The 66,258-nt window shown below is 41.3% G+C and overlaps 10 protein-coding genes across 24 annotated transcripts in view; 4 read left to right on the plus strand and 6 right to left on the minus strand.

The window, feature by feature from the left end:
* The first annotated feature begins 571 nt into the window (after positions 1-571).
* Positions 572-6,281, plus strand: LOC115742837 (mitochondrial carrier protein MTM1). Of its 3 annotated transcripts, none has more exons than XM_030677350.2 (11): positions 572-764; positions 1,531-1,834; positions 2,866-2,955; positions 3,095-3,223; positions 3,470-3,529; positions 3,636-3,806; positions 4,066-4,168; positions 4,294-4,385; positions 4,508-4,657; positions 5,294-5,352; positions 5,775-6,281. In XM_030677350.2, exons 1-11 carry the CDS (start codon positions 706-708, stop codon positions 5,905-5,907), a joined length of 1,350 nt encoding a protein of 449 aa, XP_030533210.1. In that variant the 5' UTR covers positions 572-705; the 3' UTR covers positions 5,908-6,281. The 3 variants fall into 3 exon arrangements, with proteins under 3 accessions (XP_030533210.1, XP_030533220.1, XP_030533212.1); XM_030677360.2 differs by lacking the exon at positions 572-764 and adding an exon at positions 870-1,018; XM_030677352.2 differs by lacking the exon at positions 572-764 and adding an exon at positions 934-971.
* A 1,445-nt stretch (positions 6,282-7,726) lies between these two features.
* LOC115742870 (arabinogalactan protein 41) lies at positions 7,727-8,600 on the minus strand. The gene is made up of 2 exons (XM_030677393.2): positions 8,306-8,600; positions 7,727-8,153 (listed from the first exon to the last, which is right to left on the minus strand). Exons 1-2 carry the CDS (start codon positions 8,430-8,432, stop codon positions 8,080-8,082), a joined length of 201 nt encoding a protein of 66 aa, XP_030533253.1. The 5' UTR covers positions 8,433-8,600; the 3' UTR covers positions 7,727-8,079.
* Positions 8,601-12,743: 4,143 nt separating this feature from the next.
* LOC115744794 lies at positions 12,744-16,521 on the minus strand. Of its 4 annotated transcripts, none has more exons than XM_030680170.2 (4): positions 16,232-16,521; positions 15,246-15,957; positions 13,771-14,833; positions 12,744-13,216 (listed from the first exon to the last, which is right to left on the minus strand). In XM_030680170.2, the coding sequence occupies exons 2-4, from the start codon at positions 15,937-15,939 to the stop codon at positions 13,030-13,032; spliced, it is 1,944 nt and encodes a 647-aa protein (XP_030536030.1). In that variant the 5' UTR covers positions 15,940-15,957; positions 16,232-16,521; the 3' UTR covers positions 12,744-13,029. The 4 variants fall into 4 exon arrangements, with proteins under 4 accessions (XP_030536030.1, XP_048138718.1, XP_030536006.1 ...); XM_048282761.1 differs by having other exon boundaries at positions 13,771-14,829; positions 15,242-15,962; XM_030680146.2 differs by having other exon boundaries at positions 15,246-15,962; positions 16,232-16,520.
* Positions 16,522-17,837: 1,316 nt separating this feature from the next.
* Positions 17,838-25,469, plus strand: LOC115744816 (dihydrofolate synthetase). 3 transcript variants are annotated; one of them, XM_048282694.1, is made up of 12 exons: positions 17,838-17,983; positions 20,710-20,993; positions 21,375-21,472; positions 21,574-21,724; positions 22,276-22,338; positions 22,487-22,648; positions 23,204-23,395; positions 23,490-23,589; positions 24,144-24,275; positions 24,438-24,464; positions 24,665-24,796; positions 25,029-25,469. In XM_048282694.1, exons 2-12 carry the CDS (start codon positions 20,721-20,723, stop codon positions 25,382-25,384), a joined length of 1,686 nt encoding a protein of 561 aa, XP_048138651.1. In that variant the 5' UTR covers positions 17,838-17,983; positions 20,710-20,720; the 3' UTR covers positions 25,385-25,469. The 3 variants fall into 3 exon arrangements, with proteins under 3 accessions (XP_048138651.1, XP_030536061.1, XP_048138652.1); XM_048282695.1 differs by lacking the exon at positions 17,838-17,983 and adding an exon at positions 20,222-20,358; XM_030680201.2 differs by lacking the exon at positions 24,438-24,464.
* On the plus strand, positions 18,006-19,961 carry LOC125312463 (pentatricopeptide repeat-containing protein At2g20540-like). The gene has a single exon (XM_048282696.1). The coding sequence runs from the start codon at positions 18,339-18,341 to the stop codon at positions 19,941-19,943; it is 1,605 nt and encodes a 534-aa protein (XP_048138653.1). The 5' UTR covers positions 18,006-18,338; the 3' UTR covers positions 19,944-19,961.
* Positions 25,470-26,374: 905 nt separating the features above from the next.
* LOC115744882 (probable WRKY transcription factor 53) lies at positions 26,375-28,488 on the minus strand. The gene is made up of 3 exons (XM_030680284.2): positions 27,999-28,488; positions 27,738-27,866; positions 26,375-27,289 (listed from the first exon to the last, which is right to left on the minus strand). Exons 1-3 carry the CDS (start codon positions 28,325-28,327, stop codon positions 26,686-26,688), a joined length of 1,062 nt encoding a protein of 353 aa, XP_030536144.1. The 5' UTR covers positions 28,328-28,488; the 3' UTR covers positions 26,375-26,685.
* A 6,368-nt stretch (positions 28,489-34,856) lies between these two features.
* Positions 34,857-37,153, minus strand: LOC125315928 (transcription factor CPC-like). Its single transcript, XM_048282348.1, has 3 exons — positions 36,973-37,153; positions 36,796-36,883; positions 34,857-35,548 (listed from the first exon to the last, which is right to left on the minus strand). The coding sequence occupies exons 1-3, from the start codon at positions 37,151-37,153 to the stop codon at positions 35,407-35,409; spliced, it is 411 nt and encodes a 136-aa protein (XP_048138305.1). The 3' UTR covers positions 34,857-35,406.
* A 6,046-nt stretch (positions 37,154-43,199) lies between these two features.
* LOC115744842 (polypyrimidine tract-binding protein homolog 2) lies at positions 43,200-49,631 on the plus strand. 6 transcript variants are annotated; one of them, XM_030680235.2, is made up of 11 exons: positions 43,200-43,364; positions 44,309-44,550; positions 44,651-44,860; positions 46,639-46,701; positions 46,786-46,859; positions 47,154-47,249; positions 47,358-47,415; positions 47,542-47,646; positions 47,729-47,810; positions 47,924-48,036; positions 49,028-49,631. In XM_030680235.2, the coding sequence occupies exons 2-11, from the start codon at positions 44,362-44,364 to the stop codon at positions 49,382-49,384; spliced, it is 1,347 nt and encodes a 448-aa protein (XP_030536095.1). In that variant the 5' UTR covers positions 43,200-43,364; positions 44,309-44,361; the 3' UTR covers positions 49,385-49,631. The 6 variants fall into 6 exon arrangements, with proteins under 6 accessions (XP_030536095.1, XP_048137677.1, XP_030536101.1 ...); XM_048281720.1 differs by having other exon boundaries at positions 44,651-44,836; XM_030680241.2 differs by having other exon boundaries at positions 43,200-43,342.
* A 712-nt stretch (positions 49,632-50,343) lies between these two features.
* Positions 50,344-66,258, minus strand: part of LOC115744864 (probable trehalose-phosphate phosphatase 2) — a 19,340-nt gene continuing 3,425 nt past the window's right edge. The window contains exons 2-10 of one of the 3 annotated variants that reach the window (XM_030680265.2): positions 52,383-52,619; positions 52,157-52,297; positions 51,999-52,070; positions 51,764-51,886; positions 51,576-51,629; positions 51,331-51,432; positions 51,127-51,204; positions 50,899-51,039; positions 50,344-50,781 (exon numbers count right to left, since the gene is read on the minus strand). In XM_030680265.2, the coding sequence (XP_030536125.1) occupies positions 50,593-50,781; positions 50,899-51,039; positions 51,127-51,204; positions 51,331-51,432; positions 51,576-51,629; positions 51,764-51,886; positions 51,999-52,070; positions 52,157-52,297; positions 52,383-52,580 (1,098 nt within the window). In that variant the 5' untranslated portion in view covers positions 52,581-52,619 and the 3' untranslated portion in view covers positions 50,344-50,592. Of the gene's footprint in view, positions 50,782-50,898; positions 51,040-51,126; positions 51,205-51,330; positions 51,433-51,575; positions 51,630-51,763; positions 51,887-51,998; positions 52,071-52,156; positions 52,298-52,378; positions 52,620-66,258 lie in introns of those variants that run through there. The other 2 variants (XM_030680256.2, XM_030680272.2) reach the window with 2 other exon arrangements.
* LOC115744893 (probable trehalose-phosphate phosphatase 2) overlaps positions 65,914-66,258 on the minus strand; it is a 1,932-nt gene continuing 1,587 nt past the window's right edge. Inside the window, exon 9 of the mRNA XM_030680301.2 lies at positions 65,914-66,197. Coding sequence (XP_030536161.1) covers positions 66,012-66,197 — 186 coding nt within the window. The 3' untranslated portion in view covers positions 65,914-66,011. The remainder of the gene's footprint in view (positions 66,198-66,258) is intronic.

Raw genomic sequence — 66,258 nt, forward strand, 5'->3', positions numbered from 1 at the left:
TTGAGGAAAACTCTAAAACTTGCATTGGTGTGACGAAAATTATAGTTCTTGGTACAATATTCATTTCCATTGATATGTCATAAGTATCAGTATCAAATAATGAACATAATTTGATATGAACATATCCGATTTTGTTCTTGTAATTCATTAAACAGTGGATAAGATATGTAAAAATCCCCGAATTCCATATCTTATCAAATCATATCTTGGCTAGAAGTTCATGTGACTAAACACAGCATAAGGGTTTTATCGGTTAAAAAAAAATTGGAGCCTTTATGTCACGATGGGTATATTGAAGAGTTTCAACGTAAAAAAAGAGTTAATATCGCATTAAGCATCATTTATGGATTTGAAGGGTATTAATCCAAATGCGAATTAATTCCCCTACCCATAAAATGGTGAAAAATAAATGAAAATTCCAGCTGGCAAAAGAAGCCCGGCGAATCTCGCCCAGCCTCCCGCGCCGCAGAAAGCCCTAGAAGCAAACTCATAAAAGCAGGGCCGAACAGAAAAATCATAAGACGACAATAACATGGACACATCACATGAAAATATGAATTCATAATTCGTGTCCCCGAAAATCGCCCCCCTTGTGCTTCGACCAGTGATTTCAATTGGTGGTGGTCACTGCAAAGGGATCGATCACCAGCGGAATCCTCGCCACCTCCTCCTCCATCAATCGTTCGATGAAACAGTAGAGTTTTCATGTCTGTTTCGTCATCGTCGTCGTCATCGATCAGTCGCTTTCGCAGCCGTTGCGAGAGGTACGCAATTTTTCCGCCTCCTTTGTGGGTGTTTTTTTTTTTTTTATTCATTCCTCCCCTTCGTTTCCTGTTCTCCAAGGAATTTGGGGTTGGACTTAGAAAATGCACTCGCGACGACCTTGAAAAGTGCGCGCGTTGGTTGTATTTTCCTTTGATTCTTCGCGTCAATCAGTTGGAAGGAGCACATTTCGTGTCGGAGGAGTTGAGGCTTGTTTGCTTGAACCCTAGCGCGACCGCTTGAATCGGCCGGCGAGGTAGATGCTAGGACGAGATGAATCGTTAGCTATTTTCTATTTCTTGTCTTTCCCCTTTGCGTTAGTTCATAGACCGGACCAATTTTCCGACAGTCTTCAACTAAGAGAAAAAGCAGAGGCTTTGTTTAATCCCAGATAATCCTGTTTCTGATGGAGTCATGTCTAGGATAGGAAGAATCCATGCGTTTTTCTTGTTTTTCTGGGGATTTAGTATTTGTCTCCTTTTTTTCATTTAATTCTTAGTGATGTTAGTTCTATCAAAGCAGCGATCTTGTTATTTCCTGCTTCATGAAATCAAAGACGGAAAAAAGAAGAAGAGTAGGTTTGCTCAAACCCTTAATTCTTACTCCCCATCCCTATATATCGAGAACGAATTAGAGGGAGCATAATTAATGGACTTTTCATGTATTATTGTTGTTTTTGTGATTCTCTGCATTGTTTTATTTGAAGGAACAAAAGAAGCATGGGTTGCTTTCCTAAACCCCTACTGATTCTAATTGCAATAATTTCAGTTGTGAAATGAGTGGAGAACGTAGTCTTCTGGACTGTGGGGATAGCGGGGTGGCGCATTCTGAGCCGACAAACGACCCATGGATGAACACAGATCAGTCTTCGAGCATCCTAATTGATAGCCACAATTTGCTGGTGTTGGAATCACCTGGCCATGGTAGAGAGATTAAGGAATTTTCTGGCGCCCAGGATCGGCATTTGACTGGTGCATCAGATGAAAAATTAGGTTTTGCGGAGAGAGCATTTTCTGCAGCCGGTGCAGCATTTTTTTCGGCCATAATGGTCAACCCTCTCGATGTTGCCAAGGTTAGTCTTTGTGCTTGAGCTAGCAATTCTGTCGCTTAAGAATGACCTAAGCCCAAGTCACCCTTTGAAGGAGTGTATCTGTTGTTATAGGTTTTTACTGGTTGACCTTCAACTATAGACACTTGTTCTCTTCCTTTCCCTGTTTCCTCAATCTCCCTATGCACTTTTCATTTAGTGATATTCTATTTTGAACGAGGTTATAGTACCGTTTAATTACATTAATGCATATTCCCTTATTGTCACTGGTTTTTTTATTTTCATATTCTTTTCTTTGTTTTTCTTGAATATGAAGATAGCCAACGTAATTGACTAGTCTTGTAAGTGTAGGGTGCATCTTAGAAGAATATGGGGAAACCTGTAGCTGTTTCCTGAGTTTTCTTGGACTTTATTTGAACATTTTCTTTTGTTGTGCTTCTTAATGTTGGTCTCTTTGGTTGAGGGGAAATTTTGAAAATAACCTGAATTCACTGAAATGGCGAGATGTATATGTGCTGTGCGGAAAAGCTGCCATGGTTGAAGTCAAGGTGATTGCAGTTTCCATAGATTTTCAGACTGTTTAGAAGTCTAAGTCCTGGTTCTTTCTCTGTTTTGTCTTTCATTGATCTATTTCATAATTAATATGGTAAATATATAGAGCGGCAGTTACTTCTTTGAGCCCGTGCTTTTGGAATAGGGAAATTTTGATCTCTAGCATCCACCAGTTCTAGTAGCAGAAGGAGCTCTCTTTCAATACGCCCAATTCCTCTTGCTCTTATTGGGTTAACATATTTTTCGAGTCTTTCTACATTTAATTCCTCTGTATCAGTTAATAGTGGATCATCTTCAAGTTGGGAAGCTGATCTGATCTTTTGGATAACTTTTGACTTGGTATTTCCTTCTAGCTTATGATAATTTGAAATTATTTTCTTAAAATATATTTTTTTGTTGTTGAACTTCAAAGGTGATATCTTCAGCTTTCACATAAATTTTTATGATAATGCTTCTTTCATCCGAGGATGGTTATTCTGTTTCTGAATCATTTGTTTTTTCAGACAAGGTTGCAAGCGCAAGCTGCCGGGGTTCCTTATTCCCATCCATTGAGTAATATCACAAGTCGCATGGCATTTTTCGGGCCAAATATGGTAAAGATGCATCTTCGGAGTTAGCTTTCTTTTCTTTCTGTAAGATTTGTCGGTTTGCTTTGTTCTTCCATTTAGATTGTTTTTTGACTCATTCAGCTAAAAGACTGCTGTTGATTTATCTTGATTTTTGTTGCTTTAGATGTTTGCGGACCTGAGATGTTCTCCGTCTTGCACACGTGCTGGAGTGCACGGTACTGTGTCGATATGTCCTCCAGATTGTTTTCAATACAAAGGGACTCTAGATGTCTGGTACAAAATTATTCGACAGGTTTGTTTGTGGAACATCCTCCTATTGATGCTTTTTATAGGTTCAAAATCTTCTTTTGTTGGCGAGAGCCTGTGAGGTTTTGCATCAGTGGCATGAATTACTGGTATTTTCATGCTGCAGCACACCTTTCTCAAAGGATTTGAGTGAGGCACACCCTAGCACTAGCATTTCAGTGCTAATTTAAAGCGAAATCTGTTATTTTTCTAGATTAATTTTCTATTCCTTATGTGGAGGTGCTTTTTGCAGGAAGGATTTTTAAGGCTGTGGCGAGGCACCAATGCAGGTCTTGCATTGGCTGTACCAACAGTAAGCCTCTTTGCACCTTAATATTTTGTTTTTCTGAAAAATTGGCAATTCATTGAATAATATCCTGTTCATTTGCTTATTTTGAATTGTTTTTCCTTTTGGTCAGGTGGGCATATACTTGCCATGCTATGATATATTCCGCAATTTATTAGAAGATCGCTGTGCCATGCTTGCACCTAGCTTGACGCCCTATGTTCCTTTATTTGCGGGGTCACTAGCTCGCTCTTTAGCTTGTGCGAGTTGCTACCCCATTGAACTGGCCAGAACTCGCATGCAGGTATTCTCCATGTGCACTTACTTTCAATTTTATCCCTCAAGAGTAGACTGACACAGATATTTTTGCTGCTTTACCTATGTTGTGTATTTTCTGAGCTTGATGGTATCATGAACGTTGGAGGTTTTCTAGAAGTTGTGGATGGTTTTTACTTATTTGTTATTTTAGTTTGCTTTATACTTTTGAAATTTTTTGTCCGACTTTGTATTCAATTTTTGTACCTTATTATTTATTGGGTTTTTAATTGGTTTTTCCATGTCAGGCTTTTAAGGCTACGGAAACCAGCAAGAAGCCTCCTGGAGTTTGGAGAACCCTATTTGAAGTAGTGTCTCCTGTCAGGGGCACAAGTAATGCGCCGAACAGCTGTGAGTAGAGTGGCATAATTTGACATTTTATTCCTGATTCCCCGTCTCTTGAGAAGTCTTTTGGCGTGTGGGTTCTGGAGGGAGTGTGTACTGCAGAATGTTGATGGGCACTTTTTTTGTGACAGTGCAAAACTACCGTGTCCTGTGGACAGGCATGGGAGCACAGCTTGCACGCGATGTTCCTTTTTCAGCAATCTGTTGGTCAACACTCGAGCCTGTGAGCTCTCTCTCTCTCTCTCTCTCTCTCCACTACCGTGCTGCAGTTTGATATGTTGCAGGTCTCTTCATCTCCTCGATTCTTATCTCTTGTGAATCTGATCTTGATCTATGTGATTACAGATTAGGAGAAAACTGCTTAGGACCATTGGTGATGAAGCTAGTGCAGTTGCTGTCCTTGGAGCTAATTTTTCTGCTGGATTTGTAGCAGGAAGTCTCGCTGCAGCTGCTACATGTCCTTTTGATGTAGCTAAAACAAGAAGGCAGATAGAGGTTCGTTATTCATGTCAGAGTCATCTTACTGGACAGTTTATTTAGGGAAATGTAAAAGAAGTAGAAACTCTGAAAGCAAGTGCATGTTCAAGGGATTTTGGTTATCTAATAATTAGTATGCACGATTTAAACTCAATTTGCTCGAGAGATATGTTTGGTGGGTGTTTGGCGGGTCGTTTAGGTGTGTTTGTTTCGGAGAAAACTTCTCGATAGAGGAAAATGCGTTTTGGGATATAAATTTTCAGGAATTTGTTTGCCCTTACTGGCTAGGGAATTCATTTTCCTCACTTTAAGTATGCATATTTTCCAAATAATTTTCCAAATAATTTTTCAGCAATTTGTTTGCTTTGGCTAGGGAATCCATTTTCCTCACTTTAAGTATGCATATTTTCTTTGACCGTAAATGGTTTTCCGTTGACTGATCATTTTCAGCTAACCAAATGCTTGAAAGATTTGAAAACTAATTCGCGAAAAATTCTTTTACTCAGACACACGCCCTTATATTTGGATTACGTGGATAAGTTGTGGATGATTTTGATATAGTGAAATTTAGAACGCTTATAATGTGATATTGTCTTGTAAATAAAACTTCTGTCTTTGATTTGATGTCAATTTCCTCCCCTATTTATTTTCCAGATGGATCCAATGAGGGCGTTGAAAATGACAACGAGGCAGACTTTAGTGGAGATTTGGCGGTACCTACACTTTATATATTTTTTGAGGTTTTTATACACCTTGTGTGATATTGGATGTGTTCTAATCTGGTGTCCCCATCCTTCTTGATATGGCTACTTGGTCGAATGTGTACATACTTGACCTAAAGGATTTTTGCTTTATTTATGGGAGAAAAAAAAATATTTGAGGTGCTGCATGGATAGATGCACGAGAAATTTCTCATTTTAATGTAAAATTTAGTTTTTGGTGAAAAATCTCTTTAGTTTTTTTTTCTGCTATATTTTCTGCATGAAGTAGGGGTGTCCATAAGCCTTGTTAAGTGTTACGTTGAGTTTTTATTTGCCAGCAATGTGGCTCAGAAAGACCTGTCAGATGTGAAAATGGCCAGCACTAAGAGTTTACCAACTAATCCTCTGATTGGTTTTGAAATTTCCTGGTACAGGGATGGAGGATTGAAGGGACTCTTTACTGGAGTGGGTCCTCGTGTTGGCCGTGCAGGGCCTTCTGTAGGCATTGTGGTATCCTTTTACGAAGTTGCGAAGCATGTCCTGCACGCCCAATATGCAACTTCATGATTTGGCTAATAGCAGCCTCCTCCTGATATTCCGTCTCCTCGAGGTGTGGCCGCCAAACGGAAGTATCGCGTTCTGACTTGACTTGAGAAACATTGACGATTCCCACAGAATGCTGACCTCTTTGCAATACAGAAGGAAGGCAGACAGAAATGAGCAATTCTCATATTTTCTTCGTTCTTTTGTTCTTGGCCTTGCAGCCAAAGTACAGCTGCTTACTCTCTTTCCTCACAATGGATATTTTCGTTCCATTGAATTTTCAATGCTCGCAGATGAGCAGAAATTTTGTAGAGTTTCGATGTTTTCAGAAAGTTTTGGGTTGGTCACCCTCGAGCTTAATTTAATCATATCCCTTGTCTTCACAGAATTGGATGAGATGAGTCTCTCGTGGAAATTATGACCCTTTACAGGTTAACACTGGGGAAATTCATGCACATGAGATGGTATGATGCACACTTTGCACTGTTGCCACTGGATAGTATCGAAGTTGAACGGCTTTCTGAAGGTGCAGGATCAATACATGAGAGGGCAAGGTTTTCTGAGTGTGGAATTTGGCACTCTGTATTTGAATGGTTATAGTTATTACCCAGGACGATTCGGGACGGTTGAATTTGCGTCTGTAGCTCGTATTTCAGGGATATTGAGTTAGCAACTGGGTGAACTTTTTGGGGGCATTTGATTGCTGGCCTGCAATGTAGGTTCTGCGCATGGCTGAAAATCATGTGCCTGTGTTTGTGGATTGTGTGCAGCGTTGGATAGGAGATAAGTTGTGCAGCCAAAGAGGGTGCCATTCTTTACCAATGTGTCCTGTGATTGGTCACTAGCCCTAGGATGTGTAAATATTTTTGTTTTTGGTCGATAGATATGAGTACTTCAGTATGTATTGGATTTATGTCTTGACTTCCTGGTTCCCCGACAATACGCTGGGGTCACATTTCCTCGACCCTGTACCCCCCCAGGTCTCGTGTGATTTGGGATAGAAGGCTTGAACCACTGTTCATAAATGCGACAGACTTTCCAGAACTGGCATTCCGTGAACGAGATCATGGCAATACTCTCTTCAATAGAAGTGCCCGTAAGTTGGCCTTTGATCAATGTGATGAGCGTCGGGATTGAGCAGGATGCCTCGATGCTCCCGATGTCTTTTTAGGATGGCAAGAGGGGCTATAATTCAGCAAAGGAAGTGTCGACGGGCGATGCAACATGCGACGACATCTTCCTACTATAAGGCTAGTTTAGTTTGGCTTTTTAAGTGACTCGTGTTACGATAAACTTAGGTAGAGATTCAAACAAATTCTGTTTTGGAAGACGCTAAGCCTTTAATCCAACGTCCTGCTTGTTTTCCCCGACGCATGGTGCATAATCACAGGTTCAAAGATTACGTTCAAAGTGAATGAATTGAAACAAACAATCGATAGGGAGATTTCACGAATATAACGCGATATGACTAGCATGACGGTCACGAATTAATATTATGTTGCCTATAGCATGGTCAACGGTCATTTCCCGGCCATATGAAATGTTTCTAATACCAACTATAGTATTTCGGTAACAATCTAATTTGAGTTGCCAACTCCGTATTAGCTTCTTTTTTAGTAGTAATCGATCGAAATCCGTTCGAGAACATTTATCGGAGCATGCATGCTTCCAAATATTTTCTCTCATTAGTTCATTTCCTTTCTTTTTTCCGCCAGTCAACACGCCGGATTCGTCCAGGGACAATATGGCAAGGCTCGAGATTGTAATTTCTTTCTTTCTTTCTTTTTTTTATTGGAAATCCATTTTCAAGATATCAATGTTAAAAGTGAAAAAAAAGAAGAAGAAGAATGAAGTTACACATAGAGAAAAAAAATATGTTTTTTTTTTTTGCCCAGCCGCTCTCGCCACAAAGATTCAACCCGGTCCCTGCACACCATCTCCAGACGCCCTAATCAATCCTAGCTAGACACAAATTAAGAAAAAAAATTAAGAAAGAAATACCGACATGTTTTTAGATTTCGTTTTTTGTCTGGCCTTGAATAAAATTAAGGAAAAAAAAATGAAAAAAAATGGAAGCTTGTGTCGTGCAATTGCAAATGTCAAGTTGTCAACCTCGTGGATCGCCCGGACTTCCGTCTGGAGAAAACCATTTTGAGAACGGACGGTGGATGATGGTGTCGACGAGGAGGGCAATCATCAATGGATGAGATACGTGAGGATGAGGGCGATCAGCATCAGCACGTACGCAATCCCTTGGTCGATCGACGTACCTGCATGCCCCAACACAGCACAAAATCGTTTCTTCCTCTCATTTTCGTGGGGTCAATCATCAAATTTCGCTCTTACCCATCACCAAATTATGCTTCGCTGAACGGGAAAAAAGATAGAAGGGGGAATCAAGGTGGGGGGGAAAAGCACGAACCGTCGCTGGCGGCGGGCGCCGGGGCCGGCGCAGGAGATTGGGCGCGGGCCGACGTGGGCAACAACATGGCGGTGTACATCACGACGACGACGGCAAACACTCCAAACTGAACCTTGGAAACACCCATTTTTTCGCTTCGGTTTCCTCTCTCTATCTTCCCCCCGAACCTCGTCGCGAAAAAGTACGAGCGATTTGAGTTTTCCCTTGGACGAACGTTAGAGGAAAGATAGAGAGAGAGAGAGCTCTTTTTTTTTTTCGTAGGAAATACAGAGATCTCGTTCGGTTTCTGAACGGAATTTGACCTTTATAGGTAGAATTTGTGGGGGTGAGATCGTGCAAGGGGGGAAGGAGAAGTTCGATCTCTCGGTCCATTTCTGGAAAGCAGAGATGCTTGGTCCGCCCGCACGTTTCGGAGGGCGAGAGGGAACCAGCAGTGAACCGATCGATGTGGAGGTAATTGTACATGTGCGCGACGCTGGTCATGAGTTGTCGTTTTTCGGGGCGTCTGGAAAGTAACCCTCCTTTGGGCGTGTGAGCTGTGCGTCCTAATGTCTTGGTATTTATACGTCGTATATACACTTACGCATACGCTACGTGTGTGTATTCTGTTGAGTGTACTATGCCGGTGCCAGCGCCGGCGATCGCTTGAGTAACGTGGGGGGTGCGGAATCGTTTAGGTCTCGGGACCCGCCTATTTTGGGGTGCCTCCGTCGTGTGGGCTTCGCCGTGACGGATCCTTAATGCCCCGGAAATTTCCGATTGAATGGTGTTCTTCGGTGCAACTCTTCTACGGCGAGTATACTACTTGGGCCGGTCTGTCGTTTCGACTGCCGAGTGTGCTCCTTTTTGGGTGGACTTTCTGAGGCCGAAGTCGGAGCTCCGAAACCGAACCAGGCCGTCCATCGAAATATTCATCAATCATAGTAAATTCTGAATCTATCTCGTCGAACGTGCAAGTCGAAATTCGAGTGGGTTGTCTGAAGATGTAATTTTTTTTATATCAGTAAGGAATGGAGCACTAGTTTACTATCTGGGTTTCTTGGGCCATCTCAGATTCTTGCCTGCTCCATCTAGAGAAGCTCTGTTTCACAGGAACTAGCATAAAACCATGAAAAACAACGGAATTTTCGGAAGTTCTTTCGTTGATTGGATCCTGTGGAGCTACAGCATTCACCAAAAGCAGCTCATACATGTACCACATGATCTTACCTTATGAATGAAAGTACCGCACCATGGAAACAAAAAACATTAGAGAGCAGATTGTACCAGCTGAGCTAGCTTTCTACAGCTGAGGAGACCAGAGGAAAGCTCCGATGGCGAACTTCCTCTTCCGCTCGACATCTCCCGCCGCCACAACCGAGCTTGGGATCCCGTATTCGGAGAAGAGGCGATCGAGCTGCCACTCGGGCATGTTCTCGTAGTCGGACTTGGAGTAACTCGGGTAATGCAGGGGCATTTGAAAGCCGCGACCGTCGCCGCCGGCGTTCCTCGCCCTCTCTTGCTGAGACTGTATTGCCCCAACTTTGCAGGCACCATTTGATGAGTCCATCCTCTCTCTCTCTCTCTCTCTCTCTCTCTCTCTCGCTCTCTCTCCTTGTGAGGGAAAGAGTTTGCCTCAGACCCTTTAATGCGCAAATTGTCTGCAGACCGTTTGTACAGTTGCACGTGAAGGCCAAGGACTTTCATATTTTTATTACTAGGAAACAGAGGAAGTTTCCCTCCACCTAATACTCTGAACTTCACTCACAAAAATAGAAAGGTCTCATTTTTTTATGTGTTTTTCATTGCACTGAATTGCTGTAGATCTCAACCCTAGCATTTGTATGGTGAGAGAAGTGCCAAACAGAAGGTGATTCATTGATTCGGCCAGTCGGCGGATATCGGGTGCTCTTCTTTCCGTGCCCAAGTCAAAACGTGCAAAAGCATTGGAGTAGTTGTGTGTGGTCACCAACCACCATTGTTTTTCCTCTCACTAGCTAATTTGTTTTTATGCCACCTGGTCCTCTGCTCTGCCTCTAGTACAGAATGAAATCATTGCTCTTAAGGGATAATCTGGAAACTGCACATTATTAAGAATGAAAGGGGCTAAAAAGGGCAGTCAAAACTGGTGCAAACGAGGAGCAAAGTATTCAAACTTCACCTGTGGCAAAATCATGTTTGGTATTTGCTTGAGACTTGTCGCGACCTAAAAGTCGGGTTTTTCAATTTTAGGTTAATGGATTACTAGATTAATTAAATAAATTAACTAACCTAATCCGAGCTCTCCCAAGCTCTACCAATTCGCAACTTAGGTTTACTTGATTTTTCTACAAAAGATTTTTATTTTGTGGAGAAACATAAATAAAATAGTATGAGAAAACTATTTTATTTCTACGAATCAGAAATTTTAAGTTCGGGATTTGGTTACATTAATTTTTTAAATTAATGATCTTTCGGTACCGGTTTCATGAAAAAAGTTCGATTTGGCAATTTTGATGAATTCTGATTGGTGCAATTTTTGGGTTTTCTTTTTATGATTTTTTTAATTTTTTTTTATGTATTTTCGAAATTAAAACTTAATGGAAAATAGGAGTGAATTGTTTCAAGATTATCTTAAAGTTTTTGGATTTAACTTGCATTAATTCTCAAAAAATTTTAAGAAAATCTCTTAACCCTATGTCTGCATCTTTTAATATCTATCCTAATGGATTCCCAAGATTTTGTTTATTGAATGTAATCATGAGATAGGATTTCTAGAAAATCCTATCTTTCTAAAAAAAGTGATAAGACGTGGTTTTTAAGAAACCATATCTTGCTACATCTTTTTTTATTTTCTAAGATTTTGTGACATGAAAATTAAACATGAGACATGCCTCATTTGTTTCTTTTATTGAATTTTTCTGATTTTTTTTTTTTTGTGATTTTAAGTTTTTATGAATGAATTTAAATTAAAGTTGCAAATCTTTTAATGAAAAAGATAATTACTACTGAATCTTTCGAATTAAGTTTCATTCTGAAGCCCGACAGATTGATCCTAAAATTCAAAATACCTATTACGGAAATAATTCCATCTAAAACTTGATAGATAGACTTATTCCCATTTATGCGGTTGCAGACTAGGAAATTTTCCTAGTCGATCACATTTTGAAAAGATTTTGGTATTTTGAGTATATTAAGAAAGATTTTCCGATTATCATAAGATTATCGGAAAGATTTCAAAATAATCACATGAATCAGAATATTTTCAATTTAAACAAAATATATCTTGAACTTCCAATGCAATTTTCTAAACAAGACGACTTTCGAGTATCTTAATTTTCCAACATGATTCTTGGTGATATAGAAGAATATCATAAAATTATCAATAGCTCTTTGGAGCAAGCTTTAAAAAGAATCTTTCTAGCTATGTCCAAAGTGATCCAAAGCATGCACAGTGTTTTCGAGATATGCTTGAAATCGTAAAATCATTAAGCAACCATAACCATCAATTCGGCAAAATTCTAAGCATTTTCAGAATATCATGAATTGGAAAATCACCTAATCTGGGATCGAACCAAATTTTGGACTCCAAGCAAGCTACTTGGACCAAACAATGGGGAGAGGCCACTCGTGCACGCCTAAGAGTATCCGAAAAAATCAATTTGCCGCAGCTGAATTGCACCTTTGACAGCACCGAATATGCAGGCAATTATCGCCAAAAGTTGCGACAATTGATCCCGAAAGACGAGCAAAAATCCTGCACTGATTAGTGATAAAAATAACCCTGAGCGGGGCTGTTTTGAGCCCCGAATACCAGTTATTTGGGCAGCTAACAACAGCGAGAAAGACGTCCAAACTGTGATGAAAAATCGATACAAACAAGGGCTGTTTCGATTCTCGATTAATGCCGAACAGTTGTGGCGTCGGGCTGAGCAAAGCACGTCAGAGGACGCTCAACATTTTTGTTGCAATGGCCAAGAAGTATGCACGGTGCTTGATGATCCACCAAGAGACTTTGAATGTTGATTGGTCCACCAAAGGACTTCGGCCGAATCTCCTTTTCTTCCTGTTGTACACGTGAACTTTCTATATATATTGTCCAACCAATCTCCTTTTCCTTACGAGGCTGAATTCCAAAGATTTTTGTCCAAACTTTTTCCCCGATTCAGAACATTTAATTTCCGAGCACAATGGACTTGGTACAATTAATAAAACTTAGAATCGTCATCTTGCATTCGTCCGCCGCCGGTCTGATTAATGCAAATATAAGGCAATGAATGTTAAAATGAAAACTATACTAAAATGATTAAATATTTTTTTGGCTAGGGACTACGATTAGTCCCTAATTTTCTATGCTAAAAATAAAAAAATCAAAATTTAAGTGTCAACAAGACTGAATTGGACTTACCCTCCACTTTATTGCAGAAACTCTGCAAATCAAGAAAGTTCAACCAGAAGGGGAAGCAGAGAAGGTATTAACTGCAACTAATCGCTGGACGAGAATCATTCAGAAATTTGATCTTATGTGAAGCAGCAAAGTGCATATATACGCCATCAATACATACATTCCGTCAAATTCCGCATATACATGACATAGCATATATACAGCCCCTATGCTTTTTAAAGCAAATATCTAACTTATGCATATCCGTCTAATTTCCCCAAGACTTGCACTGCGGTTTGACTCAAAAGCTAAAAGAGTTGGGAAAATCTTTGTCCGAACGGCAAAATGTCCTCCAACTTCGTCATTGGCATTGGAACAGGCTTCAAGAAGGAAAGAAAAAAGGGTCCTCATTGTTCTTGTAGATCTGAAACAGCTGTTTAGAGTAGTGATCAGCCAATTTTCGGCAGAGATCTAATGCTGCAGGGTCATGCTCCTCTAACTCCTCAACAGACTTCGTTAGGCCACCAGATGGATCTCCGTCGGTAAGGAACTCACCCAAAGCGCAGCCCCTAAGCAGAACACCATGACATATTAACAAGAGAGCAGCTGGAATTCATAAACTGGATACATAAGATTTTTATTCAATTCCACAAAACCCCAAAAGGAACATATTAAACAAGACTATCGCCGAGCCAAAAGCTGCATTCGTGCAAAAGGTGCATTATCTAACAGAAGAAAGATACAAGAAATAAATACAAATATCGGGCAACACGTACGGATAAAGATCACTGAAAGCAACACACATCTTGTACCAAAGGAAGACCAAACAAATAGAACCATCAGGCAATAAGTTTATCAAGTAATAGACAAAAGACCTGAAACTTGTAGTAACCAATAGATCGATGGAAGCATATAAGCTTCCAGCACACAGTGTAATACCACCTCGCTCGTTTAAGGAAAAACAAGGTAAACATAACATGCTTATGCATAAGATAACATCAAAGCAGAGTCACGAGAAGACATAATACAAGTGCAACTTGCAGGCAGCTTTGACACATGCATCAGTACTAAACAAATTGACAAAGGAAAGAGTATCAATAAGGATGTTGGAAATACAAACTACCTGCGTGCATCAAACTTGCTAAACCCACGTTGATTGCTGTGTAATGCTTCCTTACTAATTCTCTCATCAGCAGTTTGCTGTCGATAGAGAGCACATACAGCTTTCATGCATAATTCAGGTTCCTTAGCAAATGCTGCAAGCATGTCTGCCTCAAATTTCCACTCAGACTTATGATCTTTGCTTCTTTTAATTCTCGATAAAATCTCGCCAAAGTCAGTTTCACCATCAGATGTGTCTTCTGACTGACCAGAAGCATCATCCCCATCAGAAGCATCAGAATCATCAACTATAAAGTTGCTCAAGCTGTCGTTATCACTGTCCAATCCAAAATCTTCAGAATCCTCAGTCTCAGCATCTTCGGTGGTAGGGCCTACATGATGATGCTGAACTCCGCTGGATGATTTTTGTTTTGCCTTCGCTTTAGCCTCACGATTCCTCAATGTCATTAGGCGCTGCCTCATGGGGGTCTGAGCATGTTTGACGTGGTTACCTGGAGAAGCATTAGCTGTTTGGCACTGATTCATTTCAGAAGTGGTGTCACCGGGTTTATATAATTCCTGAAGATGCATCCTCTTTAGCCTACCTATTGGAACACAATCATCGTCACCACTCTCACTATCAGTCTCAATAACATTAAAAGCCCGTTTCCTTTTTGGAGTCAGCACAGTGGAGTTATCTTCATCACCGGCAATACTGTCATGGTAGTCCTCTTCATGACAGGTCCTTGCACTGTTCTCAATAGTCATTGCTTTCCCACCCTCTAGAATCCCCTTACATGAGCGGTAATCTACATCCAAACCCTTTGAATTTTCCTGATTGTCGAGAGCACATGTTTCGTCGTGAGCTTTATCTTCTTCTTCATCACTATCATGGATGTCAATAATGCCAACAGTGTGGGGTTTGGCAACTCCAGGCGTAGATGGGGCCATTTTTCTGCCAGGGCTTTCCTCCTCTTTGAATAGTAACTTTTTCCTAGCTCTCCTGCCGTATTGTAGGCATGCAACTTCTTTTTCGCCTTTATCATCACATGAGTTAATTTGCATTGTAAAGTTTGGAGGAGTAGCTGCCCAAGAAAAACCAAAGCATATTGTATGTGAACACAGCTGGTAACTTTGCCAAAAAGGGAAGTATGTACAGATTTGACTATGCGTAAAAAAATGCTGATCACTGAGAATGATTACCTCAAGGTCAACTACTAAAGGAAACTCGCCGATGCCGATTAGATGATCTTTTTTTTTTTTTTGGGCTATGTGAAACTCACCGATTAGATAATCAAGATGAACTAAATGAATAAGAAAGTTATAAAAAGGTTCTCCAATCCATTGTACGCATGAGATACATAATAATAAAATGATCAATGTAAATCATGCCCATCCATCATAAATGCTAGAAAACTAACTATCTACATTAAAAGCAAACAAAATGATGTCGAAAGGTCAAAGTACGCGAAACTTTGAAATTTGTAGTTTCTTTACCACATGTTTCGCAACCAAAGCCTACATCAACCAAATCCACCATCCGTGCATCCCAATGTCCACCACATGACTCCTTGAGATGGTCCATTTCCTTTCTTCTGCTCACACCTTCTGCGAGTTCATTAGGAAATTCAACTCGAATTTTGCTTCCATTGAGAAGGTGGTGCCCAGCTTGCGCCACGGAGTTAGAGTTAGCCTCCATCTGTAAAACCCGTGACTCCAGTTCCTGGAGGCTTTGTCTCAAAACCTCCAGATCTCTTTCAGCCTTGTTCTTCTCACATTCAAGAACCCTGTTCTCAATCATAAGCTGGAGAACCTTATCTTCTTCTTCTTGCTCCTCTATCAAGTCAACAAACTTCTTGACCCCTGCACCGTTAGTGTCACCACTTTTACAACCTTTATCGCATTCGAAACCTGAAATTTGTTTCTTGATCTCGCTGTTCTCTTGCTTCAAAACCCCAACTTCACACTCAATAGCCTGCTTTTCAGCTTCTAGTGCCTTGAATTTGTCCTTGAGTGCTTCATAATCACTCTTCCATTTCCGGTTCTCCAATTCCAACCTCACGATTCTCTCTTCCACACTCCCACCCCTATCCACGGCTGCGCTAAACCTACAAGCTTCCAACTCTTTTTCAACAAAATCCAAGCCCCTGTTGTCATCGAGGCATTCCACTTCATCCGAGTTCAAATCCATATCGAATCACAGTGTCTCCTAAACTTCAACAAATCAAACATACCCAGATTAAGATCTCAAACTTCCAATTAGGAAAGCCCTACGTAGCATTATGACACAAGAAGGGGCCACTATGAACTTAAAAGATAGAAAGAATCCTAAATACATGTTAACAAAAACCAACTCGGTCACACACTAACAGTATCCAGGTTCACTCTAGTCTCTAGCTTTCGCGTAATGCAATCCAACAACAACAACCTAAGAGACCATAAACAGAACAACCCAATGCATAACAGAAGGAAGAGGAAACTACCAACAACTGAAAATACGATCTTTGTTTCAATTTCCAACCGCTTCACGCGACGAAAGAGCAGCAGACTTTTGATGAGAGAAACCACAGAGAAGGCGGCGCATCCCAAACGGGAAAGTTGGCATCAATCGGCTTCCTCGTGAGAAGAAGTGAAGCCTTCAGCCTCGTTCTGCTAGGGCTTATGGTCTTCGCGCTTGTCGCAGGTGACCGAGTCCGGAGAGAGAAAGAGGGGAGTGTCGCGGAAGATCGGAATCGGAAAACCAGAGCACCGGTTGGCTTCCGAGAGACGATTGACGTAGCCGAAACAGTGTCCGATCACGTGGTCATGAATGGTCGTCACGTGCTCTTAACAATATGAAAGTTTTCCTCAATTCATTTTTTTTGTCTGGCCATTTTTCAGTTTCTACTTCACACGCTTATTAATTGAGAAAGTTTGTAACACGTTTTGTTCCCGTAAAAATTGTAATTAACATATGTTAATTACGGGGCAAAGGGTAATCACTGTTTAAGAATTAAAAGTATTTTGTTGACAAATAAATATCTCAAGATATCCGATAACGTAATTCTAAAAATGAAAAATTTATCAAAATGTCAGAAATTACTTGTCGAATATATATCTTTTATCAAATTATTAAGACTTTAAGTGAGAACTCATTTGCGTAGGAGGGTAGGATAAAAATTGTCATGTCCAGCATTTAGCAAGCACATTGGATTGAAAAAACCGGAATATGTCCAAATGAAAGTCGGATGAGGGCCAGCCAATGACCCTCGCCTCCGGTCAATGGGGTTGCCGGTCCTTGTCGAGCCTCCGGCGACCCCATCGGATTTCGCCACGCCCCTAGGGGTCGGCTACGGCTAGAGGCGGGAGGGGCAGCCTTACGCTCCTATATGTTTTTTTTCTTTTTGTTAAATTTTAAAGAAACATGAAAAAATTTAATAAAAAAAGAATTAAATATAGAAAAAGATCGAAATGTCCTTGAAATCATGTCCTTTTTTTAAATTTCATGGTCACTTCAAGCCCTTATTTGAAATAACGTTCGGTTCAAATCTTTGTTTGAAGAAATGAGAGGACTTTAGGTCTATATTTGAAACAAAATTCATTTGAGATCCTTATTTGAGAAAATGGCATAACTTTGGGCCATTTTTTGGAATTTTCAAAAAATTATAAGAAGATAGAAAAGAACAAAAATGATGCATTTGCTTTTACATAATAGCAGCCTCGTTGAGCATCGCCCCTGATTGCCCGAAACTTTTCCTTCATTAACATGCACGAAATGATCGCACCTTGCAGTATCTTATGAGTTTAATTGAGCTGCGAAGGAAGCTCACTACGCGTGACATTGGTCATTGCAATAAAGGCGACTACCGTGATCATGATTACCATGATCAATTAAACCTCGCCATAGAGGTTGCCATTAGAAATGGACCGCCACCGCCGATCATCGTCGTCTAGTGTGTTAGTAGAAGAGGTTTTTTTTTTTTTCCTAAGTAATTTAGTTTAATATTTTACTGTTTAATTCATTCTAATCTAAATTAACTCCAATCATCTTGGATATGACAAGAGAAATTAACTTATCATCATCATTATTATTATTATTATTATTATTATTCAATCCGCATTCTTATCTTGACGACCAACGTTGAACGTCACTCAAACTTGCAGTTTACACCCAAAATCCTCGGAATCTCTCACACAAACTCTGCTCTTCCATTGAAACAGAACTCATGGTCCGTTCAATCTCTGACTGATAAAAGGTACGCAAAACTTTGATCTCCATTTTTTCTTTTCCTTCGTCATTTGGGAAAGGAAGATTTCACGATGTAATGGAAATGCGAAATTGTAAATTTCCGATCTTGCGGTTCATTGAAACGATTCCGCCGTTTCTCTGTTGTTATTGCCGCTCTTCGTTCCCTCAATGCGGTAGCTCATGCTAGGTGCTCGATGAAATGTTTCCGAAGAGTCGGGTTTGTTTTGTTGACCGGTACTTTTGGCAGAGCATGCTTTCCCATTCTGTATAAATGCGATCCCTAGGTGGATATTGGGTCGTAATGGTTGAGCCTGAATTCGGGTTTTGCTTTCGAGACAAATCATGATCGATGTCCTTTGCCAATGCTCGTGTTGATGCTATATCTCACAGGGAACTGGTTGAGACAGCTCATGTCTAGCGCTAGCAGGAGGAGATGCCTCCTGCTTTTGGAGAAATGCAAGACCATGCGACACTTGAGAGAAGCTCATGGACAGGTGATCGCATGTGGGCTTGGGGGTAACAGCTTTGCACTAAGCAGACTCGTAGCTTTTTGTGCAGACCCCCGTCATGGAAGCCTTCATTATGCATGGGAACTTTTCCAACGGATTCAAATGCCCACCATCTGTATCTACAACACCATTATCAAAGCTTTCTTGCTCAATAACGAATTTTTCAGTACCATGAGCATGTACAATAGGTTGTTGATAAGCGGTTTTTGTCCCGATAATTACACAATTCCTTATGTACTGAAGGCTTGTGCAAAGCTGCATGACCATTATCTAGGAGATTCTGTTCACGGGCATGGGTTAAAACTGGGACTTCTGTCAGATATTTTTGTGGGCAATAGCTTGGTCTCTATGTACTGTGAGCATAAACTTATGAGAGCAGCGAGAAAGGTGTTTGATGAAATTCCTAGGCGGTGTGTTATTTCATGGACGATAATGATTTCTGCATATTCAAAAGTGGGAGATGTGGATAGTGCAAGGGTGTTGTTTGATGAGGTTACTGAGAAGGATAAAGGGATATGGGGTGCTATGATTTCTGGATATGTACAGAATGGTTGTTTCAAGGAAGGACTGTACATGTTTCGCTTGATGCAGTTGAATGGTGTTGAGCCTGATGAGTCGGTGCTGGTTAGCACACTCTCTGCTTGCGCTCACTTGGGGGCTCTGGATACTGGTATTTGGATTCACAGGTTTGTCAACCGGTTTTGGTTGACGTTGAGTTCTCGACTGTGTACCGGTCTCATAGATATGTATGCCAAATGTGGGTATATAGACATAGCCAAGAAACTGTTTGATGCAATGCCAGAAAAAGATAATATTTGCTGGAATGCTATGATTTCGGGTTATGCAGTTAATGGCCATGGAGTGAGTGCACTCAAGCTGTTTACAGAGATGGAGAATGGTGGCGTTCGACCAGATGACATCACATTCATATCCATCTTCACTGCATGCAACCATTCAGGTTTGCCACGTGAAGGTCTGAGGCTGTTGTATAAAATGTTGACAGAGTACAAAATTGAGCCTAAGAGTGAACACTATGGTTGCTTAGTTGACCTCCTCTGCCAAGCAGGGTATCTGGAAGTTGCAAAGGAAACACTCCTGAAAGTTCCAAGGAGTGGCCCGTTTGAAGAAGCTATTGCTTGGAGAGCTTTACTTCAAGCTTGCTGTAAGCAAGGAAACTCACAGATGGCTGAGTTTGCAGCTGAGAGACTTGTGCAGCTGGAATGTCACAGTGGAGCATACGTTCTACTTTCTAACTTATATGCTGTTGCTGGAAAGCAAGATGAAGTTCGAAGAATAAGAAAGTTGATGACAAGCAGAGGAGTTTACAAGGCACCTGGTTGCAGCTCACTTCAACTTAATGGGGATGTTTATGAATTCATAGCTGGAGAGAAAACACACCCTGAGATGAGTAGGATATATAGTACTTTGGACAAGTTGAATAAGCAGTTGGACTGCTGAAGGTTGCAGCCCTTTTCCTGTATCCATTCTACCATCTGCAGTGGAAAGAATGGTTTAACCCTCACGTGGTTTTAGTGTACCACTTTGAAGATAGCATAGCAACAAGATGATGTCCCAGAAGGAGTTGAACTACACAGTAACAGTGTTTTGACCTTGGGACAGTTTCACAAAATGAGAAATCTTGTTCCTAAACCCTTTGACATGTTCACAAGTTGAAGCATGAAATGCTCCATGGAGAATTTGCTCTTCGATAGAAGGCTAACGAAAGCTTGAGATGTGTGGGACAATAGGGAAGTTATCGACATTGGATGGACAGAGCGCTTTGGAGATTGCAGTTTTAGCAAGATTGAGATAGACTTGTTTGATGTGGCTTTGGATACAAATGACTCATGAAGAACCTATATACTTGTGGAAGGTGCTGGAGGGATTTCTTTTGTTTAGACTCCAGGATGACTCAAATACTTCTATTTGAATCGAACATATTATCATATTATGACACTCCAATTTTACAGTCTCTCTTAAATGTCTGTTGTCTCACTTACCTGGCATTTGAAAACTTCAATGCGATAATAATCTGTGACTTATGTTTGACCTCGCCCCTCTCTCCAGCCCTCTCTCTCTCTCTCTGAAATAAGTGCATTTGGTTTTGAGATGACTGATGCATGTTTTCTCTGGTAATTAGATGACTGATAATTTTGAACCAGTGGTATAGTAAAGAATTTGCAGTGTCTAGTTCTTGATCTCTCTTTTCTTTGGTGGGATACAGGAACCAAAGAAATGCAGTTTTTGAAGCTCATCAGCTCGAGCCCTGCCTTTTCTCTCAGAAAATCATTCTATAACAAGCAGTGGTTTTTACCATTTACACAAGGGCCTTCTTTATCCTCAGGGGATGTGGAAATGAGGGAACTTGTTGAATATCTAGATTCGCTCAAGAACTATGAAAAATCAGGAGTGCCAAAAGGTGCAGGCACGGATTCGGATGACGGGTTTGATCTTGGTCGGATGAGAAGGTTGATGGGTCGTTTGGGGAATCCTGATTCAAGGTTCAAGGTTTGCTCTTTGCTCAAATTCTTTTTCATTGTTCTTCTAATTGAGCCTCTTTCTTTGTTTACAAAAATGTATTTTGACCCATGAGAAGTTCAAGAACTTAGATTTAACCCCAGCTGGTTAATGCAACATAATCTTTGTTACTTTATAATTGGTTTATTTGTGTTATTACGACTGAATTTGTTTCAGTCGTTTGCGTGTGAAAAGTACACTTATTGGACTCCTTTTTTGTCTGTCTGATCATTGGATCGATGAAGTAGTTTCAGTTTTCATTTCTGAGACATCCTTGTAGAGGTATCTGTTTATCTTGCATGCTTTATTGCTTCTCTGTATCTCTCTAATCTGTGTATGTCTTCATGTTACTCTCTCCTAACAACCGCATAGGCTGTGCACATTGCTGGGACGAAGGGGAAAGGATCTACTGCAGCATTTCTTGTGAACATCTTAAATGCAGAAGGATATGCCGTGGGTTGTTATACTAGGTGTTGTGTTATAACATCTATTGACTTTCTTATATTTCCTTTTCTTTGGTTGCTTTCTCATTGTCTCCTTCCTTGTGACTGGCAATATGTTCTGGTTGCAGCCCGCATATTCTGTCAATCAGAGAACGCATGTTGGTGGGAAATCCAGCCAAGCCTGTGCCAGCAGAGAAACTAGATTACCTATTCCACCAGATAAAAGACATTCTTGATGAGTCAATAGTACTTGAAAATGGTTGCCTGAGCCATTTTGAGGTATGCTGGCCTATTTCTCAGAAACAACACCTTGTTGACTATTTTAAGAGCTTGTCTTCGTGAGTTTTTCCCGTAGCTGCTGCATACAAATACTAGTGACGAACAATGAACCACCTTAGTGGGCCATAAATATGAATGAATCAAACAGGCAAAGAGAGTTTTGCCTGTTTGGTTCTCTCTCTAACTTGTCTTCCTTTTTTCCCCTCTTTTATCCCTTTTGTCCTCTTTTATCTTTTTGTTGCACTAATTATGCATTTGAGTTCCAAGTGTGAGTTTTGCAGTTGAATTAGGTTGGGAGATCCACTGCACTTCCTTCCTTTCTTTTTTTTTTTTTATAAATAACAGCTCATAATATTCGCTGACAAAGATAACTCCATCAACAGCATGCATCGTTTTGTCTGAAAGCTTGTCGACTTTTGGTCTTTCTTGTCTATTAAAATCTTTTTTGAGGGATTGCACTGGTATGGGTGCAATCTGTTTGCAAATGCAGCAACATGCACCCTTTTCTTATTGAATGATCTTTTTCATACTGATGAACCAATATATTTCAGGTTCTTACTGCTGTGGCATTCACGCTCTTTTCCCAAGAGAATGTTGATCTGGCAGTTATTGAGGTTGATTTTACTAATTATTAGATCTCTTTTCCATGGCTTTACACTATTCTTTTCACCAGTTTCCCTACGAATTCTCTTGTCATCCTTATTCATGACTGAAAACTTGGAAAATGGATACAATAGTGATGTCCTTTTCTTATGTAAACAGGCCGGCCTGGGAGGTGCTCGAGATGCTACAAATGTTATTCCTAGTTCTGGGCTCCTTGCATCAGTCATAACAACAATAGGCAAGGAACATATGGATGCTCTTGGAGGTTCTTTGGAAAGTATAGCAATGGCAAAATCTGGGATCGTTAAGCATGGCCGTCCAGTTAGGTTGTCTTGCTGCTTATTTGCATGACACGTTTGTAACTACCTCCATGTTCGCTTGAATGTCCTTCAAAACTGTAACACTTTCTGCTTTAATTTTGGTTGAAAATTTGAAAGGAACTCTTCATTAATCTAATCTTGCTGGAAAAGCAACAAGTGGACATGGACTGCTTGCTGTATTGTTCTTTTTCACCTTTGAGCAGTCACATAAAAAGAAGCCGGTTGCGCAAGTACAGCCACTATGTCCCATGGCAACTGGACTTTTCTGGATCTCCTTCAAATTAATGCATGCATCTTTTATGAAACCTTTAACCATTTAATACTGCTGAACTAGATGAAGATGTCAGATTCGTATAGAGCATAAGAGCTCTTAGAATGACATTGGTAACTAATGGTCCCGAGACCCACTTGTCTATATTGAGGTCGCTGGACTCACTTTCTGGTCGAGTGACTGCTTAAGATAGAATAAACCTTGTATAAAGTTTGTTATCTTGTGCAATGTTCTTATAATCAGCTTAGCCGTGCTCTTAATTCTGACATGTGATCACAATCTCAGTTGGTGCTGGGCGGACCATTTGTTCCACAAATTGAGCACATTCTTCGTGATAAAGCTTCAGTAATGAATTCGTCAGTGGTCTTAGCATCTGATGCTGGGAAAAGAAGTGTTATAAAAAGCATTTGCTTTCTCAATGGTAGGCCTTGTCAGCATTGTGACGTTGTCTTAGAAGTTGAGAGGGACTTGCAGCTGGTATGACCTTATTAGAAATCTCTGAATAGTCTCTGATCACTACATTTTGAGGTATTGGGAGATTTCATGGAGACATGTCGTTTGGATCATGCAGTCTACTAATTTGTTGGATGTAAGGATGTCCATGCTCGGGGGCCACCAGCTTCAGAATGCAGTAACAGCCACATGCACCGCACTCTGCCTTCGTGACATGGGTACTAGCAATTACCAATGTTTCATTGGGTTGATTTTCCATGATTGTCTTTGCCGTCGTGGTCATTATTGCTGTATGATTTTGTTGCAAGGTTCTATGCTAATGTATTGATGCATATTGTGCTCAAGTATAAGTCTTTTTTAAGGCTCATCTTCAGTGATCTCCATTTTATATCATAGTTCTTTAGAAATGCTGAACTTGTGTCTTGAGAGAGCTTGATGCTCTTTCAAAAGTCAGAATCTTGCGTCTGCCTGTGTTTTTATGAGACGGAGCCCTCCTAGACAATTGAGCCCTCTGCATCACTTTGTGACTTCTGATTATTTCAGTCGGATCCGACACAAAATGACCATTTGTTCAATGCTTTATGTTGTTTCTTCCATGATGTTAGACACTTCATTGCTTCGTAGCACTTCTGTTGATCATTAAACATGTTGGTCCTGTCAGCTTTTTTCATTTTTTTTTTTTTTGGGTCATTTTGGTCCTGTCAGTTTAAGAATATGTAAAAATATCTTTTGTTTCTTCTTTTTAATTCGTGTCTTGTCTTCCTGACTGCAGGATGGACAGTCTCTGATCAATCCATAAGAGCTGGATTGGAGCATACCCAGTTGCTGGGAAGAAGCCAATTTCTTACGTTTTCAGAGGCCGAGGCACTGGGACTACCTGGAGCAGCAATACTGTTGGATGGAGGTATTGTGGTACTCAATTGCATTTTTTTTTTTGGTCGGAACTCAAATGAATATTCAGTACCTACTCTTTTCACATGACTCATTTCTGACAAACCAATAAAAAAAAAGGCTGTCTTTCCTTCTATGTTGGTAGTATTATGACTTTAATTTATTCATACTGCAGATATCTCTTTATTGAGACTTGAGAGAGGCGCATGCATCTATAATTTGCCATGACTTTAGTATCCATATTTTCGAGGGGATCAATATCTGGCATTGTGCGTTTTCACATGTACTTCTGCCATAATTGGTGTGTGTGTGTGTTTTTTTTGTGTTGTCCTAATATGTGTTTGCTTAGTAGATCATTGACAGATTTCGTGAATCTTGTAATTGATTCTGTACTGTTCTCAGCGCACACCAAAGAATCTGCTAGAGCTTTGGTTGATACTATCAAAATGACCTTTCCTGATGCGCCATTGGCCCTCATCGTTGCAATGGCTAGGGACAAAGACCATGCAGCCTTTGCAAAAGAGTTGCTTTCCGGTAATTTCTGGTTAAAGTATGCTTGACCCACTTTTAATCTTATCACTGATCTAAGTGTAGCAAATTAGAAATTGAGATCAATAGCTGCCGGCAACAATCAACAATTCCATCAATCCTGTTAGTTATGGTCTGTATGTCTAGTGCAACCTCTCATTGTAGGTCGTGCTTCATTTCTATGCCTTCTCTTTGAGTGCATCTAGCACACCAAAAGATACGCTGTGCCATTTTTCAGGTGCGAGATTAGAAGCTGTCGTCTTGACAGAGGTTGATATTGCCGGGGGCAATGCTCGTACGACTCCCTCGACTTTGTTACGAGATTGCTGGATTCAAGAATCTGAAAGAATGGGCATTGCGGTTCTTCACGATAAAATGCCTGAATATCAAGAATCATTTGGGGATGGATCGGAGTGCTCTTTGATCGGGATGGAAGATAAAGTCATAGTAACTGCTGCTGACGGTTCATTGGCTGATTCTCTGCATGCTGCAAATAGATTTCTGAAGAGAAAAGCCCGAAAGGAACCGGCTCTTCTTGTGGTTACTGGATCTCTGCACATGGTGACGTCAGCATTGCTTTCTCTCCGTGGTTGAGTTGTTCTTTTATGAGCTCTTTATCTGTTGTTTGTATCAGTAATTGAATAAATGTTGCCAATGGAAATCGATTAATTCTATTTCATCATGGCATGCGAGAGTACGCTGTATTTTCATTTTTGCGACTCGGGGACTGGTCGGCGCATATATTCTTCCTCCGGATCGACCGAATTCTGATCGTTTCTCTTTCGCCTGTGGACCTTTTCTAGAGGCATAATCATGCGTGAAATTCACCTCATGTTTCCAGTTTTGAATAGCTGGCCTTTTGTTGGGTTCTCTGAGTAGCCACCTGAAACAGTAATATCAGTTCGGCCAACATATACTTGCTTAAGAAATCATTGATGGCTCATAACTTGATCATAAGAACACGTATTTGGTCGAAATCTCGGTATACAGTGTTTCTTTGAAAGAATACTTGAATATTGGGATAGTTGCATTGGAAGCCTTAAAACTTGTTAGGAAAGTACAATTGAATCCTAAACATTTTAAAAAATGCAATCAAGTCTTAAAATTTATTATGAAAGTACAATCAAGTCTTAGATTTTTCGAAAGGTGTAATCAACTTTTAAAACTTGTTACAAAAGTGTAATCAAGTTCTTGAAACTTTCAAAAAGTGCAATCAAAGGAAGGATTTGATTTCATCAATTTGACAAACTTGATTGCACCTTTTGAAAGTTTTAGAATACAATTTTATTTTCGTGACAAGTTTTAAGACTTCCAACTCATTTATTTCCTTGATTTTTTTTTCCTACAAATGGTTATTATGCATCTTTAAGTGGTTAAACGACAATCTAACTCTCGACGAACTGTTACTCAGAAATTGTAGAAGCATTCGCATTGTATAGTATAGGAGTAACATGTTACGTGCTGGCTATAATCCACACTGAATTCTACGGAAAAAAAAGATATGATTTTGGCTCGAGGGATGCAATTGTGTTCACATGTATTGCTGCATGTTGCTTCCCTACGTACGTCAGGCCAAGTACTACATCAGGGACAGAAAAACTATGTAAAACATTCAAATCTTTTTATTCTTGATGAGCTGAATACAATCACGTAACATGAGCAATCGATATCGCAGGAAGCGAAAACTTAAAAATGAAGAGTTTCCTATACTATCCGTCGACCGAGTAATTAGGATTGATGAAGTATAATTAGAGAAGAGCAAGGAGACATCAATCTGTCTAGCTTTCCTTGCTGCCTAAGCTATAACCTGGAAAAAGCAAACGCCTAAAGTTCAAACCTATAACTATAACTCTTGATATTACCACAGTGTTTCCTAGATTGTTTGGGTTCAAAATCTAGGGAAAGAATCCGGTGCTGTCAAAGGAAATGTCCTCATTAGCGAACTCCATGCCGCGAGGCGGAAGATCTGAATCCAAATGTGCTGTTGCTCGAGAGTTGTTCCCTGAAGTAGCGGCTGAGACAATCATAGCGAGCTCGGATTCTGTAGAGCCTAAATTCGGGCCGGCCTGGAAGGAAGATAGGAAATGAGAGGTACTAGAGAAATGGCTGCTGTTACTCATGACGCCGAAGATATTATCCGAGGCGGAAGGGAAGCCGAACATGGAAGAAGATTGGTTGTGATCGTCATTGTTGGAGTCCAAGTTCTGAGTTATGACTGCGAGGTCTCCACGGAAGTCGAAGGCAACGTCTTGCGACTGCGTTTGGTTTTGTTCAGGTTGGGGTTGTATGATTTGGAGAGGGGGGCCGTCGAGGGAGGCACTGGACCCGGTTTGATTTTCAGGCAGCGGAAAAGGAGGGACGACGGCGGCAGGGGGGTGATTGCACGTGTGCCGTCCGCGGTATGTGATCTCGAAGACGGTGGGGTCGTCGTCGGATCTTTGCACTTGCTTGGTAGCCAGACAACCTTGGACATTCCGATGGCTGCACCTATAGTAGCCCCTGAACGTGAAGTGTGGGAAAATCATCAGTGAGAGCTAGATATAGAGGCCAAAGAAACATAACGAAACTTGTGAGCGCCCATGGCCGAGCTACTTCGAATGTGTTCAATTATAGGTCGAACTTTAGTAGGCTAAGGCAGAGAAGCGGGATGGTGACGTGAAAAGCTGCCGAACAAAACGAGCCGTCGATAGCCTAAAGCTTTCTTAGGCGATCGCGACGTCGATAACAAAACGAGCCGTCGATAACCGAAAGCCTTCTAGCCCTTCCTTCTTAATGTTTTCAAGGATGTGGCTCCTGTAACACCTTGGGATGATATTGCAGCAGGAGTGAGAAAGGCAAGATGAGAAGGTGTTTACTTTGAACAAAGGGAATAATGTTCTAGTGAATCTTTTGTGGTGATACAGCTTCAAGACCTGAGAACTAGAGAATCGATCGTCGCTAAACTCACCGCGGATACTTGGCTCCAAGAATGTCCTTCTGACCATACTTCCTCCAACTGAATCCATCATCGAGCGGCCCTTCGAGTTCGGAGCCTGGGGCGACCCTGACCTGCTTTGTCCAACGCTGTATCGCCTTTCTGCAACACGTTCGGTTGGCATCGCGAAATCAGGCAACAATCATGTCCACATGCAGACATCAAGGACATAGCCATGCATGCAACAACGGAAAAAAAAAGAAAAAAATCCCATGATCAACTTCAGTTGTTTACCTCTTCCTCTGAGTAGAACCGTCGTTAAGATCCCGGTCTGAGTCTCCTCCGCTCATCGGGCTCCCACCGAGCGATGGGGGCGACTCGGACAACCGGCGCAGGCACCCTCCGACTGGAGGCTCCGCATTGAGCATGGACAGCGCCTTATCATATGAGGACAGGATCCTGTGGATGAGCATTTCATGGGTTTGATCACGCGACGAAGAAGAAGAAGAAGAAGATGATGAAACGGGTAAATGGAGTTGGTCCTGGAGTTGCTTGGTGAGCTCTTTGCCCTGTATCAGCTCATTCAGCAAGTTCATCTTTTCCCAATCTCCCATATTCTCCATGACTTAAAAAAAAAAAAAGAACACTCTCAACGAGACTCTCGAAAGACGACTCGGTTTTCAGAGCTGTTTCTGATGCGCAAAAAGCTACAGTAGCATCGGAGATCAGATGCTCTTCGAGCAAGACCTCGAGCAACGAAATCTGGTGATGGGTTTCTCGTAAAGTACAAAGACTCTGAGATTGGTGGGAGCTTAAATCAGAACCGGGTCGGTCTAGACAGATCTGAGAAAGAGAGACAGAACTTTCGCGTCTTGAATGGGGTTCAGAAGAAGAAGGAAGATCCAAGAAACATCAGAAGACAAGCGACGCCCTGAGGAAGGAGGGAGATGGTGGCCATGGCTGGTCAATATTTATACGAAATCCATCCTTTCCGATTTGCAAACGAAGGGGGAAAATCAAAGAGAGGAGAGGGAGTTTGACCGAGAAAAAGGAGAAGCCGAGTGAGATGTGATTCTCAGTTTCTTTAGTTAAGACCGGTCTTTGGTCGTCATAACCACAGGATTACTAGTCTATTCCCTGTTCAACGCCACTAGCCGAGGACCGTCCAATGGCTGACCGTTTCCTTGAACACCATTTTGAAAAATATTAAAATGTCCGGGAAACACTCGATCCAACTCGCGAGATTAATTCACAAATTAAAGTAATAAACCGGAAGTTCGAATGAGCGGGACGCCCATAGTAAATGACTTGATAGTTGATACGATAATTCGACTCGCTACCTTATGAATTACTCTTCATGGATATGAATTATATATTTTTTCGGACTCACGCGGGAGAGAGTTACTGTGAAGATGATGGTGACGACGTGTGAAATGTATGCACGATTTTGAAAGGCGGTCAAAGATCGGAGCTTTTGGTGATGGAAGATGGAAAAAGAAAGAGAGAGAGAGAGAGAGCGAGAGAGAGATGGTGATGACCAAAGAATCTTCAAACATCGTTCCGCGTCGTTGGCACCACCGTTGCTCCCAACTTCCAAGCAAAGCTAGGGTTTCCCCCACATCCATAAAAGCATAAAGAAATAAAAAAAAATTGGACAAATTATTAATAAATAAATGCTTGAGAGAGAGAGAGAGAGAGAGAGAGAGTGTTAAAGAAATGGCGATGACGTCATGTTGAAGCTAGCTTGGAACCTCTGATTACGTTGACAGTGACAGATCACTTCCGAAGGCAAATGGTAGAACGACGCGGCGTTTTGCTTTGGGGCACCATGCGGGGCCCCCAAAAAATTAATTTGTGGAAAGAGAGATTAAATTTCAAACCACGGATTTAACTTGGGTTTTAGCGAATCTTAATTTATCTCATTTTGTCCCTTTAAAAAGGTTTCTTGTTTTGGGGTTTCGAATTTCGATGCTTTTATTAAACCGGAAAACCCTTCATGTCGTGCTAACGTGGTATGAAAAATTGAATATCCAATATTAAAGTCTAAATGCGTAATTAGTTAAAATGGTATAATCTCACTAATAAAGATTCACAAGACACCTCCAATGCAATAAACACTTTCTAACTCGACCGGCTTACGCCAACGTCCATCGAATTAACATCCGGTGAATTTTGCCTTTTAATTAATTCCAGTCCACCGATTAAATATAACGCATCATCGAAAAAGTTAGTGTTTTGAACATCTGAAACGTGACCCACATCAAAATTTACATTTGCGATATTAAATACAATCGCATTCCAATAGACGAAATTAACTTAGATAAGTGTTCATCTGGGTGCTCACAAGAAAGGCAAAATTCTCACAAATTGCTCTTGTTAAGCAATTGTTCGAATTCAATGAAAAGATTTTAGATGATAGTTTCTCTTGGTATAATCCCATTGGTCCGCCAGGAGAGGGAAACCGACCGAGCAGGCGCTTCTGCTTTAGGCAACAGCACCCTAAGTGTGAACGCCTTAAATTATTCGAAAAGCAAATAATTAAGGAAGTCATTAAAGAACTAAGTACTGGTTTAGAATACGCTAAACGTGTCCGGGGAAATCCAATCTCGGGCCGCTGAAACATGGGGAGACGGAGTTGAAAATCGGACTCGTTCTATTGATTTGCCTTTTGTAATCGCGATTAGGGTTTCGCTTAGCGAATTCCGATGCCAGATCCGGATAATTTGTGGGTCGCTCGCATGCATGCACAGACAACGTTGTAATAATTTAAAGAAGCTTCCCTTGACAGTATTCGAATTTCTTCTTTGTCGGCTCAGGACTGCAATTATTGTGCAATTTTCCGTATTCTCGTGCATGTACTGCAGTTGGCATGATCGTAAATATAAGCATCAATTCTTTAAGAGCGATTAACAAGAATTGTTTGTACTGTGCGAGTGTGAACAGACATAATCGTCTCTCCTACTTGCCCGTCAAGCAAGGTTGACCTAATTAGAGTGTCTGGAATTCAATTTCTACTCAGATTCTGTTAAGTTCGCATCAAATTATTGAACGATTAGAGTATGTAATTAGAGGATCTTGTATTTAACATTTCGACGGAAATACTATCCAAAGAATCTTAAACCTGTAAAACTTTTGCCAATTCAATCATAAACTTTTTAATTTTGCCAATTGAGTCCTAAATATTTTCATGTATTACCAATTGAGTCTATCCGGCTTGTTTTAGCTGGAAATCGTTGACGTGGATGTTGACCGTATTACGTGGCACGACCGACGCCGACGTTGATAATTTTTAATAATATTTTCATATGTTTTTTCAAAATTTTTATTTTGTTTTATTTTTCTTTTTTCCTTTATTTTTTTTTCTTTGTTTGTATTTTTTGGAAATGACCGACGATGGTCGCCGATCCCTCGTCGGCCACTAGGCAAGAGTCACCAAGCCCTTGCCAGCTGCATACGAGGGTTGGCTTGTCGGCCACGATGGCTTTGCCTAAAATTGGTCCGGCGGAGGTCGAGCAAGGGCACCGCGGCCCTCGCTAACACTCGACGAGAGTCGGACGACCCTAGTCCGGTGGTAGGCAAGGGACACGCAACCCTCGCCGGCTACTTCTAGAAAAAAAAAATGAAGAAAAGAAAAGGAAATAAAAAGAAAAGGATAAGAGAAATTAAAAAAATATTAAATAAAATTAAAATAGTATTAAAATTATTCCCATCCCCACCGTGCCACATAGAACTTCAAACGTTAACATCAGCGATTTCCGATAAAAAATGACCGGATAGACTCAATTGACCAAACGTGAAATAATTTAAGACTCAATTGATAAAATTAAAGAGGTTTAGGATTGAATTGGCAAAAGTGCAATAAATTTAAGAATTTTCAAACAATTTTATCCCTTTACAATTTGCAAATGCTCTGGTCGGACACAATCCTCGAAAGGAGTTGTATCTTGATGTTCACAACATGTACTTGTGGACAATTCGTTTACAATTTGCAAATTTTTTCACCTCGAAAATCGTTTGAACCCCCATTCTGTCCCCACATCATTAGAATCTAAAAAATTGGAAGAATGGTTGTGCATCTCTATCGATATTAATTCGAAAACTATCCTGCGTCTTAATCACTTAGGAGAATAAGTCAACAGAAGATATTTTCCTAGTGAACGAAAGATATTTTTCTATTAAAACTTAAATTCAGAAAAATAATTTTCTCTTTAAAAAATCCAAAATCATTTTTCAAAATATGATTAAATATTGGCACTTAGACCAGAAATCTATGCTTGAGCACATAAAGCCTAATGCCCGTTCCCAAGCCCTTAGTGGTGGGGCCAAGACTAGAGGTCAAGGTCGGGTACTCGAAGCCTAGGCCTGGGACCCTAGCTTGGACCCATCTAGGTTGTGCTTGTACCCTGAGCGTCGTGCTTGGGACACCGATGTTAGTGCCCGTGCTTGGGTCCATCAAGGCCGGGCCCCAGACCCCTAATGCCTCTGTCTAGGGCCATCGAGGCTGAGCTGGGGTCTATCGGGGCCATGCCAACGACCCTAGCGCCCTGGTCCAAATCCATTGAGGCCATGCTGAGGACAATTGCATCCATGCCCAAGTCCCTAGTGCATGGGTCCATGTCCATCGAGGCCATCCCTAAGACATCGACAACCATGCCCGTGTTCTAACCGGGTTGCCAAGGATCCCAGATCACGTGCTAAGGACCCAGGATAATCTTTCATGGACCTTGGCACGACCTCGATGGACTTGGATGAGAGCACACGCAATAGAGTCCCCGGCCCGACCTCGATTGACCTAAGCCGGGGCAGTGGGGTCCAGGGCTTAGCTTTGATGGGCCCAAGCCTGGATTTGGCCTCCGTAGACTCGGATCGAGGCGCCGGGGAACCGGGCACGGGCACCGAGTTCTCGGCATTGGTTTTTATGGACCCAAGGTCGGTGCCCGTGCTCGCACCTGCGAGTCGGGGATCTAGGCTCGAGACCCCGGTGTCCATGTCGGGTTCCTCAACTACCTACGCGCAAGAAAACTAGCGCCCAAATAATGTATGCATATTCAGAAAAATCAAATGAAATTTTCGTTATCGAATGATGAGAAATGTTTTTCAGCAGCCAAACACCGAAAAATATTACTCCTTTCCTAGAAAATGACTTTTCCGAATAACATTTTCTAAGAAATGTCACGTGCTTCGCGAGATAAGCGGAGCATATATCCTACACTTTGTACCTTTGCTTAGTCTCAAAGTCCGCGACAAGAAAAGAGAGACGAGAGATGTGCGGTGAAGTTGGACCGGTTCAATGCCAATCATTGTCAAAGGACACAACAAAAAAGGCAGGAGAGAAAAATCTGCAGGGATGGGGGAAGCGATTTCATGGGTGGTCCGAGAGAAGCTTCGGATGCAGACGAACCGAGGGAAACGCGAGCGATTGATAAGCCGCAATGTTGATGGGGCGCCCCTCCCAGACGCTGATCCGAAGACCGAGTCGACGGGTTGATGTTGAATTTGCGCGTTGGAATTCAGAAAACCGGGCTCCCCCCCCGACCATCTTCTAGCGTACTTGACAGCTCGGGTCAACGGGGTCGTTCAAAATTTGGTACTTTTTGGGGTGGGAATTGAGACGATGGAGAGGGAAAGTTTCTTCTCGAATTTGGTTTTGATTGGAGCCGGCAATTCACGTCGGATATTTTGGGTGGCTGTGTGTTATGATCGACAAGCTTGATATAAGATTTACGGCCAAAAAAAAGAAAAAATTCAAATTGTGCGGGCCGATTGCTGTTTGCTACTCTACTATTTCATCTGGTGTTTGAGAACACCATTAGATAACCAAACTAAAGATTAGGATTAATCAAAATTTAGGCATAAGCTGATTGTCTAAGACATAGGAGCTTTTCTTTGCTACAACGGAAAACGATATTAGCAGCCGGTTCCTTCTGGGTTTTTGCATAAAGCTTTTAGGAGTGTTTTTGAAGTAGAAAAAGTCTTAAACCTATTAGATTGGTACCAATTCGGTTATAAACCTTTCAATGTAATCAATTTAGTCCTAAACCTTTAAATAGGATCGATTTAGTATTAACCCTTTTGATGATTTGTCAATGTAGTCCATCCAGTCAATTTTGATAAAAAAAAATGATGATATAAATGCCGATCGTCCTACGTGGTATGATTTGTCTTGACCTAGATAATTTTGTAAATAATTTTGTTACTTTTTTTATATTTTTCCTTTTTCCTTTTCTTTTCTTCAATTTTTTCCCAACCATGGGCTAGTGAGGTCGCTAGCTGACCACAAGCAAGGGCTACCGACCCTCGCTTGGTTTGGGTGAGGGCAATGCGGCTTCGCCTAGTCTAGGCGAGGACCACAAAGCCATCGCTCGTGGCCGGTGAGGGGTTGGCCCTAGCCTGGATCTAGACGATGGGTACATCGGCGACAAGTTGGTTCAAAGATACTACACGAAGCATAGGTTGACAATGCATGAGTCGAAGCTTTGATGATTCACCCCGGACATGAGACGCTACTATACAACCCTACCCGGATGTAGCCATCCGAAGATGATGTGGAGTCTACGTTCTCCACCATCACCCTTGTAAGTTAAGCGAAAATATTTTTCTTCCCTTCATCCAAGGAATACCTCTAAATTTTACGTCCCGGAGTTCGGACGATGCGGTTTAAGGACTTTACTTAGGTCCGCCTCATTTATGATAGGTGAAGTTAGAAAGAAAAGAAATTAAACAATTCAGGAAATTAATATTTAAAAATTCAAAAGAAATACTAAGTCTATAACATTCGTTCACGTTAGCATCAACTATGCCATATAGGACGGCCGCATCCATGTTAGCCATTTCCAGTCAAAATTAACTGGATGGATTACATTGGCAAATTTAGGTTTTAAGACTAAATTGGTCAAATTCACAAGTTTTATGATTGAATTGGTATCAATGTGATAAGTTTTAATAAGAAAATGCTCTGTTTCGGCTCATCGCTCTAAGGGAGTGCTGAACCCAAAAACGCGCCTCTTCACAGATCATCTCTCCCTGCTCAACTTAACAGACTTCAAGCTTGGGCAGCACAGACCCGGTGGCCCAAACCCGAACCCGAACCCATGACTCGCTGGCCCAATTGGAGGATCAATGAGCCTAGATAAGCGATGAGTCTCACTTGAATAAGAAGAACTACATTCTTTATTCATATCAAATAAAACAAATTCTAACTAAGAAGCTAACTGAATACAATTCACCTCGCAATGTCAATTGGAGCTGGCCTTCACAATCAAAATTTAGGAGAAAACACGAGCGGCGAAGGCAATGTCGAAGTGCCATCGTCGTCCCGAACCGAAAAAAAAAAACTGCATCGGATTTGTTCATGGGCAATAATCAGGAGTCGAACGACGTCCATCCACACCGGCACATATATCGACCCATGACTAGTAATTGACCCGGTACCTGTTGGGCCGAGTCCATGCTAGTATTTCCGATGACAATAGATGGAGTTGTCCCCGGCACTCGCTAATTCATAGAGATGAAGCCCACCAATCGCGCAAGAAATCAGAGTTCTGTTTTCTTTTCTACAAAGGCCAATGTGGCCTTTGCAGCCATGAAAAAGTTGGAACACCAAAATCTGTGAATCTCGAGCTGTAGCCTGTAACTCCCGCCCCTGTACTTTCGGCTTGGAACCATATGGCGAATGAACATGAATCTGAGAGGGCAATTAACGTCAATCACTTGATAAACGTCGCGGTTTCGCTTTCTTGGGCTCTCTTCTTCTCTCGGTGAATCCCTCACGGTGTTTCATGATCCAAAACCTTTCAATTTCGGCGGCGCTCCGTCCCGGGATCCGCCCGGCTATCAAGTCCCACCTGCAGAAAAGAGCCCGTCGTTGAAGCCGTCGTGTTCTGAGATAACCAAGTCTCAAAAATTGGTTCGCCGACTGATAATTTTGACGTACCAAATTGGTACGCTGCTGTGTAGCATGTGCGCATGCCTATATTCTGCGGAATGTCTTTTAACAGAAGCACATGCATGTCGGTAGCAAAGAAAGACAAAAGTTTTGAAATGTGTATGGATATAGGGAAGACACATTTTTATGATTATAATATGGAGAAGAAATTGTCTAATCAATCATAAACCTACTGCAATGGTGCCGAGCCAGTTCTAAACTCTGCAATTTTGTCAATTCAATCCTCAATCCTTATCAAAATTTCAATATTGTGCTTCTGGTCTCGCAGATTGCTGACGTGACGATGCGCCACCGAGGATAGACGGCTATGTCGGGACCGTCACGTCATCGATTTATCATGGGAATTGACCAAGCACCACACTGAAATTTGAAAAGTTTGAGACTGAATTGACATCCTTACGGTAGATTTCGAACCCTAAAATGAAAGAGATCTACATTCAATTTAATCAGGTAAGATTTCTTTTCAATTTGTTGACAAATTATCTCGACATATATGGGACCAGTGGACAATTACTTTGATCATTTAAGCTACGTCTTATCCATTTTTGAATACCATATGGCCATAGCACGGCATCTTCACCCAAAAAAAAAAAAATGGCATCTTTTAATGAGATTTTCAAATAAAATCATGACATCTAATTTTAGATCGAATGGCCTTGTCGATGGATTTCTTTATAATAGAGATATTCACCAGATAAAGCGCTAATATCGTCAATGAAAATATATTTTTTTATTTGGTTATTTGAAATAGCAAAATCAATCAAAACAGTGAATCCCGCATGTAATTGCAATCCACTCGAGAGGACAAAAACGTGAGGCGTAAATCGTCCGACACGCTCGACACGACATCTAGTGGACGAGAGACGCCAGGAGGCAAAAAAGTGATCAGCAGTCGAGTCTGTCTAATTGGACACCCATCGGAAAGTGGATGGCGGTCCACGCGATAACGAGTCCGCTCCCGTCGAGCCTCTCCGGCTGCACTATCCTTAGGTGTTCTAATTTCTTCCCACTAACCACGGCTCGGCCCAGCCTGGCCCGGCCTAACCTTTGGCTCCGACATCACTTGTCTATCGCTCCTAATCTCTAAGGCAACGTGGAAGAATTCATCTTTGTCTTATGAAAATTTGCAAAGAATTCGATGCTCACTTGTCGCCGACGAGTCTGTGCATTCTGTGAATGAGGTCCTCCTCTTGCTCGGTCATGTCTATGTGCTCCCACTCGATACTACTAACCTCTGCTGAACAAACAAGAGAAAGAGACAATCTTTTAGCCAAGGAGAAGCAGCACATGCATGTTGCGAATAGAGGGAACGCGAGATCGAACCTTCTGAACTGGAAGGTCCGGCGATTCTGGCTTGTCTCCGACGGCTCTTTCCCGGAGCTTCCATAGGGGATTGCCCGAAAAAGAAAGGAGGAGGAAGAAGAAGAAGAAGGAGATGAGAATGGGAGAGAGAGAGAGAGAGAGAGTGAGTAGGATGTGAGTTTGAATGTTGGGATATGGACATTTAGTAGTAGAATGAGACTTACTAGATGTCCGAGAGAGAGAGAGAGAGAGAGAGAGAGAGAGAGAGAGAGAGAGAGAGAGAGAGTATGTTGGTAATACACAAGCGCCACAAAAACCATCCCACTCAGTGCTATACTTCCCAACCAACCATGAGAAGCTTTTGGCCTTATTGCCTCAGTTGACTTGTAGGATTTTGTAGACTTGTAGTTGACAATCCAAACCCAATCTAGAGAGAGAGAGAGAGAGAGAGAGAGAGAGAGAGAGAGATGCCTCCAATTGGAAATCTACTTAAATTTGGAGTTCTCTTTTTAATTTGAGCTAATTTACTCTGCATGGTCCTAAGCTGATGTTGGTGTAATTTTCAGGATGAAATCATTTTTTGTCATCTCCTTGTACATCTGCATGATTCTCGACTTTCATACAAGCTAGAGGGACGTTTATGGCGGATCTTACGCCACTCGCAATCTCATATTCAGCCTCATAATTATGCACATATAGAATCAAGCACTACATGGAAGGGGAACGAGAGAAACTTGGGTCCTTCGAGGTCTGGTGCTGCTTTCGCCCAATGACTGAAGTTGGGCAGATTAATCTTCAGTCGGGTTCCTTTCATCGTGTTTTTGGGAAGCTTTCAAGCATCTTTTCTCGCCTGGAGTTCCTCTTTTCGACTCTTCAATTTGGGTCGCGGTCGTTTCTCGACTCTTAGTAGATTTCAACATGTACATTAGAATGCTATTAGTTTCATTGAACAAAGAGCAAGCCTGAGCGTTCTTAATTAAATATGTGATGAGACTTGAAATGTTTCTTTCCCTAAAGTACAATGTGTTCTTGTCATGTTAGATTCAAACGAAGCATGTGGCCACCCAATGTTGGGACAGAAGAGAAGCCAAAGAAAAAGCAAACACAACAAAACTTTCAAATGAACCAACCCCCATCATCTCCCTCTCCTCTAATCTTCCCTCCCTTTATCAAGCCAGCTTTCAAGATAAGGAATCACAAAAAACCAATCATTAGACATTGTTTTTCCGGTTGTTCATCACTTGATATTCATAAAAAAAAAGGGAGATCATGATGAGCCAAAAAGCTGGTGCTTGCTGAATCTCCAGGAATGATAGGTGGCTACAATGACGAGACAAGAAGGGATATCGTTAAAAAAACATGGAAAGGAGATAATCTTGATATGAGAAAACTTTTGTAAGTTTCCTGGTTGTCTGGATGCAGTTCAACTAACAGTCTAGTTATTCACCTGAATAGTTTCAAACTAGGGTTTCAAAATCTTTTTTATCTTCGCAAGTCTTCTCGTTTAGTCGGCTTGGACCTTGGATTTTACCCTCCACTGCATATGGAAAGCACTTTCTGCAACTTTTTATATGTATGGTCATTCACACATGTGTTCTTTGCTGCTGCTGCAACAATCAGCCACTATCACGAACATACGAGCCAGCTTTTGGAGAGCCATCGCATGATTTTAAAAAAAAGCTGCAGATGAGAAACTTTTGTCTTGTTTCTTCTTCTAAACCAATTCCTTGTCCATCCATTTTACTTCTAATGTGACTTGCACAGATCGAAATGATACTTGTGATGTTATTTTTTGCGCATTTGAAACTTTGTAAATGTCATCTAGGACGTGCTTTTAGCACATAATTTTTTTTTTTGGTCCAAACTTTTAGCACATAATTATTTCTTTTTGAGATTATCAAAACTAGTAAGAACGCATATTAGCATATCTTAAAAACAGCAAAAAAAACGTATTTACAGAAAACTACCTACTTCAAAAAGAAATATTTATACGTTTTTTTGCTGTTTTTAAGATATGCTAATATGCGTTCTTACTAGTTTTGATAATCTCAAATCGGTTTTCTAAATACTTGTTTAAGAGAAGCTAACTTAAAAAAGAAAAGGGGAAAAGGAAGGTTGCTCGTCTCTGATTCCATAATTGTGGTCCCGATATTTTGAATTTACATTTCAATTTTCTTCCTAACGAGTTGTCAATTTGATGCGACGAAACCTCTTATGTAGGGCTCTGGTACCGATCGATGCGGTCGAAGAAGCAAAAGACACCAAAACAAATAAGTACGAAGGCATAAATCGAGATGAATTGAAGTTGAAACAGAAAAAAGACGTTGTACGAAATCAATAACATTTATTGAATGAGGAACAACTAATGATTCTAAGAGAGTTGGAAACATGGTGATCCTAAGGTCACAAAGGTTACACAAAACCCATGATCTAGCACAGCAACATCTTGTCTCAATTATTAAAACGGCACATGATTGTCTATTAACCCAATAAAGTAATAAGGGGCTTAATAAAAACGAAAACATTAAAGTCACTAAAGGCCAGTGTGGCAACTATTTCGATACAAAAAAGTAATTCTGATTAGAATCGTATTTTTCGATTCTGTTCCTTCTATGATTTTTAGAGAATCAGAAGGCATTTGCTAACTATACAAAATTTCTATTTTCGAACATAAAGACATCTAGTAAGTGCACAAAATTTTTATTCCCGAGAATAACCAGGTGGCGAGGATTCTTTTTTTTTTCATATTTTTTTAAATCTTTTTAAAATGTTTTTAAAAAAATTAAATTTTTAAAATTTTTATTTTTAAAAATTTACATTTTTAATTTTTTCCCATTTTTTAATCTTTTTTTGCATTTTTTTTAATTTTTAATATTTTTAATTTCCTCTTTTTAAAAATTTTTAACTTTTTTTGTTAAATTTTAAAGCTTATTTTTAAATTTAAATTTCAAAAAATGTATTTAAAAAAATTAGTTATCGATAAATTTTCAAATCTAATTTAATTTTTTAAAGTTCGGAAGTTCACATGGAAGCCTATGTGGACTTATAATCTTTTTAAAAGAGCTGAGATTTTTATCCTTTTTTATGATTTTCAAAAGCAATTCTTTTTTTTAAATCATTTTTTTATTTTTATTTTTGCTATAAAACTGTTTCCGGCAACATAATCATAATCATAATCATTTGCCTTACCAAACACGTTTCTTATCCTTTTTTATTCCAAAAAATATAATCGTAGAATCGGAATCGTTGCCCAACGGACTCTAAAAATTGAATTATGCTCTCGCGTCATCGATCGCGCCTAATCTAGAACGAGAATAAAAAAGAAACATGTGCTAGGCCATGGAAATAATAGCAGCATCAATTAGGTCGAACAAGATGGTTCAACGTCTTAACATTGATTGATAGGCTTATAAGATTATAAAAAGAATCAAGACTTTGAAAAGGTGGGTGTCATTTTTTTTTTCTTTTTCTTCATGAGAACGACACGGTCAAATCGTCGTTTTTTCTTTTTTGGGTGGGGGGGAGAAAACGATGGTTTTTGCTGGGATTGGAATTGAAGAACTTTGGACGCATCCACGAAGCTTCGGCGGGTCATTGGCTTCAATTAATACTCGCAATCCGGGAGGGGCCATCACGATCTGATCGAGCCGAAGCATATATTTTGATTTAGATTTCATTTATTTCACGAGAAATAATTGATTTAATTTTTTTTTTGAAGAAATGACCGCTTCTATCTCTTAAAATAATATGTTAATGTAAAGTTCTCTCATTATCGATAATAATTTTATGTCCAAATATTTTCGAGAGAGATAAAAATATTTTTCATTCATTCACTTTATGATCAAAGTTTCTTTGTTTGAATATATATATATGTATGTATGTATGTATATGTGAAATCAACCTAACATAAAGATGAGGAAAAAAAGTTTTTTTTTTTTGCTCAACAAATGGCAACAAGTTTTTTTTTTTTTGGTCCAATAAATGACAACAAGTTAGGAAGCATAAATTTAAGGGAAAATTTCAAAAAATGGCCTCAAATGCCCCCACTTTATCAAAAAATGGCCCGAAGTGAACTTTGTATCAAATAAGGGCCTAAAGTGCCATCTGTGTTTCAAAAAAGGGCCTGGCTAGGGGTTTTGGGTCTTTTTACATTTTCTCGATTTATTTCCTTTTTTCTTTCCTTTTTTCTTTACTTCTTCCTTTTTTTTTTTGGCCTCCACCATCGCTCTCTCTCCTCTGTCTCTCTCCCACCGCGCCCTTCCCTCACGTAGATCCAGCAAGCCCATGCTCAAATTGTCGCCCTCTTCGGCCATGGTGCCGTCGTCAAGAATAAGAACCACCTCCCGGGCCACCTGCTCCTTCACCTCTTCCTCTACAGCATCGAACCCCCATCTGTTTTCGCCTCCAATAATATGATCCGATACCTCGCCTTGAGCTATCTCCCTTTTGGATCGGTCTTTGTCTAAGCATTAATGCTGCGGCGATGGGCAAGAGTAGCCCGTCTCCGATGCGCGAACACCTTCAAGCGTACCACCACCAACCTCGACCTGCGTCGGGGAAGGGTCACCCTCTCTTGGGTCGGGCGGGAGACCCTTGCCGTACGCCCGACGACCACGGTGGTGGGATTCAATGGTGGCCGGATTTGCCCGATCCGGCGAGGGCTCCCCTAGCCGGCGACCACTAGGTCGACCCGCCTAGGAGAAGGCTGGCCTCGTGGCCGCCGGTGAGGCCGCTCATCCCACGGCCGTCGATGAGGGAAGGAAAAAAGAGAGGAAAAAGTAAGGAAAAAAAAGGAAAGAAAACAAGAAATGTAAAAAGACCCAAAAACCCCCTAGCCAGGCCTTTTTTTGAAACACATATGGCACTTTAGGTCCTTATTTGACACAAAGTTCACTTTAGGACCTTTTTTGAGAAAGTGAGGGCATTTGAGGCCCTTTTTTGAAATTTTCCCTAAATTTAATATCACACTCCTTGAAATAACATTTTTATAATAATATTCCTTTTGGGTCTCAGCTTTTAGCATATTATATTTATTAATGGATTATTAAATTCAAATGTGAGCCCCATTTTATGTTTACTTTTTTTTTCATTTTTCTTTTTCTTCCCCCTTTTTCTTCTCTCTCTTTGCGTACCTTACACCAAAGGCTCCATTGCCTGGGCCGTTTGCTCGTTTCTCCATCTCTCCACTCCTTGTTACCTCAACCCACTGTCTTTGAGACCTTCTCGATTATCATCCACTTCACAGTGTAGGGATAGCTCACCTTGAGAGCACCATCAGGTTGGCCACTTCTTTCTCATGTCTCTCAAGTTCCTTAAGTTGATCATCCACATTTAGATCTTCGTCTTCAAAATCATTCGGGCACACGATGGGATCGAGCTATGCCTCGACGATCTTGTGCCCCTTCTTGATGGAGTAGAAGATGGTCGAGAAGGTCTCGATGATGGCAGATTGAGGCCTCGAAGAGCGGGGAGATGGAAAAGCGAGTGAATGCCACTACCAATGGAGCCCTTGGGGTCGGAATCGTGTAGGAGGATGTAAGGAAGAAGACCATCGCAAAAAGAGAGAAGAGAGAGATAGGGAAAAAAATAAAAAATAAATACAAAATGGGGCTCACGTTTGAATTAAATAATATGTTAATGGGAATGATATATCGAAAGTGGAACCTGCAAGGGATATTATTGCCAAAACACTAATTCGGGGGAGTGTGGTAGCCAAAAAAGAAGTGGAAAAATCGCTACCTTAAATTTATAAATAAGAAGATATCGGCTTCGAAGCCCAGAGATAGGTCCATTGGGCCACTACCGGTCCACAGTAGGAGCAAAAGATATTTGGGCCCATTTAAGATAGGCGTTTGTTATCATATTAATGAATCTAATGCTAACGTCAACAAGGTGCTCAGAAGATATCGGCTTGGAAGCCCAGAGACAGGTCCATTGGGCCACTACCGGCCCACAGTAGGGGCAAAAGATATTTGTGCCCATTTAAGATAAGCGTTTGTTATTTCGACCAAAAAAAAAAAAAAAAGATAGGCGTTTGTTATCATATTAATGAATCTAATGCTAACGTCAACAGGGTGCTCAGAAGATATCGGCTTGGAAGCCCAGAGACAGGTCCATTGGGCCACTACCGGCCCACAGTAGGAGCAAAAGATATTTGTGCCCATTTAAGATAGGCGTTTGTTATTTCGACCAAAAAAAAAAAAAAAAGATAGGCGTTTGTTATCATTTTAATGAATCTAATGCTAACGTCAACATGGTGCTCTCCGTGCGCTTGCCGGCACCGCATTACTTCCCAAAACCACGATAAGGGAAATCTCTCGTCCTCTACCATCTCTCTCGCGCTCTCCACCTGAAGAAACCCTTGGTTCGAGATTTGTCGCAGAAATCGGCGGTCAGCTCCAGGAATTTTACATGTGATTATCCGATCCTCTCTGACCTTTTGTCAAGTGCTGTTAGTTTCTGCCCTAATTATTGCGGTCTGAATTCTGTTTTGGCTGGGGATTTTTTTGTTCGTTTCAGCGACGTGTATTGATAGGTCTTGTTCATCGTCAGCCGTAAGGTAGTTGTGTCCGAATGGATGATTTCGATAAGGTCGATAGCGTCGGGGTGATTCTCCCTCTGTGTGATTGATTGTGCTCATCTGTCCGTCTTTTCGAGAAGATGGATCATGGTGGTGGGTTTGAAGATGCATTGCTTGTGCAATTACCTTGCTCTTTTGCAAGTTAATCTTTGGATTAACACTCCTGGCTAGGATTTTTTGACCTAGGCGAACTTCATGATTGTTGGTGAACCAGAAATTTAGGGAAAAATATGGTCTGACAGACTTTTGTGATGTGGTTTTTGGGGAAACGGTATTGTTTGTTGGTGCATCTGTTATGGTCTCACAGTGGTATCATGAGTCAGAATTTGCAGACGTGAAATGTCTTACCTTTCATGACGCCTTTTGGCGGAACTTTCTCATGTGATCATTTCCGGAGGGGTTACATTACATGCAAGTTTGGAAGAGTATTCCTACACCCAGGGTAGAAAATGTCAAACGGTTGGGTTTTGGTTTGTTTGTTTTTTATCTTGGGCGTGCTTAGTTGATTTTCTCGCCCCCCTATTCTAATTGGCATAAGCGAAATTTATAATACTTAAACTGTAACAGATAAGTTGATTTGCCAGATCAATAGCTTGTGATGCTTGTGTAGTGTCATTCAAGTGTATTCTCTTTGGAGATGCCGATCACTTGGAAGTTGGAACAGAATGGCTTGGATCGATTCATTTGCCTACTATATTAAGTAGTGAGATTGAGTAATTGTGAGTTTGCTGTTGTTTCTTGGGAGCACGCTAATGACGGAACACGTCTTCTTTGCAGAAGTGGGAGGGGGCTTCTTATCTTCTGGTACTCTCTGGTAGTTTGGGTTTGTTATGATGGCATCAGTCTCAAGTCAACCACAGTTTCGTTACACACAGCCCCCATCCAAGGTGCTTCATTTGAGAAATCTGCCGTGGGAATGCACTGAGGAGGAACTAATTGAACTGGGGAAGCCATTTGGCAGAGTTGTTAACACAAAGTGCAATGTCGGAGCTAACAAAAATCAGGCTTTTATTGAGTTTGTGAGTGCTGTTATCTATTGCCCTTGTAAATTCTCCCCCTTCCCCTAGATTGTTTTGTGATATCATTGACTAGCCTTTTCCTCCTCATTATGTTCTCTAGGCGGATTTAAACCAGGCAATTGCAATGATCTCATATTACGCATCATCCTCTGAGCCTGCTCAAGTGCGTGGAAAGACTGTCTACTTGCAATACTCCAATAGGCAAGAGATAGTGAATAACAAAACCACAGCGGATGTCGCTGGCAATGTGTTATTGGTAACAATTGAGGGCAGTGATGCACGTCTGGTCAGCATTGATGTTTTACATTTGGTAAGTGTTTTGCTGAAACTTTTCTTGCAATTGCTGTGAGAGGTAAAGTTGCTCTCAGGATGTCAACATTGAGTAACATAGTAGGTTGTAGCTTGTCGTGTTCTAGTAAGCTTTGTTTGACATGAATGTCAATGAATTAGCAGGCCCCTTTCAAGGCAATATCTTCAATGGCAGCTTAGTGCATCGGGAGAAAGAAAGCATGTGTGTTTGTCTCCTTTCTCCTTTTCTCAACACACCTCTTCCTTCCTCTCTCTTCCCTACTCTTCCTCCTCAGCTACCAATTCGTGCCTCTTTTTAAATTTAGGATGGTTGCAGTTTGAATGTTCTTACTTAATCCCTTTCCTTTCATTTGTATGAGTGTTAGTGTCCGCATGATTTTCTTCTGTTGAAAGCAATTACTGCCATCTCTTGAAAGTAAAATGCCAAGAAAAAAGAAAGGATCCATCTTACTGCCATTGATTGATGAATTGTCATTTGGTGAAAGAAAACATAAGTTGACATAAAACTATTATTACTAGACGTGTTTTGTCTTTTCTATTTAGTTTTTTTTTTCCCTCGACACCCACATAGTGGACACAAGCAAGAAACACGGTTGTTCTTTGTCATGAGTTCAATTTGTAGGCAATACACGACTTCTAATTCTTGATATCAAATTAAAGATGGCAGACGCAATTCTTTCTTTGCAAATGAAATTATGGTCAGATAATAATAGTAATGCTGTCAAAAGGTCAACATTTTGCTTATGCAAAGTTGTCAGCTATAAACAAACAGCGTTTAATGGTAGGTCAATTGTCAATGTCTTGAAATTTTTATTTTGCCCAACTTCGTGACACATTTGAGATTCCAGCAAAAATTTGATGCCTTTTGCCGACTTGTGAAGGTATTTTCGTGCATAATATTTCTGTACCACGGTGTCTAGAAAGGCGAAGTATACCGAGTGTTTCTCTTGCATCAGAGTGATGTATATCTTGTATGGGAGCTTGTCTGATCAACGACAAGAAAATGTGACTCGATAGGCATACAAATAACACAATCTCAACCACACACCTGATCCCTACACCAGAGTTGTTAGTAACATTTTGACACCTCCAGATCACAATGGATAAATCTCATTGTTGCATGAAACCTTTTCCTTTTTCTCAATGCAAAAAATTTTTGGACAGCTCATCATAGGGTGTTCATTGGCTTGCAAATGCTTGAGCAGTTGTCCTTGTTGTGTTTGGGAGCACCAAACCTGAGATTTCTAGCGTCATTTGGTGATCTAGATGTACTTTAGAAATCATTAACCGATCTCTTGATCTAAAGCAAATAAAACGCGGTATGTATGCTTTGAGCTTTGTCACGTTAAATGTGTAAATTCTCATATTTATCTCTCTTGGAAAGTGGTATTGTTTTACTGACTACATTTAAGTACGTTATGATATCAACATTGATACTTTTCTTGGTCATTTTATAACATTGATCCTTAGAGGGGATAGGGATTGGAATTTCTCTTTTGATAGAAGTAACTGTCTGTGTTACCATGGTGATGTCTTGGAAAGCTCATTTCTGTGTGTTTGGGGTGGTTGTGAACCTGTGACTTTTTAGCCATGATGGCTGTTTGGATCAAATTTTTATTTTGTTTGAATGAGTTTAAAATTGAAAGCCTAAAACTTTCAGTAGAATTTGTCTCGATTAATTTAAGCTTTTTCAAGAATACAACGAACCTACATATCGCAGCCAATTGTGAGAGAAAATTTTCTTATGCTGAACATTTTTCTTGTTAATTGCTAATGCAGGTCTTTTCAGCCTTTGGGTTTGTTCACAAGATCACTACCTTTGAGAAAACCGCTGGATTCCAGGTGACAAAAATTGAATCGACTACTTTTGGTTTTTGTACAGTGCCTTTTATTTAAGCAATCTCTTGACTAAAATCTTGTTCTCAGGCCCTGGTGCAATTTTCGGATTCTGAAACTGCTTCTTCTGCAAAAAATGCCCTTGATGGAAGATGCATTCCTAGGTGACGGTTGTATTAATTTTTTGACATGGTATTTAGTCCGACTGGAACTGGTACCTGTTGCCCACTGTTATACATATTTTAGCCCTAGTTTTTCACGAATATATTTACTATAATTTTTAAGATGGGAGAATAATAATTCCTAGTTAAGCCAAAAATCAAATTTCTATAGTTATAAAGAAGCAGTTCTTAACATAGAATGGCATGTTCATGTGCTCTTGAGAATTTATTTTAGGCTGCAAGAGCATAATCTCTTCCGGTGCACTCACATGATGGTTATTTTGTCTTGGTTTACAGCTATTTGATTCCTGAGCATATGGGGCCATGCACTCTCAGGATCACATATTCAGCCCACACAGATCTGAGTGTGAAATTCCAGAGCCATCGGAGCAGGTGACTTTTTTATTGGTTTTTTTTCTATCAAATATTTGTTTGATGTTTGTTTCTTGACTGATCAACTGTGTACTACCATGTTTACCTTGGCCATTTTTTGTTTATCAGGGACTACACCAATCCATACCTTCCTGTTGCTCCATCTGCTATAGATGGCAGTGGTCAGGTAAGGCATCAAAACTCAACATTTGCATTACTTTTATCACGTCCGCTGTTTGAATGAGGTTGGGATACAATTTTGTCTGCCTTATGATTTGATTGATTTGATTGAACATTGCATTTTACACTGCAGGTGAGCGTTGGCTTGGATGGGAAAAAATTAGAACCAGAGAGCAATGTCCTCCTTGCATCAATTGAGAACATGCAGTATGCAGTAACATTGGATGTTCTTCACATGGTATGTTTTTGTGATTTTGTTAATCTGCATTCTTGGGTGACCATGTGTTTTCATAGCATGTGACCCATTTTGCCTGGTTCAGGTTTTTTCAGCTTTTGGACCTGTACAGAAGATTGCCATGTTTGACAAGAATGGAGGGGTCCAGGCATTGATTCAGTACCCTGGTTAGTAAGAGCAGTGAATTTTTCTGGGTGAAGAATATCTTAGATGCATTTGGGCAAAAATATGCATGCATCTAATGAAGTGCATGTTTGGTGTTGTATTGCTGTCCATGCAGATGTTCAGACTGCTGTAGTTGCAAAGGAAGCTTTGGAAGGGCATTGCATATATGACGGGGGGTTTTGCAAACTCCATATTTCGTATTCGCGACATACAGATCTTAGCATAAAGGTAATCAAATCTGCCCTGTGGTATAAATTTTATCTCTAGGAATCGCGATTCTCCTGCACTGTGGATATTCAGTTCCTCGCTTTTGGAACAAAAAGAAAAACTTCCTCTTCTGTAATAAGTTTTCCAGTCGAGTTTTGAAAGACTCCAATTCCAATTGACGAAGATTGATCACCATTCAAAGAGGCACTAGTATGATAATCACATTCTTTCATTTTGCACGTAAAAGGAGTTAAAATGAAATCTGTTCCCAATAGAAGGGGGAATAACGTGAAATATGTATATGCCTTGATTGGACGGCATTATACTATTTTGCCATTTAAGCTGTTTCACTTTGAGAAAAATGGTTAAACATTCGTTGACATCTCCGTCAACATGAATTTTCAATAATGTTGTTGACTTCAAATGAACCACATGTTCAAGGTTCTGCTCATCTCCTCGGATCTTGTGTTCCCACTTTCAATAAGTCATGCCCGTTTGCAATTGCATTTTCTGTGTCGTCATTGAGGGAATCTGAACTGCCTAGTTTACCTTGCTTTGAAAGATGAACTTTAAGTGCTAGCATGATCTAACTTAGTTGCTTTAACATGAGGCATTTTGTCTTAAATCCTGAATTGGTGAGAAATTTGAACATTGAAGCAAGTATTCTGGCCACTTTCCTTCGCGAAAATGTATTCATGTTGTTTTGAATAAATAGAAAAGAAGCCTGGTCATTTGACTTGGGACGGTGCTAAAATTTGCTGTTTATTCGCCTGTTATTCATTGATCGTTCTGTGGGTAGATTTTTACTTGTTAGCTTAATGAATTGTTAGGACTAACCGAAATAATGATCTTAGCATTTTGTGCTGATGGCTCGTCATGATAATTTAGTCGTGCCTTTGAATTTGCAAACAGCAATTTGCTGGTATTGTTTTCTCTTACATCTTGAGTTTGAAAGAGTAAGAGAAGTAGGTGAGTGATCGATAAGTGATTGATATGCTGACTATGGTTCCAGGTTAATAACGATCGGAGCAGAGACTACACAATCCCCAACACCCCGATGATGAATTCTCAACCTTCAATTCTAGGGCAGCAACCGGCTTCAGCTGTTGGCGCTGCAGCTCAGCAGTATGGTGGAGGGCCGTATGCTCCGGCTCTGGCTCCAGCTCAACACACGATGCACCATCAACCCCCTGCAGGCTGGGGTCCGGTCCCTGGAGCACAGTCCATGCCCATGCAAATGCAAGGTCACAACCCACCATATATGCAACAGGGGACTGTGCCTTTCCAGATGGGCCCTGGAATGATGCATGGCCCGAGCCACCCTGGTTTGCCGCATCCGCCACCAATGCCTCCATATCAGTCACAATAGCCCTTCTTTCTACTCTTGGTGCTACAGGCGTGATGGCCCTTAATTGATGCAAATCCCTGTGGGCCTGAAGCTCTGGTGGTATCCTTTTCTTAGTAAATTTTTTTTAGGGAGATGGGTGCGCGGAGCTCATGCTATAATTACGAAACTATGTTTGGGAACTGTAACTTGCCATCTGATTCCGAGGTTTTTACATATTACTTGTTTATCATTGAGACGATTGATTTCCGCACCAATTCTTGAACCTGCATATGATTTGGGTCTCTCTCTCTCTCTCTCTCTCTCTCTCTTGTGGGTGGGCTTCGATCCGGTCGAAAGTGTCAAGAGGGACTGAGTTTTAGCTGATGTGCCAACGAAACAGCCCACTTGTGTATTGCTGGGAGGTCTTGGTGTGCCATTGCTGTTAAATTCCGTTGGGTGTAGCGAGTCTAATAGATGGGGCAATACTATGAGATCAAACTAGTTACCTTCATCTTTGGCCTGAACAAAATCACCACTGCCATCAAGGTGGACCCATCAACACCTAACCATTTCCACCGTTCCCAGGGAACCTGAGTCCTGCCTAGGGCATTTCTGCCGCCATCACCATCGGCAGCTAACTTCTACTCTTGAGAATTTGACTGAGGGCAAAAAAAGAAAGAGTTGCATTTTGCCAGATACCGCAAAGTGCTGTTTCGCTGGTTTTATTTTTAGCTGAAATGGAAGTCATAAAAAAACCAGTTGGACCAGAAAACATGGTGAAATCGGAGTGTCAAACGGTCTTCTTCACTTAAGTTTCTAAATATGTACTCCGTCCTCTTCCTTGTGATTGTGTATATAGTTGAAGTTACGCGGTAATGCCCCAGAACACGACAACGACGGAAGTTATTATAGAAAGATGCGCAGAGGCGGCAAGGGATTTGACATTCATGTCCTGGAAATCGGGAGTTTCCTTAATTCCCACTACAAGTAAATGAAGATAAAAAAAGACAGATTCATGTGACCTTCACCATTAGAAAAGTAGAAGCAATAGGAGCACATGGTACTCATGTCCCGTGTCTCGACTTTTTACATGAAGTAACACTACCATAGAGCCACAGGAATTGTGGTTAACTACTCTTAAGAGTCAAAATATGAAAGAACAAATGAACGGTGAAGTCCCCAAAGTTAAAAACTGTCCCCACCGGTCTGCAACTTCTTCTGCCATTTACATAGACAACAAGCAGTCTTCATCAGTCGTCAATCCCCACGATTTGAGCAGAAGACCTACTGAAAGAAGAAGAAGAACCCTTCCTCCATCTAGCTAGGTGAGACAAAAACGTATGTACTTCTTTCGGATCCTTTAGAGAGAAGCGAGCCTTCGTATCCTTAGCTACGGAAGATACAACAATGGGATAACCTTGTCCCCTACTCTCTATTACCTGCAAAAATCACGAAAGACTACTCATTCAACTATTCATCGTGGATTGAAATGTAGCCCATTGCACTCAAAATAAGGTCGAGAGAAGAACTTCATGACTTAGTGAAGGGGCTTGAACCTTGAAAGCGTCTTCGTCGGTTCGGTCGTCCCCTATATATAATGGAAAGACGTCGCTAGAGTTGCTGAGTCCTAAACGCTCGAGTAAATACTCCAAAGCATGTCCCTTGTTCCACTCTATACATGGTCGAACTTCCATGACCTGAAATTTTTGCGAGCAAAAGTTTATGATTGAGGTGTACAAATTGCGATGAAGAAGAAATGCGGTAACTTGAGGGACAAGGCATACCTTTCTTCCCCAAGTTAAACGGAAATCCGGATAGTTCTCCAGTACAGATTTCACCTTCTCCTTCAATATGTCGTAATCCTGCACATTGATCAATCGAGCTATTGTTGAGTCACCCTTCTTCATATGCTATTGCCAACCAGAGAGTACTCACAGAGCAAGAATGGCTCTGGTACATTGAAAGTACATAAACAGACTCTTCTGTACCTCTTCTCTGACTTGCCGAAAGTGCACAGAGACGCAAAATCTGTTATCCTCGACCCGGGCACCCTTTATTTTCCTGGTGTTTTCCTCTAATGCGGTGAATATCTGTTAAAGGCAAATGTACATCGTTGTCATACAAGCTCTAAGTTCCAATGGTCTTCAGAGTTTCCGAGTAAGAAAGATGGGAAAAAACCAGGTTCCTCTTGTTATTGAATGAAAAAACAGAACAACCAGATAAATTAGCTCACCTCTTGAATTGCAGGCAGGAACTTCTTTGCTGGTTGGAACGAACCTTCATTTCCCTGAGGGGCCAAAAGAAATCGATTATAATTCTAGCAGCTACCGACAGCGCGAAATCATCGTTGATTGACTGAATTATATAATAAGAGTTGTTATTGATGAATGAACTATACGCGCACCCATAAGTCTCAAGTACCTTTCGATCGATGGCCAGGGGACGGCGCTTTCCATCAGATGTTAGTTGCTGTGGTGGAGCCATTATGTCCATTCCGTGGCTTCCGGCGTAGTAAACATTATCTAACTTTACAAACTCTTTTACCTGATAAAGGAGGAAGAATCATTATTATGAGCATATGTGCTCCTATAGACTTCTTTCGGCATAGATGAACAGCATTTCTTTTAGCTCGACGAACAACATTTCATTCACATACCTTGTCTCTACTCCTTCCACTAATAATAGCTGTCGGGAAATACTTTGAAACTTCGCGTACTGCCCCGCGCATCTGTAGTGGATGCAATACTAGTTAAAAACAAGTGAATGGCTAAAGTTATTCGAACGTTTGCCGGGTAAGGTATGTGATGTGATTACCTCATCGGACATGAACGCAAGGTCTGGATCATTTACAATGGGAGAGAGGGTGCCGTCGTAGTCTAAAAACACGACGATCCTCTTGCCCTTTGCCGCTTTCGTCATCCGGTCAAACGTGCGCAGTGCCGACGGGTGTTCCCTCTGTATTTTTCAGCAACATCGAACTCATTTGTACAGTCATAGCGCAGGGGAAGACGCCTGCATACAGAATGCAAAGAGAACTCACCACCCAGGAGACATAAGCCGCTTCGTGGTCAGGAGCTATCGGGTCGGGTTGCTTGAATATCACGCAACCTAGAGGATGATTGCCCACACCATTCTCCTCAGTCCTAGCTGTGGAGATCGCACGTGCTTTGCGTCTTTTGAAACCCAACCACCGAAGTCCAATAGTCAGATAAGCCTTTCCGAAAGCGAACTTCATCATATCTTTTCTCTAACACTGTTGCCTGTATAGCTATACACCTGCGGTTGAGACAGAAGTATCTTATAATGAGGAAACTGAGAAAGGCAAAGCCCAGGATCCGACAATGAGACCAAATACTACAAAAAAAGGTCCGGTTCCTTTCGCTCTCTAGAAAAGACGAATGGATCATATCGTCTCGTCACAAGTGTCCCGAAGCAATTCATGGGATATTCCCCCAAAAGATGAGGTCGGTTGGAGGAGGGTCGCTTTCCGAAATCAAAACTAGAACGGCTTTTGCGGGGAAAAGTACACGGGCGAGTGACTCAACATGACCTGGATAACTATATTAACCGACGCCGATGCCTCTCTCCTTCTCGGGTGGGCGGGGGTCCCTGTCGGAGCTGACTCGGTCGATGCCGACATCAACGAGACTAACTGAAAGGGCGTTTCGTAATCGCAGTAGCAGCTCCACACGGTATGAACACGTTCGATGGATCGAAGAAGAAGAGTTTTTTGTCTGTCTTGTCTCTCTGTCCGTCCTCGTGGGTCCTACTTCAACTAACGAAAACGTCTCCTCCGTAACCAAAATCTACGCTTTCGACCGCACTTTAAATCCTACGACCGACATCAACCTGCCGCCACGAAACAGAACAACACGTGTATCCCGCCAGGCCGTAGGTCTGACCCAGCCCTGGTGTGAAAGGGAGAAAAGACATGGAAAAAGCACCAATAAAAAAATATGTGCTTTCGGGGAAATTAAAGTAATACACAGACCAGACAAGAACCCTTTTCACGTGTCAGTAGAAAACCGGCTATCCAGAAGGTCCCAGGCCTCTGGATGGCTGCCCGGTCGACACATCGAAACCCGGTTTTCTCAAAAACTTTCTGCCCACAGGAAGAAGGAGAAAGAGAGAGACAGACACACACACAAACACAGAGAAGCCGACAACATGGGAGCGACCAAAAAGTCTTCGTCCTCGTTTCAACTTTCAGATCAAAGCAACTACTTGTATGCGAAAGTTCGAGTCTTCAATGCCCAGACAAGACATTGCCTAGGCTTGCAAACTAGGTACATGGACTCGGAAGACGACTGATGCTGAATAGTCATTGCACCAACTACGGTATTCTGGAAAAAGTTGACTGATGACTAATCGCGATTACTTAGCACCAAAGTTGGTCCGAAACCTAGCAGAATTTTCGTAGCCATACCTCACTCATTTCGAAAAAAAAAAAATGTTCGCAGCTAGGTCAAATGTCTATGTCATCTTCATCACCGAGATTTTGAAATTCTGTTGTAACGGATTAGAAGTAGCTAGCATTTACCAAGCATTTCGACGTCAAAGCCATTGCTTAAGAGACTCGAGCAATTGGTCATCTCGGCCATATGTTTGAAGGCGGCCAACACAATGCGAGCTATATTTTTTACACTAAATAGAATTAAAAAGAGAGAGTCAAGAACCTCACGATGGAGAAGGAAAACATATGGCTCAAGACTTGTATTAGGTATGATTATTTGTTTGTTTATCATTCTTAACGTTGATTAGAAGTGAATGGTAATAGGGGTGGGTGCATGGCGACGTCGGTGCTGTCACCAAGCTACTCGCCCCACGAGCCAACCTGCGTTGAGACAGTTTTTTTAGGTACTTGGTGCTTTCTGAAAAAGAGGCCCGCTTTGGTGGGTCCCCCACCAACCAATTACCTAACCGAACCGAACATCGAACCGGCCGGCGGACCCCAGCAGCAGCAATCCTCACCGCCCACCTGAGGGCTCCCTGCCGACAAGCCCCCCACGTGTCGTCCGACATGGTCGTTCAGTCGCAAAACCGGGGTCCTTTTCGCATGCGGGAAACCATATAAAACTCGCATTTCTCTATCCTATGTCTGCCTGTGTCTAAAGTCTGGTCAACTGGGCCCCCGTGATCCGAAGCACATGCGGTCTCAGCTCCATGACACGTGTACCGCCTAAATGCACCAGACTTCTTAACCATATAGTCTTTTTTTTTTTGGGGGGGGGATGGGGGGTCTCAAAACCTTACAGTCTAGGGCGAAGCAAGCAAACTATAGACTAAGTTCTTCAATTTCCTCTCAATATCGTTGCGCCTAATGAAAAGTTTTTGGAAAAAGGTACGCGATTCTCGCGTACCTGACTAGATTAAGAGGACCCATTATTCTCTGCAAAAACGGTTTATCATGGTTGTGTTGTAACATGTCAGACAAAACGAAGTCCATATCGATCAGTCAAAAATTGATTTTTCGTCTAGGTACATATCGGATTTGACGTAGCTTTTTGGGACGGCAATTACATCGTAGTTGCAATTGCATGAGTCGATTGACCAACCTGTGCAACTGCAGAAGTCTATGGTCACCTAGAAAATTCTCTACTTTTTTTTCAATAAAAAAAATTAGAGAATTTTCACGAAGTTTCGTAGGAACGACAGCATCGATCCACGTCAGCAACGGAAAAAAAAAAGGCGGGAGAGGAGAAAGGTCGGAGCAGCAGCGGGGAAAAGCACGTCCTCCCCCACTCGCTGCGGCGCGTGATCGCCAAAGTGAAGCTGAACAGGAAGGAAAGGACCAGCGCGCGCGGATGTCACGGGCACGCGCTAGGGAAACGAGTATGGGAAGACGGAGCAAGAATGCATCCGACATTTAAAAAAGAAAAGAAAAAAGAGGTGGAATAAAACGATCGCCAACCGGTTCTCCCTCTCTTCGCGGTAAAACACAGTCGCTTTGGTCGCCCAAAAAGAAAAAAGATAAAAAAGCCAACGAGGAAGAAGAAGAAGAACCGAAGGGACTGGTGCGGGTTAACACTAGAATCGATTCTTCAGGATTGCTCGCCGATGCGACAGAATGCAGAGAGAGTGAGAGAGAGAGAGAGAGAGAGAGCTCACAGATTTGCAATGCTCGTCGCTGACGGCCGAGGCCTCGTCGCTCCGCAACTGAAGAAACCTCGAGAGCTGCTTCTTCTTCTTCAAGACAGAGAGAGAGACAGAGCAGAGACAGAGAGAGAGAGAGAGAGAGAGAGAGAGAGAGAATGCTGCGACTGTCGTGTTTGCTGCGTTGATGGTGCTTTGAGCAAGGAGGGAGATTGGTGGGAAGCAACCACTTCAATTTATAGACAAGGGATGGAAAGAGAGAGAGAGAGAGAGAAGGAAAGAGAAGCTGTGTCTCGCGGAGAGATTCGGCTTTTCACTTTTTCTTTAAAAAAAAATATTTAAATTCGAAAAAAATGCGTTTGGCTCTTGGAAGTGTCGCGCGCATTGACCAAAACACCCTTTTTTTTAGCCTTTTCTCTTTGTCCATACGTGTCAATTGCGAACCACGCAAAAAACACGCCAGTCCAACACATTAGGGAAGGCCCTAGCCAGCCCCCGAAGAGGGAAAATTACCTAAGGGGAATGTCAAGAGGGAAAAAAGGTAAGATAAGAATGTGATTAGTGTGAAATTATTAAGGCTTACTTATAGTACATCAATCAAAACATGCAATCATGTATTGCTTTTGGATGTAGCGCAATATGAGACGGTTTCATAACAAGTCATTTCACTTTCATATTATTTTGGTTAAGGTGCATAAAAATGTAAGAGGTCAAGCTTTGTTCTACCAAAAAATCAAACCTTTCCGGACGAATGGAGAGTTTCTACCTCTATCTTTTCGAATTATTACGCATTCTCCTTGTCCGATACACTTTCAAGACCTTGCATGGGAAAAGGAAAAAGGAATAATGATGCAAATAGTCCATGAACTTTGAATGTGTAATATGGTCCATGAACTTATGATTTATTTAATGAGATCCCTGAAATTTTGGTACAAGTTCGATTTGGTCTTTGAACTGTGCAAAAATGTCCAATGGTATCCTTCCGATGATTCAAGTCCATGGACAACATTGAGCATTTTCATATGGTTCATGGATTAAATCAAACATGTACGAAAACTCTATGGGCCATATTGAAAAATTTAAAAGTTCATGGATGACTCTACACATTTTAAAGTTCAAAGACCATTTGTGTCATCTTCTCAAATAAAAAGGGTATTGGGGAGTTTGCAATGCTATTCTGGCTTTCTCTTTCTTTTCCTGCCCTTTTGGTGGTGCAATAATGCAGCTTTCTCGTGGTCATAATCTACTTAACATTAAGGTGCCATCTACCTCACATCAAATAGGTTTTCCTTTAATGAGGCGTAGTCCCAAATGTGGTCACATGTAATCAGATTTCTCAACATAATGGAGTCATGATACCTTCCGCTAGTCCACAAGAATGTCTAAACAATCCGTGTTCACACCGAAAGTCTTGCTGCTGCTCATTTATTATGCTTGTTGCAGAAGAGCTGCTAATGAACCATGTGATTTGTGCTACCATAACTAGTAGATTCCTGTACAAGATAAGAGGGTGATTAATGATTGTTATACTTAGTATCCTCATCAATTATGGCTGTGGATTTAGCCTTTTTCTGAAAAGATTCTGATGGCATAAGCACTTTTTCCCTTCTGTATTAACAAAAGATTCTTATCACATGTCTCAAAAGCATTAGTTTGATCAACTTTTACCCCCTTAGTCTCCTTTTTGAGTCAACTTTAGGGTTTGGACTCAAAAGAAGAAGGAAATCCATTATCCCTGGTCCAGAATCTAACAATCAAACTTGACAGCTCTATATGTCAATTCGAAATAATGTGGTCATCTGTTGTGGTGGCATAGTCTTTTCCTAGCTTAAGTACATTACAAGTGTTAAAACTTGTGTATGATGTTCACTTTAGTGCCAAAACTTTCTAAACGATCACTTAAGTGTCAAATTTTTTGAAAAATAATAATTTCAGTGCCAAAACTTTCAAAACGATTACTTAAGTGCCAATTTTTTTAAAAAAACGATCACTTAAGTGTCAAAGTTTTTGAAAAACACTCACTTCGGTGCCAACTCTGGCGGGCCACGTCGGTTCAAATATTAATAAAAAATAGGTCACGTCGGATTTTCAGCGAGCCACGTCGGTTCAAATCCGAGTTGGCACCGAAGTGATCGTTTTAAAAAAAAAATTGGCGCTTAGTTAGCATTTAAGTGATTGTTTTGAAAGTTTTGGCAATAAAGTGAGCGCCGTATATAAGTTTTGATACTTATAGTGTATTTTAGCTGTCTTTTCTTGCATGAACTTCACGTACCATTCTACGTCAAAAGTGTTCGACGGCTATTTCATTATGTGTTGCTCCTTTGACAACACAAATACGTTAGACCCAACAACTATAAGGAAAGGGGAAAAAAGAAGAGAAAAGAAGAAGAAGAAAGCCGCTGTACATGTTCAATATAGCCAATCTGTCAAATAATACAGGTGATCTGGACTAAAAGTTTTACATTTTCTTGCTGTTAAATTTAGTGATTTATATCCTCTGTAGTTAAGGAGTGAATGGACTTCTGCAATCCATCTCTTTGAGTGTTCACGTAGTCGTCATCCCACTCGATGCTGCCATCTATCTCTGTTGTCGAGCTTAGCTATAAGTGACGCCAACCGGCTGCCGTGCGCCCTCCTTCTTGCTCCCTCTCATGTCTCTCTTTCTCCCATTCGTGCGAGAGGTCGCAACCACATGCAACCCTAGGTCGATGCACAGGACTAGCCTGCATGCGCATGTTTTTCCCACCGCTTTTGTAAGAACCTGTTTACGGCAACGAAGGACCTCATGAATTTCAATAGGAAATCGTAAGATTCAGAAAAAAGAGCCCCTTCCTTTGAATGAAAAAGAAGGGAAAAAACACAGCAGTTGCATTGGGAAGTTCGTCAGATAATGTCGACCCAACTGAAATTCCCCGACCGATGCGGCACAATCAATGCCCATTACTTACAATGTCTAAATTCACGAGAACCTGCGCTTGTTGTTGTTCCTCATAATAGGAAACATTCCATACAGAGAGACTTCTGGGGAAGAGATGTGGGTGAGACATAAGCATAAAAGCTTGTCTCAGTAACAATCGGTGCAGTTGCTTTCGATGTCGTCTTGGGTTTGAATACTTCGTCACATTTAAGAAGACGACCACATGTTATATTGGTGCAGGATCAACAAATTATCCTAAGGATAAGAATCAACTTCAGGATTTCAAGGTTTTGCTTCATAAGGTGAGCCATGCATGTCGGATATGATTACTGCCTAAGACAGAATGGGGTTTCATTATGTCCATTTGATTTGATAAATGGAGTACCGCTAAAGATACTAAATCTCCACCGAAGCTTTCAACAAGAATAACTTCACGTCGCCTATAATTGTTGGCCGGGTGAGGATCGTAATTCGTCATATACTTGTTCTTTTCTTTTCTTTTAGTTACATTATTCGGTAAACGACTCCATTTAAAGAATAATACGTGTCTGGACCCCTCAAGAGACCTGATTAATCCGATTGGTTCATCACACTTCTCGTATTCCACCAAAATCGAGCAATTACGACGGTCCTATGGTGGACCTGGGAAACAAGTTTAACCTAATTTTACCGACGGAAAGGGGTTTTAATTGAACTTTCGCGAATTAGCTAGGATCTAGCAAAAGTACAACATGAGTGCCAATATTTGTGTACGATGCTCATTTTAGTGCCAACATTTTTTTTTCCGGATCATTTAAGTGCCAAATCGGGGAAAAAACGATCACCGAAATGCCAATTCGGGCCAAAAGTGATTATTTAAGTGCTAATTCTGGCCAAACAGCACATGTGGTATTTTTTTATTAAATTTTTAATGTTACTTGTCAATTTTTTTTAAAAAAAATCAGCCCACATTGCGTTCACGTGGATTGTTCAACTTAAAAATAACTATTTTTTCAAAAATTACAATTAAACAGCAAAATAGCCTAAAAAAAAAAAAGAAATGTGAGTTTATAGCAGCGAGGGTCGTGAGCCCTCGCCGCCGTTGCTCCCACTATCGCTTGCAATGGCCGGCGAGGGGTGGGGGATGGCCGAGCCCCAGCGACCCCTGCGGAGGCCTCTCCAGGGTCGGCGAGGCCCCGCTATGGCCGGCCTCACCGGGAGTCACCGGGGCTCGGCCATCCCCCACTCCTCGCAGCGGCTGACGGCCACCGGCCGCCGCACCCGTACATCTTCTTCTTCTTTTATTTTTTTTTGTCTTTTTTAATGTTTTTAATTTTTTTTTCTTTTTTTTATTGCTGACTTGGAAGCTCTGGCAAGCCACGTAGTATTTCCGGTGAAGCTCGCCGAAGTTGGCACTAAAATAACCATTTTTAAAAAAAAGTGGCACTTAAATGATCCGAAAAAAAATATTGGCATTATAGTGAGCGTCGTACACAAATATTAGCACTCTTGCTGTACTTTTGCCGCTAGGATCCTTATGAGATGATGATACATCAAGGATGATGGGTCGTTGCTAGAAACACCCATTTTGCGACGAATGTGGGTAATGATCTTAATGGCTAAAAATCGAACTCTATTATTGTTATGATTAGGCGCACAAACCACAATGAAGTAACGAGCAAAAGTGAAAAGGAGAAATCGAGACATAAAGTTTTATCCTGATTCACCTTTAAACTAAGGCTACATCCAACAGATGATTTCACTATTATTAGGACTTTTCATGCTTTTCTATCGATGGGGAGTATGAATCACACCCTTACAATTATTAAAAAGATATCATAATCCCGCATATCATTGTAAATGTAACGTGTATCTTGCTTCAACGTTTTCTTACCACAAATCTACAATTAAAAAAAGGATATGATCTTCAATTGAGTCAACATGTGTGTGGATCAAGTTGATACAGAATTAGGCTCCCGATTTTCAGGCAAAGTGATCAAATCGGATCAGCTGGCGAATGAGTTCTAACGTAGAGCTCACTTAACCCAGCATACAGACAGACCATGTGTGTCCAAGATCTCCCAATATCTTAAGTAGAATTAAGCAAAAGAACGAAGAAAAAAACATCTCTTTCCATAGAAGAATGTTTGCAATTGCCACTTGCCAATGCGAGAGAAGACCCTCGTCATCTGGTCCAATTAGGTGGTGCTTAGGCTGAATATTATTTTCTTGACTTCTGGTCCTGCCTCCTAATTTTTAATTAGACTTGTCGTTTGGCATTCTAAGCCAAAGTTGGTCCCCTCAGATCATGAGGTAAGAAATTAGATTTGACCGGGTAAATTAGTGCTAGAGCCATTGAAAATCCAAGTTTTTGCACTCCGAAAGTGTGGACATCCCCCGTCTTGAATTGGAAAAATTAACCGAGTCACTCGACCAATAGAAACTACCATGTTTGTCATTAAAAATTTCATGTAGAGTTTCTTTTTTCTCGACTGTCGGAATTTCATGCTCCGTCCTAAAAATCGACAATCGAAACCATGCTCACCGTGGTTTTGTTTACGTGGTAGGCAATGTGATTCATAGTAGAGTCAAATATGAGCAAACATACCATGTCGAATCATATTACTTTTTTTTTTAAACAAGACTATACTCATAATATTTTATGCATAAAGTTTGTACCAGTGTATGTTAAACATCCTGTGTGTTCTAGGAAAAAGAAGAGGACAAGTCATTGCCTCTCCATTCCCCCAAAATTCCTCGAAGACCAACCGAAAGGGATGGCAGAAACTCCCTAAGAAACTTCTCAAAAGTTCCAAGTCCTTGAATCATGTCGTCGGTCCCTTTTCATACGGCATCGATCAATCAACGTGTGACAACTCCACATAGGGCAAACAACCTAAGCCAACCGGTATCTTCGACCAAGACAGCACCATGAAATTAGCGTCAAACACGCAAACCACTTAATTTTAATCTCATACTTTAATCCTAATTAAGTTTCGTCAGTAAGGCAAAAACAACACAATTCTGCATGAGTCATACTAAATTAGTTCACCGTTGCGTGTGCAACTTTGGTCCACATAGTAGAAGAATAAAGAATTCTCGTATTCATGGGTACAAGCATGCAAACCTTTTCCGTGCGGGGCTTCGTATCGAATAAGAACTCTCTCAACTGTTTTATTTATTTATTTTTCACTAGGAAGAGAATGTCATTAATTCCATGGGATTAATCTGGTCAGCGAGGGACTGTTGGAGATTGACCAGAAAAGGGCGGCGACAGAGTACAATGTTGACTTGCTTGTCACTGCATTAACTTTCGAACGTCAAGTTTGGGATTCCCACGGTCGACAGTTTTGACATGCGAACGAATCCACGGAGTTTGGGAATCAAGTGAAGACTTGGACTGGTGGCTTGAATTGTATACAATTTGACAACTCAATCGATGTGTACAAAAGCAGTAAATTAAGTGTAAACTTTGTGGAGTATATGTCATTTATGGAAGAGATGGAACTCTACTCGATTAATGCGCACTAGAGGAAACTAGAGGAGTGTTAGGGTTATTTATTTGTGAGATTTTTCTATTGAGTTATCTGTAGGAGATTGTGAGATAACATGATTTGTTTTTCGTGTAATGTAGGGCTAAAACACTTGGACGATTAAGTGATTGATACTCGGACCAACTAGGCAAGTCTCTGGTGCCCTCCTTGTTCCTTGATGATTTCTCTAGTAATTCGTTCTTCTGCATTAGGCATGAATTGCAAGATTTATTAACTTGTGTATTATATTATAACAAATTTCATAACAAGTAATGGGAAAATTGTTAAAAAAAAGTCTTACATTTATTGATTTTTTACCAATTCAATTATAAATCTTTTTAATTTTGCTAATTGAGTTCTAAATTTTTTTCATTTTACCAATTGAGTCCATCTAATCAATTTTGGCCAGAAATCCCTGGTGTGGACACCAATCGCCCAATGTGGCATATCCGACACAAATGTGAATTTTTTATTAGTATTTATTAAATTATCTTTTCTTTTTCCTTTTTTTATTTTCTTTGTTTTTTTCTTATTGTGCCCTCGCCTAGTGGTCAATGAGGGCTTGGCAACCCTCGCCAACCAAATTAAGAGAGAAAAAAAATAAAGAAAAGAAAGGAAAGGAAGAGTAAAAGAAAAAATGATAAAAATATTAAATTGAGTGTTTGAGGTCCCCGCAGAACTTAGCCTATGATAAAGCTCCTCGGATAAGGTTAAGGTAAGGTTACCTCCTCATCATCAGGTAAGGTAAGGTTAACTTTTAGTTTTAGGTGATTAGTTATATTATTCCCTATCTAAGATGCATTCGAAAATCAAAATTAGTGTTTGAGGTGAGTGAAGATCTCTTTCTTTGGAAATTTGTCTTTTCTTTGACTTTCAACTGAATTACCATCTTGTTTTTCCCCTTATCGGAAGTTGAGCATGCAATGAAAAGAGCAGCAGAGATACAAGCTGAGTTCCGTGGCCATGGGATGTCCGAACTGTCAAGGAAGTTTTGTGGATCACGGGCCTAACTTCGGACAATTGGCCCAAAATCTCGGTCACAGGGCCCAATTTCTTGGCCCACGGGCCTGGCCACTAGGCCCAGCAACACAGGACACGGCCCAGACCAGTTTTGGCCACGGCCTAACTCTGGCCCGCGAAACTGGCCCCGAACAGTACACGGCCCAGTAAACCAGGGCACCCGGGCAGCGAACAGGGGACGTCGGTGAGGGGGATGAAGCGGCTTTGCCGGCGGGCTATGGGCTGGTGGCGTGTGGTGGAAGGCTTGAGGGAACCTTAAGACAGCTAGAGATGGTCAGTGGTGGCGGAGCTGGGCTGAGGAGATGCCGGAACAGCGGCGAAACAAAGGCAGAACCGGTGCTGGGCTCGGAACAGGGGATCCGAGACAGAGCAGAGCAGTTCGGGGCTGTTTTGGGGTCCGGCAAGCAACGGCCGGCCACCAGCGGACTTGGCTAGCGGTGGGAGTCAAGGGTGGTCACTGCAGGTGATCGGTGAGCGGCGGAACTGGCTGGGAGTGGCCGGAACAACGGCTGGGGTTTGCAGGCGCCGAAACAGGGCCGTCGGCCTACAAAGCTGCTCCGTGGCTTCTGGGCTGGTTCGAGGTGGTGCGGGGCGATCTGAGGTGGTTGGGCGACCACAGTGACAACAATAAGAGGTGGTGAAGGTGACTAGAGGTCGGAGGAATGGTCGGAGCAGCCTAAATTAGGCCTCGGTAGCGGCAGAGGCCGAAACAGGGGAGTGCGGCGATCAGGACTGGTTCAGGGTTCCCGGCAGCTGTTGCGGGGGCGATGGTGGCCGCAGGCTGTGGGACGGAAGCTGAGGAGGATGTTCAATGGTGGTGGTGGTGGCTCGGTATGGGGGCTGTCGCACAAAAACAGAAGAAAGAAGGAGAGAGGAGGGGTCGGTCAGGTGCAGAACAGGGGAAAGAGGGAATTGGGGCTGGTTGGGTCCTTCGGCGGTTTCGCGGGGCTGCCGGCAGCGACCGGGCATGGCGGAGCTGATGGTGGCGCGATGGTGGAGTTGCCAGGACGAGGGGGGTCGTTCGGTGGTGGCTGCAGCCGAAGAACCAAGAAGAAAAAGAAGAAAGAAGACAGGAGGGGGAAGGTCGGCTGGGGGGTGTCGTGAAAGAGGAGGGGGAGAGGGAGAGATATAGGATGTTTGACTGGGGGGCTTATTGATAAGGTGAGGCCCACTTTCATAATTTTTCTTGTCTTCTCGCAAATAAAACCTTAGGGACATTTTCGTAATTTCCAACTTTGGCGGGGAGGTAATTGGTAATTTTGCAATCAAGGGTAATTTGGGCATCCGGCAATCCGATGGAGGGTGATTTAGCCTTTCCAAGGGTCGGTCCAGTTAGAACGAGGCTCAAGTGCAAGAATTTTAATTCTAAGGCGCGATGACTAACGATCGAATTCTAAACCAATCCGATCGTCGATTCAGGAAATTTTTAATTTCCGTCACTTAATTTCTAAGAATCTAATTTTGAACAACAAACTAGAATTCGCAGTTGTTCCATAAACTGAATTCTGCTATTAAACAAATATCAAATTTTCAAGGCGTCACAATGATAATCACGTGTTTTCGGTTTGCACGTAAAAAGAGTTAAAGCGAAATCTGTTCCCAATAGAAGGGGGAATAACGTGAAATATGTATATGCCTTGATGGGACGGCATTATACTATTCGACGTATAAGCTTGTTTCAGTTTGGGAAAAATGGTTAAACATTCGTTGATGTCTCTGTCAACATGAACTTTCAATGAAATGAACCACATATTCAAAGTTCTGCTCATCTCCTCGGATCTCATGTTACCACTTTCAAGAAGTCACACCCGTTTGCAGTTGCATTTTTTTGTGTAATCGTTCAGGGAATCTGAACTGCCTAGTTTACTTTTCTTTGAAAGATGACCCTTAAGTGCTAGCATGGTCTAAACTTAGTCGCTTTAACATGAGGTGTTTGGTCTTAAATCCTAAATTGACGGGAAATTTGAACATTGATGCAAGTATTCTGGCCACTTTCCTTCGTGAAAAATGTATTCATGTTGTTTTAAATAAAGTAGTAAAGAAGCCTGGTCATATGAATTGGGACAACACTAAAATTTGCTGTTTATTCGCCGGCTATTCATTGATCATTCTGTGGGTAGGTTTTTACTTGTTAGCTTAATGAATAACCGGAAATAATGGTCTTAGCATTGTGTGGTGATGGCTCATCATGATTCATGATAATCTAGTGGTGTCTTTGAATATGCAAACATCGATTTGCTGATACTGTATTCTCTTACATCTCGAGTTTGAAAGAGTAAGAGAAGTTGGTGAGTGATCGATAATTGATTGATATGCTGACCATGGTTCCAAGTTAATAACAATCGGAGCAAAGACTACACAATCCCCAACACCCCCGATGATGATGAATTCCCAACCTTCAATTCTAGGGCAGCAATCGACTTCAGCCTCTTGAGAATTTGACGAGGGGATAAAGAAAATAGTCTTGCATCTGTCAAATACCGCAAAATGCTGTTCACCTTTGAACATAGATGAAAGTCGTGAAAAGACCTTTTAGACCAGAAAACATAATCGGTGAAATCAAAGTGTCAAACGGTGCTCTTCACTTCAATCTCGACATATGCACCCCTTCCTATTTCTCGTGATTGGCTATGGCTCCCGTTAGCTTGACAGTATGACATTCTTGTCATTATTTCTGGTTCTACGTTTTTTTAATTAATGAGTATTTTATGCAAAATACACGCTGGTGGTGTGTGGATCTATAGTCAGACTGTTAAGAAAGCATTTTCCATTGACTATATGTTTGAAGTGTCTTGGTAATGCCTCAGAACTTGACAAGGACGAAAGTTATTATAGAAAGAACGCAGAGGCTGCAAGAGATTTTCCATTCATGCCTCGGAAAATCGGAAGTTTCCTTAATTTCTAATACAAGTAAATGAAGATCTAAAAAGCCAAATTTCATGGAACTATCAACATAAGAAAAGTTGAAGCAGTAGGAGCACATGGTACTCCTGCTCCGCGTCTCAACTTTCTACATGTTAATCAAAATGTGAAAGAACGAATGAACGGTGAAGTCCTCTAAGTCAAAAGCTGTCCCCATCGGTCTGCAACTTCTTCTGCCATTTACATAGACGACAAGCAGTCTTCATCAGTCATCAATCCCCACTATTTGAGCAGAAGACCTATTGAAAGGAGAAGAAGCCTTCTTCCATCTAGCTACGTGCGACAAAAACATATGTACTTCTTTCGGATCCTTTAGAGAGTAGCGAGCCTTCGTATCCTTAGCTACGGAAGATACAACAATGGGATAACCTTGTCCCCTACTCTCTATTACCTGCAAAAATCACGAAAGACTACTCATTCAACTATTCATTGTGGATTGAAATCTAGCCCGT

Source organism: Rhodamnia argentea, chromosome 7, assembly GCF_020921035.1.
Source record: "Rhodamnia argentea isolate NSW1041297 chromosome 7, ASM2092103v1, whole genome shotgun sequence".
Classification (NCBI taxonomy): domain Eukaryota; kingdom Viridiplantae; phylum Streptophyta; class Magnoliopsida; order Myrtales; family Myrtaceae; genus Rhodamnia; species Rhodamnia argentea.

What these genes read in the sequence shown, in the direction of transcription:
- LOC115742837 (XM_030677350.2), top strand. Translation starts at nt 706, where the DNA reads ATGTCTGTTTCGTCATCGTCGTCGTCATCGATCAGTCGCTTTCGCAGC. An exon ending in AAGTAATGCGCCGAACAGCT is followed by an intron (nt 4,169 to 4,293) that starts GTGAGTAGAGTG and finishes TTTTTGTGACAG; the next exon opens with TGCAAAACTACCGTGTCCTG. An exon ending in ACTTTAGTGGAGATTTGGCG is followed by an intron (nt 5,353 to 5,774) that starts GTACCTACACTT and finishes TTCCTGGTACAG; the next exon opens with GGATGGAGGATTGAAGGGAC.
- LOC115742870 (XM_030677393.2), bottom strand. Translation starts at nt 8,432, where the DNA reads ATGGGTGTTTCCAAGGTTCAGTTTGGAGTGTTTGCCGTCGTCGTCGTG. An exon ending in GGCGCCCGCCGCCAGCGACG is followed by an intron (nt 8,154 to 8,305) that starts GTTCGTGCTTTT and finishes TGGGGCATGCAG; the next exon opens with GTACGTCGATCGACCAAGGG.
- LOC115744794 (XM_030680170.2), bottom strand. Translation starts at nt 15,939, where the DNA reads ATGGATTTGAACTCGGATGAAGTGGAATGCCTCGATGACAACAGGGGC. An exon ending in CTTTGGTTGCGAAACATGTG is followed by an intron (nt 14,834 to 15,245) that starts GTAAAGAAACTA and finishes TTTCTTGGGCAG; the next exon opens with CTACTCCTCCAAACTTTACA. An exon ending in AGCAAGTTTGATGCACGCAG is followed by an intron (nt 13,217 to 13,770) that starts GTAGTTTGTATT and finishes TGTTCTGCTTAG; the next exon opens with GGGCTGCGCTTTGGGTGAGT.
- LOC125312463 (XM_048282696.1), top strand. Translation starts at nt 18,339, where the DNA reads ATGCTCGTGTTGATGCTATATCTCACAGGGAACTGGTTGAGACAGCTC.
- LOC115744816 (XM_048282694.1), top strand. Translation starts at nt 20,721, where the DNA reads ATGCAGTTTTTGAAGCTCATCAGCTCGAGCCCTGCCTTTTCTCTCAGA. An exon ending in TCGTTAAGCATGGCCGTCCA is followed by an intron (nt 22,649 to 23,203) that starts GTTAGGTTGTCT and finishes TCACAATCTCAG; the next exon opens with TTGGTGCTGGGCGGACCATT. An exon ending in TGCAAAAGAGTTGCTTTCCG is followed by an intron (nt 24,797 to 25,028) that starts GTAATTTCTGGT and finishes GCCATTTTTCAG; the next exon opens with GTGCGAGATTAGAAGCTGTC.
- LOC115744882 (XM_030680284.2), bottom strand. Translation starts at nt 28,327, where the DNA reads ATGGAGAATATGGGAGATTGGGAAAAGATGAACTTGCTGAATGAGCTG. An exon ending in GGTTCTACTCAGAGGAAGAG is followed by an intron (nt 27,867 to 27,998) that starts GTAAACAACTGA and finishes AACGTGTTGCAG; the next exon opens with AAAGGCGATACAGCGTTGGA. An exon ending in CTTGGAGCCAAGTATCCGCG is followed by an intron (nt 27,290 to 27,737) that starts GTGAGTTTAGCG and finishes CTTCACGTTCAG; the next exon opens with GGGCTACTATAGGTGCAGCC.
- LOC125315928 (XM_048282348.1), bottom strand. Translation starts at nt 37,153, where the DNA reads ATGTCCATATCCCAACATTCAAACTCACATCCTACTCACTCTCTCTCT. An exon ending in CGGACCTTCCAGTTCAGAAG is followed by an intron (nt 36,884 to 36,972) that starts GTTCGATCTCGC and finishes TTTGTTCAGCAG; the next exon opens with AGGTTAGTAGTATCGAGTGG. An exon ending in CACAGACTCGTCGGCGACAA is followed by an intron (nt 35,549 to 36,795) that starts GTGAGCATCGAA and finishes TCTTTTCTGCAG; the next exon opens with GTGGGACTTGATAGCCGGGC.
- LOC115744842 (XM_030680235.2), top strand. Translation starts at nt 44,362, where the DNA reads ATGATGGCATCAGTCTCAAGTCAACCACAGTTTCGTTACACACAGCCC. An exon ending in CATTGGATGTTCTTCACATG is followed by an intron (nt 47,647 to 47,728) that starts GTATGTTTTTGT and finishes TGCCTGGTTCAG; the next exon opens with GTTTTTTCAGCTTTTGGACC. An exon ending in ATACAGATCTTAGCATAAAG is followed by an intron (nt 48,037 to 49,027) that starts GTAATCAAATCT and finishes CTATGGTTCCAG; the next exon opens with GTTAATAACGATCGGAGCAG.